The 72,089-nt window shown below is 42.9% G+C and overlaps 2 protein-coding genes and 2 long non-coding RNA genes across 5 annotated transcripts; 3 read left to right on the top strand and 1 right to left on the bottom strand.

The window, feature by feature from the left end:
- The first annotated feature begins 6,978 nt into the window (after positions 1–6,978).
- cdc42ep4b (CDC42 effector protein (Rho GTPase binding) 4b) lies at positions 6,979–33,761 on the top strand. Of its 2 annotated transcripts, XM_035801249.2 has the most exons (3): positions 6,979–7,115; positions 29,115–29,232; positions 29,371–33,761. In XM_035801249.2, the coding sequence occupies exon 3, from the start codon at positions 29,422–29,424 to the stop codon at positions 30,373–30,375; it is 954 nt and encodes a 317-aa protein (XP_035657142.1). In that variant the 5' UTR covers positions 6,979–7,115; positions 29,115–29,232; positions 29,371–29,421; the 3' UTR covers positions 30,376–33,761. The 2 variants fall into 2 exon arrangements, with proteins under 2 accessions (XP_035657142.1, XP_035657140.1); XM_035801247.2 differs by having other exon boundaries at positions 29,115–33,761.
- Positions 33,762–57,156: 23,395 nt separating this feature from the next.
- On the top strand, positions 57,157–57,741 carry LOC127911431 (uncharacterized). The gene is made up of 3 exons (XR_008078472.1): positions 57,157–57,248; positions 57,510–57,625; positions 57,683–57,741. It is a non-coding gene; the product is annotated as an uncharacterized LOC127911431 (long non-coding RNA).
- Positions 57,742–57,744: 3 nt separating this feature from the next.
- Positions 57,745–59,763, top strand: LOC127911430 (uncharacterized). Its single transcript, XR_008078471.1, has 5 exons — positions 57,745–57,942; positions 58,059–58,522; positions 58,581–58,696; positions 58,873–59,481; positions 59,743–59,763. It is a non-coding gene; the product is annotated as an uncharacterized LOC127911430 (long non-coding RNA).
- Positions 59,764–61,770: 2,007 nt separating this feature from the next.
- On the bottom strand, positions 61,771–67,446 carry si:ch211-152f22.4 (uncharacterized). Its single transcript, XM_052478019.1, has 4 exons — positions 66,327–67,446; positions 66,132–66,178; positions 63,589–63,690; positions 61,771–62,147 (listed from the first exon to the last, which is right to left on the bottom strand). Exons 1-4 carry the CDS (start codon positions 66,515–66,517, stop codon positions 61,771–61,773), a joined length of 717 nt encoding a protein of 238 aa, XP_052333979.1. The 5' UTR covers positions 66,518–67,446.
- Between the last annotated feature and the right edge of the window lie 4,643 nt (positions 67,447–72,089).

Raw genomic sequence — 72,089 nt, 5'->3', positions numbered from 1 at the left:
TGGCTACCATGGTAATGCCCCTAGAGGATGACAATGCCCCCATCCACAGTGCACGAGTGGTCACTGAATGGTTTGATGAGCGTGAAAACAGTGCAAACCATATGCCATGGCCATCTCAGTCACTTATGGGAGATTCTGGAGGGGCATATGAGACAGCGTTTTTCACCAACATCAACAAACACCAAATTATGGAATTTCTCATGAAAGAATGGTGTCGAATCCCTCCAATAGTAGAACCTATGCCAAGGCACATTGAAGCTGTTCTTGTGGATCGTGGTGGCCCAACACCCTTAAGACACTTTATGCTGGTGTTACCTTTATTTTGGCATTTACCTGTATATATACAGTACAGGTAAAATGTTGGACACACCTACTCATTCAAGGGTTTTCTTTATTTTTACATTTTCTACATTACAGAATAATAGTGAAGACATCAAAATGATGAAATAACACATATGGAATAGGCCGTCATTGAAAATAAGAATTTGTTCTTAACTGACTTGCCTAGTTAAATAAAGGTAAAATAATAAAAATTTAAAAAATGTAGTAACCAAACAAATCAAAATAGTTTTATATTTAAGTTTCTTCAAAGTAGCCAACCTTTGCCTGGATGACAGCTTTGCACACTCTGCATTCTCTCAACCAGCTTCCTGAGGAATGCTTTTCCAACAGTTTTGAAGCAGTTCCCACATATGCTGAGCACTTGTTGGCTGCTTTTCTGTCATTCTGTGGTCCAACTCATCCCAAACCATCTCAATTGGGTTGAGGTCGGTTGATTGTGGAGGCCAGGTCATCTGATGCAGCACTCCATCACTCTCCTTGGTCAAATAGTCCTTACACAGCCTGGAGGTGTGTTGAGTCATTGTCCTGTTGAAAAACAAATGATAGTTCCACTAAGCCCAAACCAGATGGGATGGCGTAGTGTTGCAGAATGGTGTGGTAGCCATGCTGGTTAAGTGTGCCTTGAATTCTACATAAATCACTGACAGTGTCACCAGTAAAGCACCCCCACACCATCACACCTCCTTCTCCATGCTTCACGGTAGGAACCACACATGCAGAGATCATCCATTCACCTACTCTGCGTTTCACAAAGAAATGGCAGTTGGAACCAAAAATCTCAAATTTGGACTCATCAGACCAAAGGACAGATTTCTAAAGGTCTAATGTCCATTGCTCATGGTTCTTGACCCAAGCAAGCCTCTTCTTCTTATTAGTGTCCTTTAGTAGTGGTTTCTTTCCTCCAATTCGACCATGAAGGCCTGATTCACACAGTCTCCTCTGAACAGTTGATGTTGAGATGTGTCTGTTACTTGAACTCTGTGAAGCATTTATTTGGTCTGCAATCTGAGGTGCAATTGACTCTAATGAAACTATCCTCTGCAGTAGAGGTAACTCTTGGTCTTCCTTTCCTGTGGCGGTCCTCATAAGAGCCAGTTTTATCATAGCGCTTGATGGTTTTTGCGACTGCACTTGAAGAAACTTTAAAAGTTTTTCAGATTTTCTGGATATACTGACCTTCATGTCTTATAGTAATGATGGACTGTTGTTTCTCTTTGCTTACTTAAGCTGTTCTTGCCATTATAGAGACTTGGTCTTTTATCCAATGGGGCTATATTCTGTATACCAACCTTACCTTGTCACAACACAACTGATTGGCTCAAATGCATTAAGAAGGAAAGAAATTCCACAATCAAGGCACACCTGTTAAATGAAATGCATTCGTGGTGAAGCTGGTTGAGAGAATGCCAAGAGAGTGCAAAGCTGTCATCAAGGCAAAGGGTGGCTACTTTGAAGAATCTCAAATATAAAATATATTTAAATGTTTTTAACACGTTTTGGTTAGTACATGATTTCACATGTGTTATTTCATAGTTGTGATGTCTTCACTATTATTCTACAATGTAGAAAATAGTACAAATAAAAAAAAAACTTGAATGAGTAGGTGTGTCCAAACCTTTGACCTGTAATGTATATACACATACAAGCACAGACTCAGGGCACATAGACATACAAGTACAGACTCAGTGTTGGTAAAGTCACAGTTTTATCACAATTCCAAAATTCTCATCTGCTTTTTTCTCTGTGGGGTGTTTTCACTGTACGCAAAATAAGCCTATCATTATACAGAATCTGAATGGATATACATGATATATACAAAAGTATGTGGACCGTCTTCAAATTAGTGGATTCAGCTATATCAGCCACACCCATTGCTGACAAGTTTATAAAATCGAGCACATTGCCATGCAATCTCCATAGACAAACATTGACAGTAGAATGGCCTTACTGAAGAGCTCAGTGACGTTCAAAGTGGCACTGTCATAGGATGCCACCTTTCCAACAAGTCAGTTCCTAAAATGTCTGCCCTGCTAGAGCTGCCCCGGTCAACTGAAAGTGCTGTTATTGTGAAATGGAAACATCTAGGAGCAACAACGGCTCAGCCGTGAAGTGGTAGGCAAGACAAGCTCACAGAATGGGACCACTGAGTGATGACGTGCGTAGCGTGTATAAATGGTCTATTCTCAATTGCAACACTTACATCCGAGTTCCAAACTGCCTCTGGAAACAACGTCAGCACAAGAACTGTTCGTCGGGAGCTTCATGAAATGGATTTCCATGGCTGAGCAGCCGCACACAAGCCTAAGATCACCATACGCAATGCCAAGCGTTGACTTGAGTGGTGTAAAGCTCGTCGCCATTGGACTCTGGGGCAGTGAAAACACGTTCTCTGGACGTATGAATCACGCTTCACCATCTGGCAGTCTGATGGACTAATCTGGGTTTGGTGGCTGTCAGGAGAACGCTACCTTCCCCAACGCATAGTGCCAACTGTAAAGTTTGGTGGAGGAGGAGGAATAATGGTCTTGGGCTGTTTTTCATGGTTCGGGCTAGGCCCCCGTCCAGTGAAGGAAAATCTTAAAGCTACAGCATACAATGACATTCTAGATGATTCTGTGCTTCCAACTTTGTGACAACAGTTTGGGGAAGGCCCTTTTCTGTTTCATCATGACAATGCGCCCGTGCACAAAGCGATATCCATACAGAAATGGTTTGTTGAGATTGGTGTGGAAGAACTTGACTGGCCAGCACAGAGCCCTGACCTCAACCCCATCAAACACCTTTGGGGTGAATTGGAATGCCGACTGCGAGCCCGACCTAATCGCCCAACATCAGTGTCCGTCCTCATTAATGCTCTTGTGGCTGAATGGAAGCCCCTGCAGCCATGTTCCAACATCTAGTGGGAAGCCTTCCCAGAGGAGGGGAGGCTGTTATAGCAAGGGGGGGGGGGGACCAACTCATCTTAATGCCCATGATTTTGGAATGAGCTGTTCGATGAGGAGGTGTCCATATACTTTTGGTCATGTAGTCTATGATCACTGTTTTTTCTCTAAATAAATAAATGTTCAATAATGGTATGGATACTTTAAAGGGTGTGGAGGAATGGTGTTGATGTGAATGCAGAGTGAAATTAAATTGTATGACTGTAACCATGGTAACATACGCTGAGACAATGTTTTTAGTAAACAGTGAATGTGTTGAGTAGGAACATCACATGAAATTATAACTAATAATAGCTAATTTGCAACAATGATTATCTAAGATTGTTTCCCTATAACGGCCCACAAGTCTTTCACATAGGAATATCCAACACTTCAGAGGAATACTGAGGAGGATGAAGTCAGTGTTTGTGTGACCCACCTGCCTTTCATCAGTGTGTAGGTGCTGCCTGTGTGTATGGTTAACGGGTAGTGATAAATCGTATCAATAGGCCTGTGAAATAATTTGACGTGGCTACAGCTGTCCCCTCCTGACCTTGCCCAGTCCACTCGGACAGCTTTATCAAGGTGAAGGAACACAGAGCCTTATTACAGTACATTATTTATGGCCTGGCTTGGTATGGTCTGTCAGCAAGCCTTAGTGCTCAAAGAAATACTTTCACTTTCTCTTGTTTTTTCCTGCTCTCTCTCCCTCCCTCTTTTCTCACCCCTATCCCACTGTAACCAGCTAGCCAAGCCAAACAGAGTAGCACAGAGGCTACAGTGAAACGAGAGAGAGAGAGAGAGAGAGAGAGAGAGAGAGAGAGAGAGAGAGAGAGAGAGAGAGAGAGAGAGAGAGAGAGCGAGAGAGAGTAATGAGGGGAAATTACATAACTCAATGATCTCAATGAGAGGAGGGAGTTGAAAAACATCAATGACAGTAAATCATTCATCAGCTCATCACTATTTTAAGCAGACTGTCCAAACCCCATCCCTCTGTCCGAGTCGTAGACACAGGCAGACTCAGACTGTGCCATAATGTTGTTTGTAGAGGATGTGTGTCAGATGGTGTTGAAGCTAATGTGATCCCAGTCAACCTGATCCAGCACTAACCTACTAAAATGTCCAAGCCATGGATATGATTGGTTAGGACAGAGGATAGAGAAGATAGAGTACAGGGATTGGAATGGGCTGGCCTACACCCTTGGTTAATCCTTTTGTTGAAAACATATCTCTTGACGGTAGAGACGGGGGATAGAGGCAGGAGGCTATACCCATTAACTGGGGTTAGGGAACTCCTGAGAGGTACTGAAAAGCTTCACAGAGCCTCTCTGAGCCTCAGAGACAGACATACAGCCTGGAAAGGACATTAAAAGATATTGACAGAAGCAAAGTTCAAAGGCCTTTGGAAGATGAAAAGCAGGGCCTGTTTAATCATGGGTAACCAGTTTGGGACTACTTCACTCATTTCCATCTGTGGCTTGGTGACTTTTCATAAAGCGATCCTCCATGATTGAATAGGACTCTCCTTCTCCTAATGTCTGGCTGGGGGAGTTGGGACACATGGACCAGGTTGTAGGCTGTGGCTTCTGACAGAACTACTGTGGGAACTAAGAGACTCCCCATAAGAGGGAAAAAGTTGCTTTTCCAAATCACAGAAATTGAAATATATTTACTATTTTGCTGCTTCTATCTGTATGTATTTTTCGCCACATGCTGTAGTTGCACGTGTCCTGTGAAACAGCTGTCCACAAGTGTTTCCTTTTTTGTCTAAATCTGCCCATTATAAATTAATTAGCCAGGTTATTGCTTTTCCGGACCCTTTTGTGGTAATTTACCACATGTGGAACAATCTGGGTGAGATGTGTTCTTCTAAATTACAGGTCCCCTCCCTCTGGGTCATTAAAGTCCCTGTACCCCCTACGCATGCACACACACACACAGTCCATGTTCGATTAGATAACACAAGGGGGCACACAAGGAAGTAATCATAAATCCCTGGGCCCCCTGGGTAGAGGGGTATTGGTACCACTATCAAAGCCTTGTATTTAGGCACCGTCCCATTGAAGTTCTGACGGACCCCGACTTCAAGAGCCAGCCATAAAATCCTGGACCCCTAATTGGCCTATTATGATATCTAATGATCCCTGATGATGTTATCGACTGGGCGAGGGACCAATCACGGAGCGGTGGGATATTTAAGCAATAAGGCATGAGGGGGTGTGGTATATGGTCAATATACCATGGCTAAGGGCTGTTCTTGCGCACAACGCAACACGAAGTGCCTGGATACAGCCCATAGCCGTGATATATTGGTGATACACCATTAACCCCCGAGGTGCCTTATAGCTATTATAAACTGGTTACCAACATAATTAGAACAGTAAACAAGTAGATTTGCATCATGCCAATGTTATATTGTCTCATATACCACGGCTTTCAGCCAATCAGCATCCAGGGCTCGAACGATTTCTATAAAAAATGTTGATAGAGAACAGCTAAAACATTCCATCACTATGGGTGTGGCTTATTAAGCTAATATATGTTTTGCAGTGTCCAACATGAAAAAGTAATTATTTCAATATAAAAATTGATTAAACCAACAGTGCCACATTTTGTTTTTGCTTTAGTGTTTTCCTCTTATGTCCACCAAATTTTTATTCTTATTATTTTTTATAATTCACGTACGATTGATTTAAACGAATGATGCTGATTGATTTGACAGAAGGTTATGGAACAATAGAACAGTAATAGCTTTGGTGATATCAAGCCTTCCAGAGATTATGAATATTCTCTCAGAATATCTTTATGTTATCATGATCTCATACCGTGCCAGTGGAAAAGCCATTTCAACCAGTTACTAGACACAGTGGTGGAGGTTACTGTGGGACCTTCACAATGACCGTGTGCATTCCAAATGGGAAACCTATAGTATCTACCAGGATTTATTGTGATATACTGAGTATGTATTCTGTGTGATGAAATATATTCTTTATGATACTATGATGAGAAAAAAATAAAATAATTTGAAGGCACCCTAATGCTTTGCTGGCTCTGGGCATGACATTGAGGTGACCTGATCTGAATCTGATGATGACAAAAATACATTATTGCCGAAATAAATAAAAATATTAAAAAAATTACAAAGTGTTGTTGTCGCCTGCTTTCTCTAAGTTGCTGTTATATACTGTGTTAACGCTGCAATATGCACCTTTTTAGGCAAACCCACCAAATTCACATAGAAATGTGAGTTATATATCTGTCATTCTCATTGAAAGCAAGTCTAAGAAGTGGTAGATCTGTTCTATTTGCACTATGTCTATGCTTCCCGTGCTTAAGTATCATTTTTGTATTTTGTACACCAGCTTCAAACAGCTGAAAAGACAATATTTTTAGTTATGGAAAATATATTTCACAGCGGTTTAGGAGGTACACAATGACTTCTTGTTTTGTCACATAAACTGAAATTAGGTGAATTTTTAGAATTTTTGTGACCAGGAAATAGCAGATCGATTTCTGCATATTGCACCATTATGATGGTGGTGATGATAATGATGATGATGATGACTTGTAGAAACTGAATGTGAAACTTCACAAATGAAAAAGAAGCCAACGTGATTTATCAAGTAAGATGTAATTAGTCAAAACGTGTACACAGCTATTCCTTTTTGACTCAGCATATAAATTGTTACTGGCCCTTTAATGAACCGCGGCAGGAGGTGGTTCTCAGAGAAAGGAGTGGGAAGGACTGTTTTGTGCGCCACTGCACTACAAACTTGACGGACGTACATGAGGACAGCGCACCGATAACTTATCGTATTGCTGGGCTGGTGGGAAATTCATAACACTTTGGAGGTGAAGTACTCAGATTTAAAAACCATTTGAACGATATTTGATTCTGTGTAAGGATGAGATCCATTGTCCTTTAACAGCGGTTGTGTCCTCTTACTAACGTGACATGTAATCCTGCTCTGTTCAGAACACAATTGTGAAATGCAACTTTCTCTTATCTAATTGGAATTTTGTTAACCTCCCTGTCAGGAAGTGAAAGTAGCATTATAATTGTGGATCTATTTGTATGGTTTGAACTGCTGAAGAGCTTGAATACTGATTTTAAATTTTTTTTTTTTTTACACTTTTCATATTTTCTTATTGAGGATCATAACATCTTTCATTTTACTTTCAAATAGCTTCACTGTTGAATCGGATGACAACGTTTGTAGATTATACTTTTTCCCTTTACATTTAATTCGAATGTCAAATATGTTTGTGGGAAATCCCAGCGCCTTGCAGCTTGTTGAGTTTGACTGGCTGGTTCCTTTATGGGAGACCGTAGTCCATTGTGCGTTAACTATGAACCAACCGTACAGGCTAGGATTCCCCCTTTTCTCTTTATCAATGTCTGTAACTCCACCCACCGCAGAGTATGTTCAAAATATATTATCATCTCGGTTAGTTTTGATAAGACCCCCATCATTACAACAATTGAACCTCACCTTGGGTGAGTGAGCTGGTTGTCTGAAAGTTGTTTTCGGACACTTTAAATCAATGACCTACAGGATTAATGTATGTGTTGCGTAGGCCCAGCTTTGTTACTTCTATAGTACAGTAGCGTGTGCTGGCTGCATTCATTGAAGCGGGAGATATGTGACTAGGCCCAGGTGCAACATTGCACAGCATGTTGTTTACAAGGCGTTTTGAAGTCTTGGATGGACAGATCTGTGAGAAGCTCAAAGTAATGTGAGGTACTTGATTCCTCATTTTTATTGTATGAACTTTATTTGAGCATAAGAGGATATGGAGAGGCTTAAATGTTTATTTGAGATTATGAAGTAGCTTATTTTGAGTGAAAAAAAACATTAACACTCCAAATAACTAGTTTGTTAATATTGTAGACTGAATGTCCTGTAGGACTTGGCTATATGCTTGGCTTAATCTGAAAATGGACAATGTGGTATAGTGCATCACTGATCCATTAGTATGACCGGTTACACAAAAATGACTCTAGTGGGGAAACGATGAGCATCATCATCTCATGCCATTTTGAACATGATTAGAAATGTACACAAAGCTAAACAAACTAGCCTGGAGTTGTTCTGAGTTGATGTTTTTGTTTATCATTAAATGTTTTCCCTGAGTGTCTCTCTCCTCTTCCACAGCCAAATTGTATGTTTTTCCAGTTCATTATATGTGCCCTGAGACAACTTGGCACCCCTCTTGTTCCTCAGTGGATGGGTATCACATCAGCTGAGTGATTTCGATTAGCCCTGATGGATAATTACAGGAACTGGTATTGCGTTGTGTTTGAGTCATCATGTACTGTAAGTATTTAGGGCAATTATCAGCTGTAAACAGTATCAGCCATAACGTAGTTTCTCAATACAAGTCCAGTAAGTATGCATGTACGCCTCCCTTCTCGTAGCAACTGTTATTCTAAACAAAAGTATTGAGACGTGTTGACAAATGAGCTGGGTTTTGGTGTTGGGTTGCACTGCTTTATTTGAAGCGGTGTGATTGATGGTGTCTGGGTCTCTTGGTAACCCCTCTCTACTCAGCTGTACTGGATTCTAAGGTCAGCGTTTGGCATTTAGCAGACAACCTCACCCCATGACACCTGGAGAGGAGATGTGGAAGAATGGGGAACTGAAAGTGGTGCAGTGTGGGTGTTCTAGCTCATGGACATACAGACCGATGCTGAACTAGAGGAGCTGTGTGCCTGTCCTGTCCTCGCAGGCTTTCTAGCTGAGCTTTAGGGAGAGTGACACTGCATTGTTGTTCACACTTCTCTCCCCCGTTCTCTTTATATCACTCTCTACTAACCAACCCTAACCTACTATCGATCTCTTCCTCCCCTGCTCTCCTCTTACAATTTGGTGTGCTGTTTTGACAGTTGGCACATACTCCAGACCGCTCCTCAACTCTGCCTCAAAATCCTCTCTGGGTCTCCCAGTGATCGTTCCATCCCAATGTATTGTGTGTCTATTAGTGTGTGTCAGCTCTCCCGGAGTCTAGCTGCTTTATAGCTGCATGGGACCTACTGCCTGCTGGTCTGTGTTGTGAAGGCTGAGGCTCCTGCTGGCTGCTGCACAGTAAAGGGGCTCAGCTGGCTACCTGCCCAGTTCTGCTCTGCACTTCTCTGAGGTCATGCTTTCCCTACAGTCTGCACCACTGGAGAAGGAGGGAGGGAGGATTCAGACGCATTGACCACGGCTGCTTTTCATAAAACCGCTGACTTCAGGCGTCTTTCAGTCAAATTGTGTACATTTTCTTGAGTTGCCAAACAAATTCCCCAGTGATCTCACTGTGAGTCAATGAGTTCAGTGGAAGTTGCATTGTCCTCATAGTGATTCTTAGGGCTGTAGACCGGTACTCATGGCCCATAAGACCAATTTTAGTCATGATTTTCTGTGTGCACTTGTTTGTGTAGCCTACTTGTGTGTGTTGTTGATTTATGTTTTGGTCAAACATATCTGTTTGAGCTTCTTGTGGTCAATTTGCAGTCTACAAATGATTTGTAATTATGTTCCGTCACGGGGCTGAATCTAGTTGATGATCCCTGTCCTAGTGTAAGATGGGAATACCCCTGCTATAGGCCTTGCTAGTGTGTGCACAAGTTCTTGTGGTCGATAACAGGTTACTCGTCTTGGTTATATTCCCTCCTGTTGATCTTGGACAGTACTGGAGTCCCAGACCAGGGATATTGTGTTTTGCACAATTACAGGAACTACCTTTCTCCTGAAAGGGAAGCAGATGCCTTTGAACTTCGAGATGTCTTGTCGAGGGCATAAAACCGTTGAACCCTTTTCCACATTGAAGTAAGAAACAGTTTAACTTGAAAATGGACGTCTTTGTACTTTTTGGGTGTTTGAACTTTACCTGTTTGAACTTAAGTGTTGAACATAATTTTTATGGGCCTTAGCCATCTTCACCTGCTGCTACTTGAATGAGTATGAAATGTTTCTGAAATTGCAAGGTGCCTAATTTATAAATCTTTTGCCAGTTTTAACACAAGTTGGCATTTATAAAAATGTAACTCAACTTGAGAATGTGCTCACCTCCCTGCAGACTTTAGACCATGCGTACGCACATCTGCGAGTTGCTGCAATATTATATTGCAAGTAAGTATCTTGTGCAAATGGGGGAAATTATGAAAAGCATCCATAATAATTAACAGGGGAAGGTATTAACAAGAATGCAACAATTTGCTGTTTACTGCGAAGCGAACAAACAATTACACATAGGAATCTTATAATTAGACATACAAATAATTTTCTAGTGTAATTGCATTTTTATTTTATTTGCCTGCCCTACAATGTTTCAGAATTCGCGTTCAGTCCATATTTCGGTTGGGGAGAAAAGTCAGCTGAATGTTTGAATTCAACAATGTTTGTCATGGACTAGTCCACAACAATTTGCCATTGTTTTCTCTTTCAGAAATGGACCATCCTTTTCCAGGTGCAGCATAAATTACTGCTAAAGATGAAAACATTCTGCTAATACAGTAACTAGACCCGTAGCTTATGTAAACTATTTAACAGTATGGGTAGGTCACAGTATTGGTGTGAGAGAGGAGCGCGACATCGTTGCCTATTTAATCTTAGAGCCTAAACAAAAGCAGGACATATAAACACAATCTGTTGATAAACTAAATATTGAACAACGATCCTTGTTTTGCATGCTGTGGCCTAATGCCAATAGTTCCAAATTATACAGCAAATAAAGGGCATGATTGTCACCATAAGGTGACTGAGTTTCCCGGGCAGAGTTTTAATGCTCGTTCACTCATGCAGTTTTACGGCAGGTCTGATGTATAACGGGAAACGTGGACTCGTGACTCGGACGTGGACTCGTGACTCGGACGTGGACTCGCGCACAGGGTACTTGGGACTTGATTCGGACTCTTGGTTTAGTGACTTGACTACATCACTGGGCGAAACGGTCATCAGTTCCCGTTCTACTTTTGGACAGCAATGTGGCTGAGGTGCAAACCGTTCTACTTTGCCAATACTTGTGTCTGTTCTGTATTTAATGTACAATGCCTATGTAGGCTGAATTTATATGGCAAGATAATTCTTATGTTTGTCATATTTCTGCGGTTGGGAAAAAAATAGGATGTTATGCAGAAAGATGTTGGTAGAACAAGGCTATGTATTGAAGCCAGTGATGTTATGCAGAAAGATGTTGGTAGAACAAGGCTATGTATGGAAGCCAGTGATGTTATGCAGAAAGATGTTGGTAGAACAAGGCTATGTATGGAAGCCAGTGATGTTATGCAGAAAGATGTTGGTAGAACAAGGCTATGTATGGAAGCCAGTGATGTCATGCAGAAAGATGTTGGTAGAACAAGGCTATGTATGGAAGCCAGTGATGTTATGCAGAAAGATGTTGGTAGAACAAGGCTATGTATGGAAGCCAGTGATGTTATGCAGAAAGATGTTGGTAGAACAAGGCTATGTATGGAAGCCAGTGATGTTATGCAGAAAGATGTTGGTAGAACAAGGCTATGTATGGAAGCCAGTGATGTCATGCAGAAAGATGTTGGTAGAACAAGGCTATGTATGGAAGCCAGTGATGTCATGCAGAAAGATGTTGGTAGAACAAGGCTATGTATGGAAGCCAGTGATGTTATGTTGTCTATAGGTTCATGAGGCAATACAAATGGGATGACTAAAATGGCCCACAGTTTGTCATTTTGACAATTGCACTAAATCATTATTCAAATGTGACCTAATGATATTTTAGTCAAAACGACGTTGACTTAGGGCTGTTACGGTGACCGTATTACCGCCACGAATCATGGCGGCGGTCAAATTCCACGTGACCGTTTTAGTCACTGTAATTGGGCTCCTTCAAGCTCTGATGCTGCTGATTGTCATTACTAGCCTACCAAACTTGCTAACTGCCTGGTGTCCCTCTAATCACTCTGACATCAATGCAAATGTATTCAAAAATGGAATCAAACACTTCATGGAAGCCCATGAGGTCATGTTGCGCCACATTTCTGTAGACTGTGAAATTCCGTGAGAAGTTTTGATGGAATCTATTAGAAAGCGGAAGATCCCCATCTGCTTTCTATTTTTTATTGTTTTTATTTTTTACCTTTATTTAACCAGGCAAGTCAGTTAAGAACATATTCTTATTTTCAATGACGGCCTATTGGCTAGGCCTAATATAATTATTTCTCAACTTTCTTAATATTAAGCACATTGCTTATATGTACAACAGGAGTATAGCCTACCTGGCTGGCATTAAAATGAACCAAGGGAAAAGCTTCCTCCATTCGCTATTTAAATGCATAGATGACATGTATTCCCCCCCCCCTGCTCCTTTCTTGAGACCGGTGCAGGATGTGGTCCATTCTAAATCAAAACTAATTTCACGTGTATATGAAAAGACAAGATTAAATCAAGAATAGTCTGATGGGTGACAATATTAGCATATCACTTGTGAAATGATACATTATCACTTGTGAATGATACATTATCACTTGTGAATGATACATTATCACTTGTGAATGATTCCCAGCTTGTGTAGTAAGGCAAGAAACAGCGCATGCCTTTTTTGGAGACTTTTTCTAACCATAGCCGCACACCTCATGTAACTATCCCCATAGGCCTATATGTTTTAATAAGGTTTGTATCACAACTAAAGTGGCCAAATGACTTATTGTGCTTACTTTTAAAATCTGCTTTACAACGGGTGTGGAGCCTAACTGGCATACATACGCAATGTGTGCGTTTCAAGTTTGGGGAATATCATTTTCACCATAAAAATGCACCTTTATAATAAAAGTATTACACGCATAGTTGCATTTGTGGTCACTTTTGAGAATGGTGTTTTCCTGCTAATTGATTGCATTTTGGAACATTCAAGCTCATAGTCTACTGCCGTGCGCACATTCCTGCGCTTATAATGTGAAGAAATTGCCTTCTGATCTGTTGCATCAGCCTCATTGATTTTAAAACATTTTTTTGATACAAAAGGTTGTATTTAATTTGGGATCTATCGCATCCCACAACTGTCCCAGACTATGCTTGGAATATTTATTTCTCGCATAGAATAGTTCAACTTTACAACTGTACTATGGGGGACAGTAGATTGACATAGGTTTGTTAGGCCTATTTATCTTGTCTGACAGAGTAAATGTGGACTTTTGTTGTTCTTTTTTTCTTCAACATCGTCAATATTCAGGTGCGTCCCCGACGTGTCTGTCTACACTTGTAGCCTGTGAGAACGACCCGATCACATGATGGGCATTAGATATTAAGAATTGATCTATCTAAGAGAGCCATGCGAGGGAGAGGTACTTTGGAGCACACAGCCAGAAGATGGAAATTATAATTGTTATATTCAGCCCAAGGGCACAATGGCCACTGGCTGCAAAAGGCATGTCATTTTTTTAGGGGCATTAAGGCCACATAAAGGTGATGCCACCGGGAAATTCGAGGCATTATCAATTACTTGTCAAATTGTAAATGAGAGACTGATGAAGTGTGTGCAAACTGTGTAAAAAAAACAACAAAAAAAAACAAAGCAGAGCTTTGTCTTTCATGCAATGTCTTTCATGCAACTTATTTCAAGTCATTGATCATATTATGCAGCCTTAGAATGTATTAAACATCAGAACTAAAGTGTCATAAATAACTCTAAATTAAGCATAATAATAATAACCTGTTTCTTTTGTTAACCGCTCGACACACTCCCTCAAATCGACTGGAGAAAATATCATTTCTATTTTATTCAGCTATGTTCTGTTGTATTCTTCATACTATAAAATAATGCCACATAATTCTAAGCAAACATTGTCTGCTAAATGAACTAGTGTAGCCCACAGCCGTAAGGCATTCTGTTCTTCTGAAATAAAACATTTCTTCATATCATGCTTCTATAGACCTCTCCTTAAATTAATAATGGATTTAATGTGATGGTGTAGGCTAGATTTTTTTTAAATGTAGTAGTTCCAAAGGTCTGCATCAGTGGTTTGTAGGCTGTGTGTGGAAGCCAGGAGATGCAAAATGTGTTTATTAATTAACCATGAGACCAGCAGTTATTTGCTTGACAATCACCGACTGACAATTTTCATGGCTGCCACAGCCCTACTATGACTAAACAAAATGAACACTGATTACAACCCCATCAAATGCTCTGGGCCTTGCTGTAAAGGACAGAGTTTAGCCAGGGATAGGTGGGATGATACTCAGAAGCTAGCTGGCTCTTAGCGCTGTGTTGAGATGCACCTGATTTCTATACAGTGCATTCCAAAAACCTACCTGCTTTGGTTATGGTCAATGTAATTTGACAAGCATTTAGATACATTTCCAGCCAAACCGGCTATGTATGAATCTGTGGTTCAACACTACTCCGGGCTGCTGTATTCAGTTTCTGCTTGACAAGATTGATTGTGATCTAATTGTTGGACTACTGGTTATACTGTAGCACTTGACCAGCGGCTATTTTACACACAGCTTCTACAGTACAGTTTTTAGCCTGAAGTCTAGGTTTGAATGACTCATTATTATGACAAGTGTTTAGAGAATGAACGTGGAGAAGCTGTTAAACCTCTGATAATACTACCTTATTAGCATGTCCTGAGCTCAAAAGAAAATACAAAAAGTCATTTTCTCAGGGTGAGTCGCGTCCTGAGTCATCATCAGTAGTTTGTGGGACTGTCACTTGTCACAGTACAATACATTCCTTGCGTCACCATGAAATGACACAACTCGACACACCTGTCCTACTCTGCTCTACCCATTCACTGGAATCTGTCACCGAACACCTGAACCTCCCAACATGTTTTGAAACATTTGTCACAGCCACCCAGTGATTTGAGCATTCCAGCGACGACTCCACCTGAAAGGAGATGCATACCTACAGCTGGAGTCATGAAACCCAACCTCGACCGTACCTCACCAACACACTCTTGAGAAAGAGAACCCTGAGTCTTTATGCAATCTCATTTTTGTCTCCATAAATTGGCTCTATAGTGTCTATTCAACCAAATTGAACAGTGTTTTAGGGTTGTGTTTGTGTTCTCACGATCATTACAATATGTAATTGATGCAGCAGTGTTTACACTTTTTGTAGATTCCAAGTTGAATTGTCCCTCCTTATGGTGGGACTCGGTTGTCTGTGTCCTGATTTGATAAAAGGTATCTATGGAGACAAGGTTAACCATTAACCCTGACCGGGTTAACTCCCTTCAACTCTGACACACCGCCACTGCTTTGACTGGCCTAGTAGCCAGGCAGCTGAGCAATAAAGTGTAGGCTAGACGCTAGAGGAGTCCTATGTATTCAAAACACACATTGTGCTGAGTAGTGTGCATCTGGTCTGTCCATCAGTGAAATGCTATGGTCTGTTCACAGTTCAGTGGTTCTCCATTGTTCCCTCATCGTTCTCTCCCTCCATATGGGCTTAGAAACCGGTGGTGTCTCTCAAGCGTAGGCCTCAGCTGCTGAAAAGACAAAGGAATGCCGTCATCTCTCCCCAGTGGTCTCCTCTGTGCTAGCCTTGGACACTCCATTAGAGGGCTTATCCATCCCGTGACTCCTAGACCACTGTGCCCTTAGGCCTGTCTATATAGGCAGGAGTAACACTACCCTGATGAATTAATATCTCTAATAGTCCTTTGTCTGTCAGCAGTATCCTTGTCATGCATTTCCTTTTCCTCTGTGTGAATATGAATAGAGGGTGTTCTGGGCTGGATTGGATATGTCCACTGGGTTGGTTCTCAGGAGATGGCCGTGTGTCCTGTATGTGGAACCCCGTTAAGGTTTGGCTCCCGTCTCCCTTTACACTAGAAACTCTGCTTTGTTTCTTTTTGATCTGGGTCCATTGTGATCTCAGTGACTTTGTCGGTTTGTCAGTTCCACTGGCTTTGTGGATAGCCTATAGGGACAGACTGGGGCAGTGTTTGTGTGTGCTTGTTAGCCGTGAGAGAGCGTGTGTTTACATCTTAGTCTGACTGAAGAATCACTTCAAATCACCTTGCAATGCACCCCAAATAACTACTTATTATTATTTTTTTAATGTATCCCCAATTTCGTGATATCCAATTGCGATCTAGTTAGGATCTTGTCTCATCGCTGCAACTCCCCAACGGGCTCGGGAGAGGTGAAGGTCGAGTCTTGCCTCCTCTGAAACATGACCCGCCAAACTGCTCTCCTTAACACCCGCACGCTTAACCCTGGGATCGAACCCGGGTCTGTAGTGACGCCTCAAGCATTGCATTAGACCGCTGCACCACTCGGGAAAGCCCAACTAGCTACTCATTATGTGATCAAGATTAGCGATTCTACCTCTCTCTTTGCTCAAACACAGTAACACTCAGTGCTGTGTGTGTATGCGTGTGCACTGTGCAAAGCCTTTATGACCCTTGACCTCCATATGGGGCTGTGTGAGTAAGGTGCTGTTGACGGACTGAGTTTAATGCGCCCACACACACACACACACTCTTATAGCTTGCGGACTAGTAAACATGCATTAAGACATTCTCCCAGGGCTCTACTGCATGTTGTCTCACTGTCTTCAAACATAAATCATTTATAGTTTTCTAGGAAATCAGACCTGCTTGTTAGTTGAATGCCAAATCCACACAGAGAAAGATGGTGAGGATAGTTACAGTACAAGGAAACCGAATGAGACTCTGTGATAGGAGTGGTATGTGGGTAGAAGAGGGACTCGTCTGGCTGATCATGTGCTGCCCACTGATTTTGTGATTAAGTGCCACAGTGTCTCAAAGTATTTGTCTATGCATTAGATGTGATACTCGTGGCGCATTTCCAATGAGTATTTACCCCAGTGTTTTACCCTTGTCTCACTGGGCCATGGCTCCGGTGGACCTGCTCTAACTTGGGGCAGTAGCAAGGCCACTGGTACTTTTCAGCTCTCAGCCATTGTTAAGTAGTTAACTGTCAACTTAAAGGAAAAACGCTCACACACTGAAATATTATTTAAGTTTTAATGTATTTTTTAAAAAGAATTTAGCGTCTCACTCCTGATGGAAACACAATAACACTAGAGTGTACATTAACATTAAGGTAAAACACTGGTGACCCACTGTTGTGGGGTAAGTCTTAATGGAAAACACCATCTGTCTGAGTATCTGTTCAGCAGGACCTGGCTGGACCAATACCACTTGTTTGCATCATATTGATCATATTCCTCCATCCTCCCCTGGCAAATGTGTCCTATTCCTCCATCCTCTCCTGGCAAACGTGCCCATTACCCAGTCCTCCCCTGGCAAATGTGTCCTATTCCCCGTCCTCTCCTGGCAAATGTGTCCTATTACCCAGTCCTCCCCTGGCAAACGTGTCCTATTACCCAGTCCTCCCCTGGCAAACGTGTCCTATTACCCAGTCCTCCCCTGGCAAATGTGTCCTATTCCCCCGTCCTCCCCTGGCAAATGTGTCCTATTCCCCCGTCCTCCCCTGGCAAATGTGTCCTATTACCCAGTCCTCCCCTGGCAAATGTGTCCTATTACCCAGTCCTCCCCTGGCAAACGTGTCCTATTACCCAGTCCTCCCCTGGCAAACGCGTCCTATTACCCAGTCCTCCCCTGGCAAACGCGTCCTATTCCCCCGTCCTCCCCTGGCAAATGTGTCCTATTACCCAGTCCTCCCCTGGCAAATGTGTCCTATTACCCAGTCCTCCCCTGGCAAATGTGTCCTATTACCCAGTCCTCCCCTGGCAAATGTGTCCTATTCCCCCGTCCTCCCCTGGCAAATGTGTCCTATTCCCCCGTCCTCCCCTGGCAAATGTGTCCTATTACCCAGTCCTCCCCTGGCAAACGCGTCCTATTACCCAGTCCTCCCCTGGCAAATGTGTCCTATTACCCAGTCCTCCCCTGGCAAATGTGTCCTATTCCCCCGTCCTCCCCTGGCAAATGTGTCCTATTACCCAGTCCTCCCCTGGCAAATGTGTCCTATTCCCCCGTCCTCCCCTGGCAAATGTGTCCTATTCCTCCATCCTCCACGGGCAAATGTCACATCCCTATCATCTAGCTGTCACTTTCCCGGGAGAAGGCTGTCTGGCGTGTGTGAGTGAGCTGAGGCCTGTAACCCATCCCCATCTGCTGGGCCTGAACTGGGCATTCCTGCAAAGTTGCATGAAATAAAATGTGTGTGTGTGTGTGTGTGTGCGCACACAGTATGCTGGTCAATATAGTCAGGTTCAGTTAAATCAACCCAACGATGTGTGTTATGGTGCTTTGTAGTGTTTGTGGCAGACTCTCACTCAGACCAGCCTATTTAGTGATTTTTCAGCTTGTCAAACTGCTGTGAATCTGTATTATCGCTGTAGTAAAGAGATGTCTGTGAGGCTGTCTGTGTTGTCTTTGGGGCCAGGTTTTGTTGACATCTGCTGGTGTTTTGAAAGAGCGCACCTTGCCGTTTTTTATTATCTCATTCTTGTCAGTGAGAGAGCGAGCTGCTCAGTTGGAACTCCATGAGTTTCACTGTAACTGTGTGTTAATCAGCAGTAGCTGCTGCGCTGGCTGGATTATGCACTGTATAACGCTGGTATCTGCTTCTCTTTCTGGTGATTTGGCAACAAAAAAATAAGCTGCTGCTCCGCTCATTCTGGGGCACAGGCAGAGCAATCGAGCTGGCATGGGTGAGCACTCTGTTTGTGTGTGGCTCTCCCATTTGTTCCATTGTCCAGTAAGGTGAAGTTATTACTACAACATGAGTTTTGATGATATGGCACATTGTCATGGTCTTTTTCCTACTACAAGGGAAACTGTAGCCCAATTCTGTCAGTAGTATGGGCATCTTTTCCAATCTAATAAAGTTTGGGTTCCAGCCTCTCCTTTTATGCAAAAAGGTTCTATTTAAACACCAATGTCCGTCCATAATGAAGCAGCTGTTACCCTGTTGAGTGAGTCCACCCCCCTGGTCTGTATCCTCTTAGCTGCTGCTGACAGAGGGATGGGTTCAGATCAAATCTACATGTTATACGTCACATGCTTCGTAAACACCAGTTGTGGACTAACAGTGAAATGCTTACGGGCCCTTCCCAACAATTCAGAGAGAAAGAAAAATGGAGAAATAATAGAAAAGTGAAACTCGTACTAATAGATACACTTACTAATCTCTCACACACTCAATCCCCTTCTGTGCCCCTCTATGGGGATAATTACAGCAAGCGCTGCATGCAAGATTTGGAGGACAGTGTAAAAGCATGTGTTCATTAACTGTTGGCATGCATTCCTCCTGGGCAGGGGGGTACAGTGGTAACATACCACACCCCTATTATGTTTCTCTTTGGTGCCCCCGTCTGTCTTTCCTTTAGAAAAGTCCCTGTTACTCCACAAGGACAGGGCGGTATGCCTCCTATCCTGGCTGGCCTCCGGCCCTCTGTTGGCTTGGCCCTTAAGGCTTCCGCATGCTTTGGTTCGGCTGGCGCCTAGCCGCGAACGAGTGTGCTCGCATACTCCCTCGAAATACCTTCACTTGGAAAAAAAGTGTTGAATGTCAAACGCTTCTTTGAAGAATGAATTTGGCCGATGAACGGGCGTAGACTTCGACTCCGAAGTCTTAGACTTGCCTTGAGAAATTATTTGTGCACGAACAGCCAATGAAACCGTTATTCAAGACCAAAACGTACCAAAATGTGGTCATATATGTTCTGGATGGGAAGCGTGCGACTCCTTTAGGAGGGAATGAACGGTGGCGGCGTTTCTCACACAGGATGTTATTCATAGAGGTACAACGGTTAGGGAATCCAGAGGGAACTTCTTGTACAGAGGGAGATTTTGACAAGACTGAAGCATCATGTTCATCATCCATTTGATTGCTGGTTATGGCTGAGATCACTTCACACACTGCCCACCCAGGTTTGAACCACACACTGTTTGTCCAACCATGCAAGATTAGCAAGTTTCTAAAAGCAGTCAACTAGCGCAGCGGGGGGAAGGCAGGCAGACAATTTTTTTTTTTTTTGGAAGCCCCTAGCTGCTGACTGATGGCAGGATATGGAAAGATTAAAAACATCTCTCTCCTGCAGTCCGCCACAGGAACACGTGGCTGAAATGTGTTACATGAGATCAACAGTTAACGGTTAGCTAGCAGTGCAGTGGTGAGGATATAACAAGGGATGAACAACAATAATCTAACCGCAAGTTACATGAGATGGATTTGAACCATGACACCGGGGGAAATGGATAGTGGGGTGGGTGTGGAGGGTAGGGTGTGTGTGCTGGAGAGGGGGCCACCCAGAGTAGAGTAACACACTGCTGGCTAGTTGCTGGTTGAGGCATGCTGAAGTTATGTTCCCTTGTTGAACATGCTCCACTTAATTCTCCTGTGGGTTGTTTCTGTGTGCATGCGCCCCGTTAGGTGGGTTTAGACACACACTTCCTATAGTGTTCCTGCTGAGGTGTGTCTATTTACTCAGTCAGCTGTCCAGGCTTGCCTTGCAGAACTCTCTACATCACTTCACCATGCTGTCCACCAACCTCCTGTGTTAATCAGGTAGCCCACACAGACAGGGATAATGTTACTATACCGCTCTCATACCGTCAGCCTGACCCCCATGTTATAGGCTTAAGTTGTTGAGTGTTTTGTATTTGCCACAGGCTATTGACCTTTTCGACTGTTTTATTCTACAGGTCGTCAGGATAGCCGTGTCCGTTGAAGTTGTCAATTCTGGAAAAAAACTAGCGTAAACATTGCTCTAGTTCAAAGACTTTTCTCACTCGCTTCGACTTTAAACACATTGAGTGAGCGTTGTTGTAAACAAGCTTAGCTGTGGACAAGCCCTACAGGGATTGACCCTAGTAATTATTTACACATTCTGTTTGCTAATAGTTAGTGATGCCTGAGTCAGTACGAACCAGGAGCTGACAACACCATTTCGCCATATAGGAGGGATATTTCTCTCGCTCTTTATTTCCATAATTCTTTCTCTCTCATTAGTCATATGAAGGCTAGCTTCAGATAACATACCAACACATTTGGTTGTGAAGATAAACTAGAACAGGTTATGGTGACAATGGCAAGTAACTACTCTGAGAACAATGGGACATTACGTAGACAAAACACTCTGTGTACATGTGACACTGTGCCCAGAATAACTATTGTTTACATGGCCATTGTCAGATTATACTTGATATGATATTGACATCATGCCTACGTACATCACCCTGAATTCACCATGTAAGAATACTGTTAGATATTTCCTGGAAACATATCCAGGTCACAATATTGGTCCATAATTGTTTGGCTTAGATTCAATGGTTTGTATTTAAGTTAAAGGAAGGTAATAGGTCTATCAGTCAACATGAAAAACAAGCAATATCAGGTCTACCTGTTATTACCCATCTAGGTTGGCTAACATGTCTGCTTCACTGCTGACCTACAGTAATGTCCTTAATGATGCACTTCCATATAGGAGTTACGCCAGTGTTTTATCCAAAAGGCCCAGACTTTTCTGTTTCCATCTAAGCGGGCCGACACCCAGTGTCTCACTTGGACCAAAGCCAGGCCACGGGTACTTTTCAGCTTTCATTTACTGAACAATGGCTTAACAACTGAACACCTTCTCACAAAGCAACTGTTTGGATTATTTACATTTGAGTCATTTAGCAGACACTCTTATCCAGAGCAACTTAGTGGATACTTTTTATTTTTTATTTTCCAGTACTGGACCACCGTGGGAATCGAACCCACAACCCTGACAGCGCCATGCTCTACCAACTGAGCCACACGGTGATTTTAAGTGGAAAGGGGGGTACCTAGTCAGTTGCCCAGCTGAATGTATTCAACTGAAATGTGTTTTCTGCATTTAACCCAATTATGCAGATGTTGTTGATTCTGCTCTTCACAAGTTCTCACACTGTCAGCCCTAGCTATAGAAACACCATTTCCTTAGTTTAACATAAGGGTGTACAGAGCAGCATGTTGTGATATGTGTGGACCTGCAGGGCCCATTAAGGTCCCTGATGGCACCGGAGTTGTGAACTTGTTGCCTTTGTTTTAATTCATTTGTAATTTCATTGATGGGCTGTAACAGCTTGCAGCAGCCCCATCCTCCTAATGACATTATCTCCTCAATATGGTTGTTTCTCAAGGTGGGTCAGTGATGGGGAGGGATGGGAGTAGGTGAGCTGAGGGATTTACCAGTTCAAGGTAAACAGAACAGGAATACTCTCATTGGTTAAATGGATTAGACTAGTTATACCTTTTCACTACAACCTAGTAGTAAGAATGTGGCCTCAGTATTCCAAATTCCCACAATTTTAAGTAAGTAGCCTTAAATGTTTTTGCCAAATCGACAGTAATGATCTCATGGGCTTGCGTGTACAAGGCATCGTCCAGATGTGATATTAACTAAACATGGGTAATGTAATATACCATGTCTAACATAATTACTGTGTTAGGCCATGAAATATTTTACCCGAACATGGCTGACACATGTTGGGAGCATGTAGTATGAGCAATGGTTGTGGAACCCTAAAAGGAAACTACATTTTTGTTGTTGATTGAGCAAGAATGTCAACTTTTTCTTATTAACAGTTAACAGCCTATAACAATGTTAACTAAAATGTGACTATGCCCAGTCAGAATTCAATATTTAACAGGGCATAAAGTATGTTACAGTGACTCTGCAGTTGCGTAAGATCCACTAACTGTTCACAATACACCAGCAGCGCCTTCCCTTCTGCCTCGTGAAAGTCATGTTCTCTCTCTCTCTCTTTCTGTTGAAAAAATGCAGCCCACAACTATGCTAGGTGTGCTTGTCTCTCTCCAAGGTGGTCCAGCTGTGAAAGGAGAGACGGAAGATCGACTTGATGACATTTCTAAAGAGGGATAGTAATCGGTGCGGAACATGATTGGAACATGGTTGTAGGATTGTGGCCTAGCTGGTAAACCAGGATGATTATCAGAGTAAGAGGTTGATTGTGTGATATAGAAGTTAATGGGGACGTTCCTGATTAACAGCACAGGCTAAGCTGTACTGGGCTGGCCGCTTTACACGTCCACCGTAGTTCTAGGAACCAAGGAAAATATGGAGAGAAAAATATCCAAGTTAGCACAGTATGGGTCGGGTTAGCCTTTTAGCATGAATCGGGCATTTGTTGACGTCATCCTCTGTGTTGGTGCCCTGGCGCGAGGGCGACCATAACAATCTGTTAATCATTCATAGACCTTTCTGTCAGTTGGATCTGCTATCATGTGATGCTTTGAGTGCTTAAAGATGCACTATGCAGAAATCACTCTGCCATTTCCTGGTTGCTAAAACTCGAATAGTTTGCATAATTTCAGTTTGTGACAAAATCAGATAGTGTAGAGAATCATTGTACCATCTAAACCACAGTGAAATATTTTCCATAGCCAAACATTTTGTTTCAGCTGTTTTGAAGCTGATATCCAAAACCTAAACTAAAAGACGAAAAAAATCTACTTAAGAACGGGCAGCATAGAAATGTCATACACAGAACAGATGTACTGCTTCTGCTTTTTAGACTTTGCTTTCAAGTAGAATGATCGATCTATAACTCCCATTTCTATGTGAATTTGGTCGGGTGGCTCCAAAGTGTGTTACATAAAGTCACCATCGCTGGCTAATGCGTTGGCATGACGCTCAGATTCAAAACGCAGATTGAAAAAGAGCACACCTTCCACTCATTCTCGTCTCCACCCAGTTTATCTAGTTACTGAAATGAATCTGGAGCGAACCATTACCTCATACGTGAAGAAATGGCTGGGTGTCCCACGATGCCTGAGTAACATCGGCCTCTATGGCAAAGGGGTCCTTGAACTACCTCTTACAAGTCTAACGGAGGAGTACAAGTGCTCTAAAGTAAGACTTCAGATGACGTTGAAGGACTCCAAAGACCAGACCATTAGCAAGGCTGCACCTCTTCTACAAACTGGACGGAAATGGACATCATCCAAGGCTGTGCAGCAAGCAACATCAGCCCTGAGACACCAAGACATTGTGGGGAATATCCAGCATGGAAGAGGAGGCTTTGGCCTGGCAGCAAGCAAACCAACGTTCCATAAGGCAACAACATCTGAACGCAGGAAGCTGGTGGTCGAGGAGGTGCGCAGACAGGAGGAGACTGCAAGAAGTGCAAAGGCTGTCTCTCTTGCTAAACAAGGGCAATGGACGCGGTGGGAAGGCCTGGAGAGGAGAAAGATCAACTGGAGTGAGCTTTGGCAAATGGAGGCAAGCAACATCAGCTTCATCATAAGAGCTGTTTATGATGTGCTTCCATCACCAAAAAATCTACATCAATGGTATGGCGAGGACTCGACCTGCCCCTCTGCCCAGCTCCAGCGACTCTCAGGCATATAATGACAGGTTGCAAGACCAGCCTCTCACAAGGCCGCTACACCTGGAGGCACAATCAGGTCCTCAAGAGCCTGGCTGCAGCACTTGAGACCAAGAGGAGTGCAACCAATTCATTACCTCCAAAAACAAGCAATCCCGTCAAAACAACAACATTCATCCGGGAGGGACAGAAAAGGCCCAAGTATCCTCCTACAAAGCCAGAAACTGGACACCTAGCCATGGCCCGGGACTGGAAGATGCTTGTCGATATTGGCCAGCAACTCATTTTCCACCTGAGATTGCTTCTACCAACCTTAGGCCAGACATGGTACTCTGGTCCCCTTCACGAAAGGCTGTGTACATCATAGAGCTCACAGTCCCGTGGGAAAACTCTGTTGAAGAGGCCTACGAGCGTAAGAAACTGCGTTACACAGAGTTGGCAGCAGACGCAACTCAGCGTGGCTGGAATGCAAAGGTCTGGCCAGTTGAAGTGGGATGCAGAGGATTTGTGGCTTCTTCCATCATCAGGTTGCTGAAAGAACTTGGAATCCATGGACAGGCTCTGCGGCAGACCGTCAGAGCAGTTTCTCAAGCAGCTGAAAGAGGCAGCCAGTGGATCTGGATCAAACGGAAGGACCCTTGCTGGGCTATAACTTCATGACCCCCCACCCCCACCTGAGAACCCAATTCAGATCCCTCCAACTTGAGGAGGGCATATGAGGTATGCGGTCAGCTGTATGGCTTGCTCAGGGAAGAGGACGCCCCTGCCTTGCATAGTCCCGTGGGACATCTTAATTGGGCATGGGACACAAGCTAAGGCTTGATTACCCTTTAGCTGGCCACCTTTGATGAGGGTGTTTAGTGATTAAAGGCCGAAACACCCACTGATTCGAAGGCACACTACTGAGGATGTGTCCCAAAATTGACATCTTACCCCAGTCTAAGAAATAAACCTCCCATGCCACTCTGTCAACATCACGGCAAATCTCATGTGAGTGCATTCCATCTATTGGCACAATGGACAGTTTTTAACATCTCGTCCCGTGTTTTATGATTCTGGACACCATATTTGAAGTTGAACAAAGATTTGTGATGTCATATGTGTTTCTCTAAGTCTGGAGTGCAGCTAGCAGGGCCTGCTCCACTAGTCCAGCTCTGGGCAGCATTTGAAAGATTACTGAGATGGAATCCAGACCCCGGCTGTGTTTTTAGAACGTGTGGGTGTGGGGAGCAGCATATTTTGGGACATACAGCTTGGTTGTCGATTCCCAAGTGACTACTCTTACCCATCCATGCATGACGCACTAGGCAAAGAATCAAATGGCCTGGCTTTTGCATTTAGTAGTATTTTTATAGTTGTCTGGACTTTTCACTGAGGTGAAATGGTGCTCAAAGTTAACTGCCCAGCTTTGTCGCCCCTGGCCTGCAACGAAGGGGCTACAAATAGGCAATCCATTTGGAATGTTTTGAGCTTCATGTGGAATGTCTGTGGCTTCGTATAGCTTGCATGATTTATGTAAACTCGTATTGAAAGGATGTAATTGAAGATGACAGTGCTGCCTGGAGTCTTCTCCTCTCCTTTTGTCATGCATGTCATAATGGGACCAAGTGGTAATACTGTTGCGATAAGACACTGCTCCCGGGGGATTTATGGGCCATTTCTTATAATGACCCAAGGTGTGAGGTTCGGCCCTTTTGATATTTGAGGAGAACCGACTGATCTTTTATCCAGAGTATGAATATCTTCTAATGATGAATCACATCAAACACATTCCATTGCCTCTAGTTTAGCAGTCCTATTGTGGTATTCTACCTCTTATTCCACTCTGAGCCCAACAGGTAGGGACTGAGACATGGCATGCAATCCCATATGACACTCTATTCCCTTTATAGTACTCTGCTTTTGACCAGAACCCATAAGGGATAGGATTCCATTTGGGACTGAGATGGTTCTATGGCAGGCAGCCATGAGTAGAAGGTGATGTCACCCTAGAGGGGATAAGGGCCACTATCTGAGGCTTACGGGCAGGAAGTTAGCTAGCTGGGCAGCCAAGCAGTACTTGGTCTAAGGTCACCATGGAGACATGGGCAGATAAACTAGTTGAGGGCAGGGAGGGACACATGAGGAGTCTTGACTGAAATCCAGGACAGGGCACTCTCTGTTGTCAATCCATGTTGCCAAGTCTCCCTAGTTGGCTGCTTCCTCCTGGCCTAGCAAGCATGGGCACTCTGTGTAGGCTATTACCAGGTAGTAAACTTAACTGCTGTTGTTGACAGTGACATATTGTCTTGCTTTTTCTTTTTCAACCTTATTGAAAATGTCAACCTATTAAATCTTACACTACGATTGGCAAGCAACGTGTTGTTGTATTAAAGTGTTATGATTATATAAGTGGGTTGTCCTTTGCCTGCAGTGGTACACTACACAGCTAAGGTCATAGGCCTGCACATTAAATGAGACCGAGACGCTGACATGTGGAGGAGAAGCAGGCCGGCTGGAGGATTGCGTTCTCATGCATAGTGAGTTGTGTAATAATGTGTCTGGATAATAATGGGTAATGATGGATCACCCTGCAGTAATGTAAGCTAGGCCTACTTAAGAGACTCTTAGCCACAATAGCACACTGTGAGGTTTCACAATTGTGTCCCTTGAAAGCTGTGATGACCAAGCTAATTCGTTTGGTTGTTTTTGAAACAATTTGCGCTTTCATAATGGCTAAAGTGTTTCAGTTGTTGGTGAAGACTTAATAGTTTGTATTAAGTTTCTACTTTTGCAAACCTCTTCTGCAGTCATTCATGCTCAGTTTTTGTCTCCTTGCTCATATTTTCATTGTGTTTGTCTAAATGGGAATTCTTTCTTGAGGGGGCAAAACCTCTACACCCTGAGTCCTAATGACTGAGGAACGATTATTGAATAAAAAGGTTCATCCATGGTAGGCAGACAAGAAGATAATTGAGTTGTCCTTAGGGATGTTCTGTCCTTTTGAAAGGCGAAGAACTGGGTGAACACGGCTATCAAAAAGCTGTCTGTTCTCTCTGATGCTACAGTTGCCTTTTCAGTCGAATCGGCCCTTGTTGTCTTAGATATAAGAGTTTGAAGGAGACACTGTTTTTGAATATTGTAACCTGAGGCCCCATTTCATCCAGAGGTATGAACACACGACCAGAGAGGAGGCCTGTGAAGTGTGTGCGCATGCATGCGCTCTGGTTTGAAAACACAAGAGAATGCTTGGATGGCGCCTAGCAGCCACACTTGAGACCGCTGACATCACCTAGGCCTACTCATTTGCCTAGTAGGCCCTATTGCAGGCTGCTGCCCTACTTGAGGGAAAAGACGAAAAGCCACCAACTTTGCTGATCTGTCCACTCACACCATTATGTTTTGGGATTGTGTCACCATTGACCCAGCAATGAAACACTAAGACCGATTGGCCTGGGTAAGCAGATACTCCTCACCAGGTTCTGAAACGGCCCATATTGTCTGGCTTATTGAGTAATAGGTCATAGTGCTGCCGGGTTGCAGATCAAAGTATCTGCTGTGAAATCCAGAGCACTTAAGCAGTACATCATCTCCCAATGGCAGTGCTGTAGGCTTATCAGGGTCCCTGACTCTAATCACAATTTAGGGTCTGAACACAGTGATCAGTCACACCATGCTTTCAGTAATGCAAGTCACCTTTGACCATATGGACGATGTGGCGGTGGGAGTAAGCTTTAAACAACCTCTTAAAGGTGTGTGAACTGAGAGCCACACACGGAGGGAGAGAAAAAGCCAAGACCGAGTTGATCTGCCGGTGACAGAAGGGTGCGAGCAGAACAATAGTCAGTCAGTGACAGACTGATCTGTTGCTCTAAATTAATCCAAGCTGCTGAAGAAATGATGTTCCTCTCCATTCCTTTTTCCATCCTGTCTTTATCCCTGGCAGCTGGAGCCACTGGGCTCTCAGTATCCTGGGACCATAGGGTCATGTAACAAAGGGAGGCATGCAGGGGCCCAAATGGGAACTGCAGCAGTGGAGCAGAGTACTGTATTGGCAGCGCGGACTTCAGACGACAGACAGCCGCCTCCTAAAAATTGAAAAGCCAAACTGATTAATATTCCGGCTGCCGCTTTTAAACAATATTTCAACATTTTTGGGAGCTTGGAAGTGCCATTTTTAAGAAATCAAGTATGGTCATGAATACCAATGTATTACAATCAAGGACTTGTGTGTTTCCCAGTTTTTTAAACTTGGAAGGTGAACGAGTTTCAGTTAAGTGAGAAAGAAATTAACCACTCAACTGGAGGTTTTATTTAAAAGCCCCGGCCTGGCAACAAAAGTTTCCACATTTGAGGCACAGCGGCATGGATTAAGAAAGTTGTCTTGATTCTGTGGCTCAGATGCAATCAGCAGCGATTGGAAATAGTTGCTGTTTACTGTAATTTCCAGTTTGCTTCCAGTCCAAAGGAATAAAATGACAAAGCCACTCTGTGTTAAGTTAGTTTCCATGTTCCTTGCCAACTTTGAGGATCTGAGTTGGTTTGCATAGGTCTTTTAATGTGGTTTTAATGTGTCCTCTCTTCTGTTATTCCCTTAGGTTGATTTGTGGATTATCTGCACCAGACCTCAACATAGCTGTTTGCCAGACCACAATGGCTGTGTACTCCAGACACCTGGATTTCTCCTTGCCTTGACAATACAGTTTACAATTAAACGTGAGAAAGACACAAACATCTCATAATACTTAGCATCAACCAGGAGTTTTTTTGTTGAACTGTTTCTGTTCCTGTTGAGTATTATATCACTGAGTGACTTCATCAGACATCACCATCACCATGCCTATCCTCAAGCAGCTAACCTCGAACCAGTCCAAGCGTCGCTCCCGAGTCGACCTGACTGCAGAGATGATCAGCGCCCCTCTCGGTGACTTCAGACACACCATGCATGTGGGTCGTGGCGGAGATGCCTTTGGGGACACCTCATTCCTCAGTACCCGGTCTGGGGAGCCCCCTAAAGAACCAGCTCCAGAGGTGCAGCAGAGCTCCCCTGGACCTGTCCCGAAACCAGGCCTGCTGTCCCGAACCTTCAGGAGCAGTAAGCGCTCCCAGTCGGTGAACCGTGGCGAGAACGTGTTGGCTCCCCCTGGTGGCTCGCCAAACTTTGTGAAAAATGCCATCTCCCTGCCCTACCTCAACGACGAGGACGCGGGCAGGATGGGCGGTGGTCCCCCGATGCCCAAGAGCGTCTCCTCCAGCCCTCTGAAGAAGCTGCCCGAGGTCGAAGGAATGAGAAAACCGATCAATGGTGCCGCGGCCATGGACCTGGAGTTCGATGAGCGGAACTTCGGCGAACTGACTGACCTGCCACCGTCCCATCTTCGAGGTGGTGGGATGAAGCATGCGGAATCCATCATGTCATTCCACATCGACCTGGGTCCCTCTATGCTGGGGGACATCCTCAGCGTCATGGAGAAGAAGGGCTGGGAGGAAGACGACCTGGGATACGAGGAGGGGAAGGGCAGCGAGGGCCGTGGGTCACCCCCCCTCAGTCCTCCCACCACGGAGGACAATGTTGAGGACCAGGTGGATCTACAGCCGCCAGTCAGGCCCCCACGCAGCACCTATCTCCAGCAGAAAATCATGGCAGACCCCCCCTACACTCCTCCCAGGAACTACCACAGCCACCTGGACAGCTGCTCTTTTTCCTCTTCCGGCTCCGCCGCTCTTGAGGAGAAACCACTCCACCACCTGCAGGAGGGGGACACGGACAGCGCCAAGTACAGCTCTCCAGGTGTTGGGGGGGAGGATGACAAAGACTTCTCCTTTATGGACGAGGACGAAGATGAAATCAGGGTGTGAAACAGAACAGGGCTGTAACACCACCGACACAGAACGTGATTTATAAAGACACCAGAACATGGTTTGCGAGGACACGGATGGAGACTAGTATTCTTCATGCGTTTTGAAGCTAGTACAAGCCTGTGAGGGAAGGGTTGGTGCACCTACATTTTTACATATGGATCTATCCAGAGAATCTCTATGTGCACACCTTATTCTGCTTTACTTCCTGTATTAGGATTCAATCACTCACCATCTGTTACTGAGCCTTATTCACTCCAGTGTGTGTTCTACAGTTCATATAAACAAAATGCCTGTCCTATGAGTCCTTTTACTCTAGCCATTATGGAATTCCACACACACACACACACACACACACCGGTTATTGGTTTGAGGGTTTCCTTTTGTAGAAATACGATCTGTCATTATGATGATCTAATCCCACAGTTCCAATATGTCATCAGTGTGTTTATGCTTTAAGGGGGCATATCTCAAGGATCTCAACCCTCATCTCCACTTATATCCAACATGAACATATCCCACCCACGCCTCCATTGTCTTTTCATCCAGAGGATTTCCCTTCCCTAAACATTCCTTATAGCGCATTAATAAGGAAGGGAAAGCCAACCACCAACCATCGGTCACTGGTTGTCACACTGATCGTCACATTCTTTAACAGCGGAAGTATGGAGGTTGACCGAGGTCACTTTTGATCAAATGGCAGTCCTCCTCGAGGGAGGTGTGATGCGTTAGGTGGAGGCCGGGTCATATGATGTAATGGGATGAACGGTATGTTTCTCACACAGCTTTGGAGGGGGGAAATAAAATGAAGAACAGAAAAGTATTCCAGGGTTTAGCTAGCCTTGGGGTCTTGAATTAATTGTGTGTGTTGAGTGAAGTGAGAATCGTGAGATGCAGTTAAAATATTGGTTTGTTAATGTTCAGGTATTTTTTTTTTCTTTTTTTCCCCCCTACGTTTATACATTGTATGCACATACATAATTGATAAGTTGGTCTTCTAGCAGGTTCTAAATCAATGTCACAACTTGGTGGTTCATTATTCTAACCATTAGTCAGCTTTAGTGTCAACTGTTCACTTACAATGCTCTATACATACCCAGCACACTGATGTCATAAATGAGGCAAAAGTTTCATTTGTTAGAAACTACTTATTGGATGTGCCCTGTTTTAAGTCACCATCATTTTGATTTATAGGGAGCTTTGTTAAAGTTAGGCTTGGATGAACTAAAGATCTCCAAAATCCTCCCATAGGTACTATCCAACCCAGTGAGCCAATTTAGGCCTTAGCTTTAGAGTTGTTTTGTTAGGCCATGAGTCCATGACACTTTGTTAGCTCAGATCAATGGACTCAGTAGAAATATATAAACACACACAACACTGATCTCAGTCATATATCCCCTGCTAGCACTGCCAAGGTATAGCAAGATGGCTCACTCCCTAAAACACTATTGTACATAAAGAATCACTATTTTATTTTCATGTACATTTTTTTTCTCTTTTTTTTTTTGCTTGACTTATTAAGGACAAATGTACATTTTGTTAAGAAAATGTGCCCTTTTTGTTGCCGCTATCGTGTCCAGTAGCACTTTTTATTGTACATATGTTTTAGAAACTGATTTTTTTTTAAAGACAATTTACAGGAGCAGAGAAAGTGGTTGTGAACAAGAATGGTGACCGTACAGTAGTAGACTGTCATGTCTACAGATGTAGGATCTTAATTTGAGCCAGTTTGCTACAAATAATCCTGCAGCAACAGGAAATAGGAAATGTGGATTATAATTCATCTACATTTTTGTAGGGGTTGATACATTTTTAATAAGGGAAAATCAAGTCTGACATTTCAAAGTGGAAATTAAACCTTGAATACACTACAACTTTTACATTTCCTGCATTGCAAGAAAGTTCTGCAACAGGGCAATTTAATTAAGATACTATATCTGTATGTGGTCATCTCTTGCCCCACACACCACAGGCTTGTAGGATCAGCAGGTTAGGAGCAAGAGGAGAGACGTCTGAAGGGAGGAGGATATAAGTAATAAGAGAACACTAGTGATAAGTGACTGTTACCCACCTCTCTCCATTATGCCATGCAGGCCTGGGCTACCATAGGAGAAGATTGAATCAACACCATCTGGCTTCGCTCCACCATCTCATTCATAAACATATTTGGCTGATTGGTTGGTAACTGACCCAACGACTCATCCATTCATGAGTCACATGTCTGGGAAAGGACAGGTGCACCTGTTTAGTTTCTCCTACAGTTGTGCATCCCAAATGGCACTATTCCCTATATAGAGCACTACTTTTGACCAAGGGCCATATAGCAAATAGGGTTCCTTTTGAGATGCATGCAGTGTGACTAGCCCCCCCCTCACTCACATTCATTCATTTAGTCAGATTATGATCTCATCTGTTATGGTAAAGGAGGAAGTACCTGCTAAAGCCTTCCTGGATCCCTGAGTAATCTATTGCCTTTATGCCTGTGAAAGGAAATTATATTTGTGACACTGGGGGAGCACTGTTCTTGTTTCCTGTTGTGGCGTTGGTTGGTTGAGGAGGGGAGGGGGGGGCACACATTATCCTATGGTGTTGAAGTGAGGGTAGGGTCAATTCCAGGATGTGACATCACTCAGCCATGCGTTCATGCTATGTATGTCAGTTCCAAGTGTACATGTCTGTATTAATGAGATCAGTTGAGTTCATTGATTAAAATGACCAGATGTAAATGTGCCAATTATGTAATAGTCAACCTTTTGACATTTTGATTTTTGAATGACACATTTACAGGCTACAGCAGTATAGGCTACTTACGATAATTCTCAGGCCTCTCGCACTGTTAATTTGTAAATGGGTCAAATTTGGGATTGCTTTGTTATTTGAAACTCTGTTGCTTGTTCCATTTGTTGTAGAATTTGTCCATGGAAAGTGGGTTGAGCTGCTGTAATCTCTTATCTGTTCTTACCCAATATGGGGATATTTTCATCTGTCAACACTCCTTCCTATTCACCACCATGTTAGTTGCTGCTGATGAGAAGTAGTTAAATACTAATTGTATCTATGAAAAATGGTGACTATTGCTATGTTTCGTTATAGGCATTATGGCATAGTGACGCTAATGTAAGAGCCATCAGACGGTAAAGCGGATTTCAGTGTCCTGGCCTGATGCCTGTGGTAAAAAGGGCAAAGGATTGTTCTTTTTCAGTCTCAGCTGTAGAATGTTACATTTTTTCCTTCTGTGGCGACAGTTTTTATGCCAAGTATGTGCTATTTTTCTTCTTTCTCTCGTTCTACTGTATATTAATATATATTTACCTCCCTCACCCTTCCTCTTCTGAAATAACAGCTATATTTTTCAATAAAAAGAAAGCTGGTAATCTTTACCAGGAGCAGTGTTGTGGCTTATTTCACATTCTATGTTGTCTGTCACTACAGGAGCTTTTTCAGTGGGAAAATACTTATGAGTCAGTTCACGTTTTATTTACCCAAGTTAAGATTTACACGCATAAGGAGCCTGAGGCGACTTGTTAGACACTGGTATTCACACAAAGCAGTGTTAGAGATGCTCCTCTCCAAAAATTCCACACAGTTAAGCATACAAAGACAGCTGATCTGTTTTTTTCCCCCAAGTTAATGTCACGTGCACATGTACAATGAAATGCCTTTTTGCAAGCTCTGAACCCAACAATGCAGTAATCAATAACATAATACTAAAAAAACAGTGCATTTGTAAAGTATTCAGTATCCTTGACTTTTTCCAAATTTTGTTACGTTATAGCCTTATTCTAAAATGGATTAAATAGCTTTTGTTCCCCTCAATCTACATACAATACTCCATAATGACAAAGCAAAAACAGTTTTTAGATTATTTTTTTTGCCAGCTACAAATTTGGAGCACCTGTATTTGTGGAGAAACTCCCATTCTTCTCTGAAGACCCTCTCAAGCTCTCAGAATGGATGGGGAGCGTCGCTGCATAGCTATTTTCAGGTCTCCAAAGGTTTTCGATCGTGTTCAAGTACAGGCTCTTGCTGGGTCACTCAAGGACATTGAAACTTGACACAAAACCACTCCACCACTGTCTTGGCTGTGCTTAGGGTTGTTGTCCTGTTGGAAGGTGAACCTTCACCCCATTCTGAGGCCCTGAGTGCTCTGGAGCAGGTTATCTTCAAGGATCTCTCAGTACTTTGCTCTGTTCATATTTTCCTCAATCCTGACTAGTTTCCCAGTCCCTGCCTCTCAAAAATATCCCCAAAGCATGGCATGATGCTTCCACCACCATGCTTCACCGTAGGGATGGTGCTAGGTTTCCTCCAGATGTGACGCTTGGCATTCAGACCAAAGAGTCCAATCTTGGTTTCCCATTGTCAGAGTCCTTTAGATTCTTTTTGTTAAACTCCAAGCTGTCATGCCTTTTACTGAGGAGTGGCTTCCATCTGGCCACTCTACCATAAAGGCCTGATTGGTAGAGTGCTGCAGAGATGGTTGTCCTTCTGGAAGGTTCTCATCTCCACAGAGGATCTCTGGAGCTCTGTCAGAGTGACCATCGGCTTCTTGGTCACCTCCCTGACCAAGGCGGCCAGCTCTAGGAATAGAGTCTTGGTTGTTCAAACCTTGTTAACATTTAAGAATGATGGAGGCCAGTGTGTTCTTGGGGACCTTCAATGCTGCTGAAATGTTTTGGTACACCTCCCCAGATCTGTGCCTCGACACAGTCCTGTCTCGGAGCTCTATGGACAATTCCTTCAACTTCATGGCTTGGTTTTTGTTCTGACATGCACTGTCAACTGTGGGACCTTTATATAGACAGACAGGTGTGTGCCTTTCTAAATCATGTCCAATCAATTGCATTTACCACAGGTGGAATCCAATCAAGTTGTAGAAACATGTCAAGAATGATCAATAAAAACAGCATGCACTTGAGCTCAATTTTGAGTCATCGCAATGGCTCTTTCTAAAAACCTGTTTTTACTTTGTCAGTATTGTGTGTAGATTGCTGAAATGTTCAAAAATCATTTCAGAATAAGGCTGTAACGTAACAAAATGTGGAAAAAGAAGGGGCCTGAATACTTTCCAAATGCACTGTAAGGTAGAAAAATAACATAAGAAAAAAGAACACGAGAAAGTAAGCATACTATATACAGGGTCAGTCAGTTCCAGTAACCATATTTACAATGTGCAGGGATACTGGAGTGATAGAGGTAGATACAGTATGTAAGGTGACTAGGCATCGGAATATATGACAAATAGAGTAGCAGCGGCATGTATGTGAGTGCGTTTGTGTAGAGTCTGGATAAATGTGCAGTGGAAGTCAGACGTTTACATACACCTTAGCCAAATACATTTAAACTCAGTTTTTCACAATTCCTGTCATTTAATCTGAGTAAAAATTCCCTGTCTTTGTTCAGTTAGGATCACCAATATATTTTAAAAATGTAAAATGTCAGAATAATAGTAGAGAGTGATTTATTTAAGCTTTTATTTCTTTCATCACATTCCCAGTGGGTCAGAAGTTGACATACACTCAATTAGTATTTGGTAGCATTGCCTTTAATTGTTTAACTTGGGTCAAACGTTTCAGGTTGCCTTCCACAATAAGTTGGGTGGAATTTGGCCCGTTCCTCCTGACAGAGCTGGTGTAACTGAGTCAGGTTTGTCGGCCTCCTTGCTCGCACACGCATTTTCAGTTCTGCCCACACATTTTCTATTGGATTGAGGTCAGAGCTTTGTGATGGCCACTCCAATACCTTGACTTTGTTGTCCTTAAGCCATTTTGCCACAACTTTGGAAGTATGCTTGAGGTCATTGTCCATTTGGAAGACCCATTTGCGATCAAGCTTTAACTTGCTGACTGATAAGCTTGATGCCTTGATAAGCTCCTTTCCTGAGGACGGCTCACCTCTCACAGTTCTGGGCGACTTTAACCTCCCCACGTCTACCTTTGACTCATTCCTCTCTGCCTCCTTCTTTCCACTCCTCTCCTCTTTTGACCTCACCCTCTCACCTTCCCCCCCTACTCACAAGGCAGGCAATACGCTTGACCTCATCTTTACTAGATGCTGTTCTTCCACTAACCTCATTGCAACTCCCCTCCAAGTCTCCGACCACTACCTTGTATCCTTTTCCCTCTCGCTCTCATCCAACACTTCCCACACTGCCCCTACTCGGATGGTATCGCGCCGTCCCAACCTTCGCTCTCTCTCCCCCGCTACTCTCTCCTCTTCCATCCTATCATCTCTTCCCTCTGCTCAAACTTTCTCCAACCTATCTCCTGATTCTGCCTCCACAACCCTCCTCTCCTCCCTTACTGCATCCTTTGACTCTCTATGTCCCCTATCCTCCAGGCCGGCTCGGTCCTCCCCTCCCGCTCCGTGGCTCGACGACTCATTGCGAGCTCACAGAACAGGGCTCCGGGCAGCCGAGCGGAAATGGAGGAAAACTCGCCTCCCTGCGGACCTGGCATCCTTTCACTCCCTCCTCTCTACATTTTCCTCCTCTGTCTCTGCTGCTAAAGCCACTTTCTACCATTCTAAATTCCAAGCATCTGCCTCTAACCCTAGGAAGCTCTTTGCCACCTTCTCCTCCCTCCTGAATCCTCCCCCCCTCCTCCTCTCTGCAGATGACTTCGTCAACCATTTTGAAAAGAAGGTCGATGACATCCGATCCTCGTTTGCTAAGTCAAACGACACCGCTGGTTCTGCTCACACTGCCCTACCCTATGCTCTGACCTCTTTCTCCCTCTCTCTCCAGATGAAATCTCGCGTCTTGTGACGGCCGGCCGCCCAACAACCTGCCCGCTTGACCCTATCCCCTCCTCTCTTCTCCAGACCATTTCCGGAGACCTTCTCCCTTACCTCACCTCGCTCATCAACTCATCCCTGACCGCTGGCTACGTCCCTCCCGTCTTCAAGAGAGCGAGAGTTGCACCCCTTCTGAAAAAACCTACACTCGATCCCTCCGATGTCAACAACTACAGACCAGTATCCCTTCTCTCTTTTCTCTCCAAAACTCTTGAGCGTGCCGTCCTTGGCCAGCTCTACCGCTATCTCTCTCAGAATGACCTTCTTGATCCAAATCAGTCAGGTTTCAAGACTAGTCATTCAACTGAGACTGCTCTTCTCTGTATCACGGAGGCGCTCCGCACTGCTAAAGCTAACTCTCTCTCCTCTGCTCTCATCCTTCTAGACCTATCGGCTGCCTTCGATACTGTGAACCATCAGATCCTCCTCTCCACCCTCTCCGAGTTGGGCATCTCCGGCGCGGCCCACGCTTGGATTGCGTCCTACCTGACAGGTCGCTCCTACCAGGTGGCGTGGCGAGAATCTGTCTCCTCACCACGCGCTCTCACCACTGGTGTCCCCCAGGGCTCTGTTCTAGGCCCTCTCTTATTCTCGCTATACACCAAGTCACTTGGCTCTGTCATAACCTCACATGGTCTCTCCTATCATTGCTATGCAGACGACACACAATTAATCTTCTCCTTTCCCCCTTCTGATGACCAGGTGGCGAATCGCATCTCTGCATGTCTGGCAGACATATCAGTGTGGATGACGGATCACCACCTCAAGCTGAACCTCAGCAAGACGGAGCTCCTCTTCCTCCCGGGAAGGACTGCCCGTTCCATGATCTCGCCATCACGGTTGACAACTCCATTGTGTCCTCCTCCCAGAGCGCTAAGAACCTTGGCGTGATCCTGGACAACACCCTGACGTTCTCAACTAACATCAAGGCGGTGTCCCGTTCCTGTAGGTTCATGCTCTACAACATCCGCAGAGTACGACCCTGCCTCACACAGGAAGCGGCGCAGGTCCTAATCCAGGCACTTGTCATCTCCCGTCTTGATTACTGCAACTCGCTGTTGGCTGGGCTCCCTGCCTGTGCCATTAAACCCCTACAACTCATCCAGAACGCCGCAGCCCGTCTGGTGTTCAACCTTCCCAAGTTCTCTCACGTCACCCCGCTCCTCCGCTCTCTCCACTGGCTTCCAGTTGAAGCTCGCATCCGCTACAAGACCATGGTGCTCGCCCACGGAGCTGTGAGGGGAACGGCACCTCAGTACCTCCAGGCTCTGATCAGACCCTACACCCAAGCAAGGGCACTGCGTTCATCCACCTCTGGCCTGCTCGCCTCCCTACCACTGAGGAAGTACAGTTCCCGCTCAGCCCAGTCAAAACTGTTCGCTGCTCTGGCCCCCCAATGGTGGAACACACTCCCTCACGACGCCAGGACAGCGGAGTCAATCACCACCTTCCGGAGACACCTGAAACCCCACCTCTTCAAGGAATACCTAGGATAGGGTAAGTAAGGGTAAGTAATCCTTCTCCTCCCCCCTCCCCCCCAACAAGATCTAGATGCAAGTGGCTGTTCCACTGGTTGTCTTAAGGTGTATGCACCAATTTGTAAGTCGCTCTGGATAAGAGCGTCTGCTAAATGACTTAAATGTAAATGTAATGATGTCTTGAGATGTTGCTTCAATATATCCACATAATTTTCTTCCCTCATGATGCCATCTATTTTGTGAAGTGCACCAGTCCCTCCTGCAGCAAAGCACCCCCACAACATGATGCTGCCACCCCCGTGCTTCATGGTTGGGATGATGTTCTTTGACTTGCAAGCCCCCCCTTTTTCCTCCAAACATAATGATGGTCATGATGACCAAACAGTTATTTTTTTGTTTCATCAGACCAGAGGACATTTCTCCAAAAAGCACAATCTTTGTCCTCATGTGCAGTTGCAAACCATAGGTTTTGGAGCAGTGGCTTCTTCCTTGCTGAGTGGCCTTTCAGGTTATGTCGATATAGATACCTTTGTACCTGTTTCCTCCAGGATTTTCACAAGGTCCTTTGCTGTTGTTCTGGGATTGATTTGCGCTTTTCTCCTTCCTGAGCGGTATGACGGCTGCGTGGTCCCATGGTATTTATACCTGCGGACTATTGTTTGTACAGATAAACATGGTACCTTCAGGTGTTTGGAAATTGCTGCCAAGGATGAACCAAACTTGTGGAGGTCTACACTTTTTTTTCTGAGATCTTGGCTGATTTCTTTTGATTTTCCCATGATGTAAAGCAAAGAGGCACTGAGTTTGAAGGTAGGCCTTGAAATACATCCACAGGCACACCTCCAATTGACTCAAATGATGTCAATTAGCCTAGCAGAAGCTTCTAAAGCCATGACATCATTTTCTAGAATTTCCCAAGCTGTTTAAAAGCACAGTCAACTTAGTGTATGTAAACTTCTGACCCACTGGAATTGTGATACAGTGAAATATAAGTGAAATAATCTGTCTGTAAACAATTGTTGGAAAAATTACTTGTGCATGCACAAAGTAGATGTCCTAACCGACTTGAAATTTGTGGAGTGGTTGAAAAACGAGTTTTAATGACTCCAACCTCAGTGTATGTAAACTTGTAAACTTCAACTGTATATGAATATTATGTGTGTTTGAGCAAATTATGAAGTGAGTGTTTGTGTATTTGTAGCAGCTACTCTTCCTGGGGTCCAGCATAATTAAGGCATATATACAAATTCGAAACAGATTTCACAACACACCAAGTTTGTGCCCTCTGGCCCCTACTCCACTACCACATATCTACAGCACAAAATCCATGTGTACGTGTGTGTGTATACTGTGTATGTTCCTGTGTTTGTGTTGCTTCACAGTCCCCGTTGTAACATAAGGTGCATTTTTATCTGTTATTAAAATCTAATTTTACTGCTTCCATGAGTTACTTGATGTGGAATAGAGTTCCATCTAGTCATGGCTCAATGTGGTACTGTGCGCCTCCCATAGTCTCTTCTGAACTTGGGGACTGTGAAGTGACATCTTGTGGGGTATGCATGGGTGTTTTGGCTGTGTGCCAGTAGCTAAAACAGACAGCTCGGTGCATTCAACATATCAATGCCTCTCACAAGTACTGTAGTGATGAAGTCAATCTGTCCTCTACTTTGAGCCAGGAGAGCCATGCATACATGATGTACTGGGTTGTCAGCACCACCCTTTATAGCCTACCCTCATCACCTGGGGTCGGCCCGTCAGGAAATTAAGGATCCAGTTGCAGAGGGATGTGCTCAGTCCCAGGGTCCTAAGCTTAGTGGCGAGTTTGGAGAATACAATGGTGTTGAACTCTGAGCTGTAGTCAATGAAAAGCATTCTCACGTAGATATTCCCCTTGACTTGGTGGATGAGGGCAGTGTGGAGCACAGTTGAGATTGCGTTGTCAATGGATCTGTGTGCAAACTGGAGTAGGTCTGGGATGATGGAGTTGATGTGTGCCATAACCAGCCTTTCAAAACACTTCATGATTACAGATGTGAGTGCTACAGGGCGGTAGTCATTGTGGCATGATGCCTTAAGAGTTCTTGGGTAAAGGAATGATGGTGGTCATTTTAAAACATGGGGATTACAGACTGGGACAAGGAGAGGTTGAAAATTACAGTGAATATGCCTGCTAGATGTTTTGCACATACATTGAGAACGCTCCATGGAATACCGTCAGGCCCTGCGGGTGATTACCTGATTAAAGACCTTACTCGTGTTGGCCTAGGAGAGCGAGATCATCCAGTCCTCTGGATCCGTGACGGCCCTCACACCCGGCATGATGTCTCAGCCTCCAGTATTTATGCTGCAGTAGTTTATGTGTCGGGGGGCTAGGGTCAGTTTGTTATATCTGGAGTACTTCTCCTGTCCTATTCGGTGTCCTGTTTGAATCTAAGTGTGCGTTCTCTAATTCTCTCCTTCTCTCTTTCTTTCTCTCTCTCGGAGGACCTGAGCCCTAGGACCATGCCCCAGGACTACCTGACATGATGACTCCTTGCTGTCCCCAGTCCACCTGGCCGTGCTGCTGCTCCAGTTTCAACTGACCTGAGCCCTAGGACCATGCCCCAGGACTACCTGACATGATGACTCCTTGCTGTCCCCAGTCCACCTGACCGTGCTGCTGCTCCAGTTTCAACTGTTCTGCCTTATTATTATTCGACCATGCTGGTCATTTATGAACATTTGAACATCTTGGCCATGTTCTGTTATAATCTCCACCCGGCACAGCCAGAAGAGGACTGGCCACCCCACATAGCCTGGTTCCTCTCTGGGTTTCTTTCTAGGTTTTGGCCTTTCTAGGGAGTTTTTCCTAGCCACCGTGCTTCTACACCTGCATTGCTTGCTGTTTGGGGTTTTAGGCTGGGTTTCTGTACAGCACTTTGAGATATCAGCTGATGTACGAAGGGCTATATAAATAAATTTGATTTGATTTGATATTGTCAGAGCGTGCGTAAAATGCATTATGTTCGTCTGGTAGAGAGATATCGTTGAGAAGATCACGACTGGGTATTCCTTTATAATCCATAATAGACTGCAGCCCCTGCCACGTGCGGCAGGTGTCGGAACCTGATTCCACCTTAATCCTATATTGTTCCTTGGCTCATTAGATGGCTCTGTTTTCTTACCAAATCAACCTCATACTGTACAATGCACTCCATACCAATACAGCTATTCTAGTTTATCTATGCTTACAGGATGTCATTATTAATGATCTGTATAGTTGTTAGTTTAAAGAATAAGTTGAATGTATTGTGTTGGCTCTGTCAGACAGATGATTTATTCCAGAGAATTGTCAAGCTTACTTTTCCTTGCAGACAAGGAAAAATACGAGGCACCTACACAGTCAGATTGGGATTGGGTTCATAAGCATTGTACTTTCCATATTTAGCAACTATGATTTAGGTCTAAATGTCATCCATTAGGCTGATTGGAGGGCACAGAATAAGTGCGACAAAAGGCCTACATGAAGCCTATTGCATAAATCACAATTTCTACTTTTGGATCATAGCAATGGACTGGATTATATAACATTCATTTTTAATGTAAGTAAGTATTAACTAGAAGACTATTGCTGAATTCAAGTGCATAGGCTACTGTTAGATTTGAATGCAGTCTGTTCCTATTGAAATGACTGAACATTTAGTAAGAAGTGAACTCATTCCCTGTGTGATCCCATGGCGTGATTGAACCCATGAGTTGTTCAAGTGTGGCAACGTCAATCAGCCCCAGTCACACAATGGCTGCTTTGTGGCAGTGGAGTGCCCAGAACTATCCTGCTGAGAGAGTATGGCATAATATGAGTGTACTTATTAGGAAGAGGAGGTAGCGGGAGTTTATACAGAGAGAGTATGGCATAATTACAATGGTGTTCAAGACTGAAGCTGCATGGGTCTTGGTGACAATGACAACATGATTGTGTTAATAAATACAGTATCAAACCAAATTAAACATTTTCTCCACAACATAAGAAGTGAATACAGTTGTATTTCTTTGAATGAAAGGCATAAACTCAGGGAAGCTGAATGTCAATAGGATTGAATGCACACAAACTAGAAGAGTTAGATAGGTTACTGATGATGAGACTCACCTGCCTTATTTGCTATATAGGGAATTCAAATCTTCCTGCATCCCTGTCTGTGTTGTTTGCACCTCCTTGCCGGTCCAAATAAAATATTGAAATATTGATGATGTTTTTGACAGAGGCGCACGTCAACAGAAAGACACATCAATCGTATTCAGTTGGTAATAGACAGACATTCAGTCAATACTAGGAATAGGTTGTCTACCATATAAACTACAATCTATCCCTTTTTCAGGACCTTTCAAAGATCATTTGTAAAAAATCCAAATACCTTCACAGATCTTCATTGTAAAGGGTTTAAACACTGTTTCCCAGTTATGAAAACTTAGGACACTAAAGAGGCCTTTCTACGGACTCTGAAAAGGGCTAGGGCCACTCCCCCCAGAAATGTCTGGGGACTTGCAGGTGCCTTGGTGGAAGAGTGGGGTAACATCTCACAGCAAGAACTGGCAAATCTGTTGCAGTCCATGAGGAGGAGATGCACTGCAGTACTTAATGCAGCTGTTGGCCACTTTTGATTTTGACAACCCCCTTTGTTCGGGGACACATTATTCCATTTCTGTTAGTCACATGTCTGTGGAACTTGTTCAGTTCATGTCTCAGTTGTTGAATCTTGTTATGATCATACAAATATTTACTCATGTTAAGTTTGCTGAAAATAAATGCAGTTGACAGTGAGAGGACGTTTCTTTTTTTGCTGAGTTCATGTGTTATCCCAGCAGAAAAGAGAAATCGGCAAAATAACATTTAGATTCAGAGCAACAACAAAAAATTAATAATTTATCTGAGCAAATCAGAAACCTTTCAATATATACATTCAAACAATACTTTAAAACCATTTAAATATAAATTGGAAGGTTGTGCAGGACTATGGTAGATGAAGGAACTCATCTATCTGTTTAGACTGTTAGAGTATTTATCTGGTCAATATGTCAGTGTATTATGTCTGTTTGTAATGTGATCGTATTATAAATTGTATTTTTATGTTTAAGGACTCTTGGAAGATTAGTCCAAATGAGGACTAAAAGAGATCACAATAAAACAGAAATCTAACCAGATAAAGCATCTGAGCGAGCGAAACAGAGCACCTCTGTCTTTATACATGTAGACCATGTATCTGATGCTGTCTGGACCAAACGAGTGTGGTCTGTCGTGCTATTCCTGGCCAGACACCATCAGTCACATGGGTTACATCTCGCTCACTCAGATGCTTTCTCCGGTGAGAGTGTTTTGTGCAGGATGTGTGACCTGTTGCCACAAGAAAAGGGCAGCCAGGGAAGAACAAACATCATTATAAATATAACCCACATTTATGTTGATTTATTTTCCCTTTTCTACTTTAACTATTTGCACATAATATGACATTTGAAATGTCTTCATCATTTTGGAACTTTTGTGATTGTAATATTTGCTGTTAATTTTTGTTATTGTTTATTTTACTTTTGTTTACTATCTATTTCACTTGCTTTGGCAATGTAAACATATGTTTCCCATGCCAATAAAGCCCTTAAATTGACATTGAAATTGAAATGAGTTTCAGCAGAGAGAAAGAGGTGATGCAAGAGGGCTCACGTTTTCCATAATCTGTCCAGAATAAGCCCAATGCGTTTCTATGGGCATAATATGCAGACCTAAGATTATTGCCTGCCTGCCTTCCAGCCTTTGGAGCGACCCTCATTGTTAGGGCGAAGACATAACCATCTCGTCATTATATACAGATCTCTGGTTTCAGCCTCTTGCGAATGGGTAAGGAAAGTTGGCGGGCGCACAGTGCACTGTTAGGATGCTGGCTTCCCCTAAAGTAAATTGATGTTTTGCCAAAATTATAGAATTACTCCTGTCTAAATAAAAACATTCACAATACTTTTTTTTAAACCTTTATTTAACTAGGCAAGTCAGTTAAGAACAAATTCTTATTTTCAATGACAGACTAGGAACAGTGAGTCAACTGCCTTGTTCAGGGGCAGACCGACAGATTTATACATTGTCAGCTCACAGATTTGAACTTGCAACCTTTCAGTTACTAACCCAATGCTTTAACCACTAGGCTACCCCAACACCCAAACTTCACCAGAGAGCATGACTTAGCCACAGAGGATCATTAGCTCATTTTTTTTAAAGATACCTGTGGATTGTTACAAATCATAGATGCCTTAGGCCTATGCCTATTTGGGAATCCCACAGCGCAACAAGAAGGGGAGGGGTGTGTGGCGTAGATATGGCGTGTCCAGTGGCGATTTTAGCATGTAAATCTTGGTGGGGAAAACTCAAAAATAATGTTTTAGATGCATGCCAGCAAAACCACAACACAACACTAAACAATACATGAATTGGACTCTAATGGTGACAATTGGTGCCCACAGAGTGTTAGGGCCTTGTGACAAATGGTGCCCACAAACTGTTAGGGCCTACATAAAGCTGTCCCAACAGCAGTCCCAACACATTACCACTGTTACACCTGGCTATCAGCAGAGCCTTGTATGGCAGCGAAACAGTTCATTCAGCCTCATTTACTGCCTTTAAAAAAAACATAGCTGATATGGCTGAATTGCTTAACCAAATGTGGTTTGTACTGACAATTGAGATGTACAAACTATAGCATAAGGGGACGACGAGCGGATAAGAGGCTATCCATAATTTTGATTAAGACATTAATGAGCGAGCGACGACGGACGTAGTCAATATAACTATTTGTTCAGCAGCTTTGAAATGTACAGAGACAGAAGGCAGAACATGTGCCATTCTTACAGTATTCTCCCTGTACACCAAGTCAGAACCATAGGATGAATAAAGGGAGCATATAAGCAAACAATGAAAGCTCTTACAATATGCGATGATGACATTTCTCTAAAACAGGCTATAGGCTACACGTGCACCACCAGGTCAGAAGCGTAGGCTAAATTCGACGACATCCGATCCTCGTTTGCTAAGTCAAACGACACCGCTGGTTCTGCTCACACTGCCCTACCCTGTGCTCTGACCTCTTTCTCCCCTCTCTCTCCAGATGAAATCTCGCGTCTTGTGACGGCCGGCCGCCCAACAACCTGCCCGCTTGACCCTATCCCCTCCTCTCTTCTCCAGACCACCTCAAGCTGAACCTCGGCAAGACGGAGCTGCTCTTCCTCCCGGGGAAGGACTGCCTGTTCCATGATCTCGCCATCATGGTTGACAACTCCATTGTGTCATCCTCCCAGAGCGCTAAGAACCTTGGCGTGATCCTGGACAACACCCTGTCGTTCTCAACTAACATCAAGGCGGTGGCCCGTTCCTGTAGGTTCATGCTCTACAACATCCGCAGAGTACGACCCTGCCTCACACAGGAAGCGGCGCAGGTCCTAATCCAGGCACTTGTCATCTCCCGTCTGGATTACTGCAACTCGCTGTTGGCTGGGCTCTCTGCCTGTGCCATTAAACCCCTACAACTCATCCAGAACGCCGCAGCCCGTCTGGTGTTCAACCTTCCCAAGTTCTCTCACGTCACCCCGCTCCTCCGCTCTCTCCACTGGCTTCCAGTTGAAGCTCGCATCCGCTACAAGACCATGGCGCTTGCCTACGGAGCTGTGAGGGGAACGGCACCTCAGTACCTCCAGGCTCTGATCAGGCCCTACACCCAAACAAGGGCACTGCGTTCATCCACCTCTGGCCTGCTCGTCTCCCTACCACTGAGGAAGTACAGTTCCCGCTCAGCCCAGTCAAAACTGTTCGCTGCTCTGGCTCCCCAATGGTGGAACACACTCCCTCACGACGCCAGGACAGCGGAGTCAATCACCACCTTCCGGAGACACCTGAAACCCCACCTCTTTAAGGAATACCTAGGATAGGATAAAGTAATCCTTCTCACCCCCCTTAAAAGATTTAGATGCACTATTGTAAAGTGGCTGTTCCACTGGATGTCATAAGGTGAATGCACCAATTTGTAAGTCACTCTGGATAAGAGCGTCTGCTAAATGACTTAAATGTAATGTAAATGTAAATTATGCGGGGGAAGAGGGACCAAATTATTATGGTGAGGAACATGGGCTATTAACCGCTTACTATACAACATACACTTAGTATTACTTTCTTAGCAACAGTATACATATCTCCATGGCATATTACATAATTTATGCAGCAGCATACAAGACATTTTTGGACTCACCTTGCTGTGTTGTGCTCACTTGAACAGGAAGGTGGCGAGGCAGTCCTTGGTGGGCAAATTTTGTCATCAAAGTTTGGCATTCTCTGGATTTATTGTGCTTTCAAGACAACTGGGAACAACTGGGAACAAGATCGAATCATGACGTTAGTGATCTTCAGGTCGGAGCTCTTGAAAAAGCCAGAGTTCTCAACTTGGAATTCTGAGCTGGATGACCGTTCAAAACATATTTTGCCAGTTGGAGCTCGAGTTCCCAGTTGTCTTTAACTCACTGGAGTCTAAGATTTCTCAGTTCTGAATTTCCAGTTGTTTTTAAAGCAGGAGAATTCATGCTTGATTGACAGCATGGCCAATGTTGAATGTTTATCCTTTTAAGCTAGGAGAAGAGACCCTTAAACCCAGACTTGGACCACACATCCACTCCACTGAATAGCAGGCTAGTGATTGCTTTGCAATGCTTGCAGTTAGCCACCGATTCCTTCCAAACCATTAATTGTTAAAATAGCAATTTCCAACATGTTGTGTAATGTTTATGTCCAATAGCCGATGAGCACCAATACCTTTTATCTATAACTTCTCTTCATAATTGTTCTTCATATGACAAGGATTGAAACGTATTTGCCTGTTGATTGTCGACTTGGTTCATGATGATAACTGCTAGCTTGCTAGCTAAGATTTTGAAAGTATGATGTTGACATGATCAGTCCAATCCAAGCTACTGTAGATATAACGTGATTTGACGTCATTTTATCTGTGGCCAATGTCCTTGAGCCTTCTTGCATGGGCACTTCTAATGTAACTCTGTGGCAGCACCCAACGGGCTTGAATTTCCGAGCTCTCCCCGTAGATTTTGCAGTGACGTAGTGTCCCCATGAGTGACAGAACACTGAGGCATTCATGGCACAACTAGAGGACATTACCAACCCCTATGCTCCATATATTCTACTGGCTGCCCCACCACCACAGAAAGCACTGAGCTAGGCAAGAAACTCCTGCATTTTGGAGCTGCCTTACTCAAGAAAGCAAAAAAGAGACCTATGTTTGTATGCGGCTTTATTAACTAAATTTTTTTTAACAGTGTTTGCAAACTGATATGTGACACGTATTAATGCTAAAATAACATACAAAACAGGCACAGTAGGGGCTCAAAAACAGAGCCCCACCTACCCTGAATGAAATCTTGCCACTGGGCGTCTTCTCCAGAATGCATGCACTCTGCTGTCCAGAATGCGCTCAGCTGTCTCCTGCCAATTCTTTCCCATTCATTTCATTGTGTGAATTGTTGCCCTTTGATGTAAAAGATGTATCGCTCATCACTTTTCATTTGGTTACATACATTTCTGTTAATGCATATATTAATTAGGCTCCAGTCATTTACTGTTCTCATTCTCGGAGTGGAAACATTGTTTGCAGAGCTCACAACCGTTAAGAGCTTTGTCAATCTTTCATTGTCTTTTGTTTGGAGTCCTCGGTGAGCAATGATCATGTGTCTGGGTTCTCTGACCTGATAACGCAGAGGGAGCGAGCGTGCCTAAGCACACTTAGAAGTAGCCCTACCTGGCCTGCTGCATGCAAACGTAGGAAAGTGCCCATTTGGCGATGCCTGATATCTTATTGTCTTAACTCACCACGTCCACCAGAAATCTGTATTTTTTTCTTTACCTCACACAATGTAAATGAAGTCTGTTTTTTAAACATCCATTGCAAATGATAGTTCCTCAGTACTTGAAAAATATTTCCAACACTCCCGGCCTCGTTAATCACCAAGCCTCGGTGTGAAAGATGATGATCCCATATATCCAGTGGAGACGTCATAAAAAAAACACCTGTCTGTCCCGAGATCACTGGCATGGGAAACTCTGAGGGCCCCGAATAGTCTAGTTTATACAATGTTGCAAGTTTACTTGCAATAGCTCAAGTCAAGACAGATAGAAAGGGAGGCAGACAGGCGGAGTCGAGAGTTGAATGTGTTTGAAAGAACCAGAATTTTGATCAGGATATTTTGTACGTTTTTTTCTGTCGGCTTTAGGCTTATGTATTTTACTTAGTTGAAGATGGAAGTTATAGGCCTACTGCTGCATTGCTCTGAGTTCTATCACTCAATCAATCAATCAATAAAATGTATTTAGCTAATTGTTATCGATGTATCCAAATAAATGTCACTAGAAAACAACTTAAACAAATGCACAAGCGGCTACTTTGCTGTTATTCTGGCTGCACTTTTTGACATGACTGTAAGTTAGCTGTAGTTGGCGAGCTAGCAAGCAAGGGATAAGAACGTTGCCAGTATGGTAATGGAACATTTAGAACAAATGACTGGGTTGCATCCATAGATACAGAACGAAAAGACTGAGCGACTGGGTCGCATCCATAGATACAGAACAAAAAGACTGAACGACTGGGTCGCATCCATAGATACAGAACAAAAAGACTGAACGACTGGGTCGCATCCATAGATACAGACAAAAAGACTGAACGACTGGGTCGCGTCCATCGATACAGACAAAAAGACTGAACGACTGGGTCGCGTCCATAGATACAGAACAAAAAGACTGAACGACTGGGTCGCGTCCATAGATACAGAACAAAAAGACTGAACGACTGGGTCGCGTCCATAGATACAGAACAAAAAGACTGAACGACTGGGTCGCGTCCATAGATACAGAACAAAAAGACTGAACGACTGGGTCGCGTCATTAGATACAGAACAAAAAGACTGAACGACTGGGTCGCGTCCATAGATACAGAACAAAAAGACTGAACGACTGGGTCGCGTCCATAGATACAGACAAAAAGACTGAACGACTGGGTCGCGTCATTAGATACAGAACAAAAGGACTGAACGTCTGGGTCGCGTCATTAGATACAGAACAAAAAGACTGAACGACTGGGTCGCGTCATTAGATACAGAACAAAAGGACTGAACGACTGGGTCGCGTCATTAGATACAGAACAAAAAGACTGAACGACTGGGTCGCGTCATTAGATACAGAACAAAAAGACTGAACGACTGGGTCGCGTCATTAGATACAGAACAAAAAGACTGAACGACTGGGTCGCGTCCATAGATACAGAACAAAAAGACTGAACGTCTGGGTCGCGTCCATAGATACAGAACAAAAAGACTGAACGACTGGGTCGCGTCCATAGATACAGAACAAAAAGACTGAACGACTGGGTCGCGTCCATAGATACAGAACAAAAAGACTGAACGACTGGGTCGCGTCCATAGATACAGAACAAAAAGACTGAACGACTGGGTCGCGTCATTAGATACAGAACAAAAAGACTGAACGACTGGGTCGCGTCATTAGATACAGAACAAAAGGACTGAACGTCTGGGTCGCGTCATTAGATACAGAACAAAAAGACTGAACGACTGGGTCGCGTCATTAGATACAGAACAAAAAGACTGAACGACTGGGTCGCGTCCATCGATACAGACAAAAAGACTGAACAACTGGGTCGCGTCATTAGATACAGAACAAAAGGACTGAACGACTGGGTCGCGTCATTAGATACAGAACAAAAAGACTGAACGACTGGGTCGCGTCATTAGATACAGAACAAAAAGACTGAACGTCTGGGTCGCGTCATTAGATACAGAACAAAAAGACTGAACGACTGGGTCGCGTCATTAGATACAGAACAAAAAGACTGAACGACTGGGTCGCGTCCATAGATACAGAACAAAAAGACTGAACGACTGGGTCGCGTCCATAGATACAGAACAAAAAGACTGAACGACTGGGTCGCGTCCATAGATACAGAACAAAAAGACTGAACGACTGGGTCGCGTCATTAGATACAGAACAAAAGGACTGAACGTCTGGGTCGCGTCATTAGATACAGACAAAAGACTGAACGACTGGGTCGCGTCATTAGATACAGACAAAAGACTGAACGACTGGGTCGCGTCCATAGATGCAGAACAAAAGGACTGAACGACTGGGTCGCGTCATTAGATACAGAACAAAAGGACTGAACGACTGGGTCGCGTCATTAGATACAGAACAAAAGGACTGAACGTCTGGGTCGCGTCATTAGATACAGACAAAAGACTGAACGACTGGGTCGCGTCATTAGATACAGAACAAAAAGACTGAACGACTGGGTCGCGTCCATAGATACAGAACAAAAGGACTGAACGTCTGGGTCGGGTCCATAGATACAGAACAAAAAGACTGAACGACTGGGTCGCGTCCATAGATGCAGAACAAAAGGACTGAACGTCTGGGTCGCGTCAATAGATACAGAACAAAAGGACTGAACGACTGGGTCGCGTCATTAGATACAGAACAAAAGGACTGAACGACTGGGTCGCGTCATTAGATACAGAACAAAAGGACTGAACGACTGGGTCGCGTCCATAGATGCAGAACAAAAGGACTGAACGACTGGGTCGCGTCATTAGATACAGAACAAAAGGACTGAACGACTGGGTCGCGTCATTAGATACAGAACAAAAGGACTGAACGACTGGGTCGCGTCCATAGATACAGAACAAAAAGACTGAACTCCATCGATACAGACAAAAAGACTGAACGACTGGGTCGCGTCCATCGATACAGACAAAAAGACTGAACGACTGGGTCGCGTCATTAGATACAGAACAAAAGGACTGAACGACTGGGTCGCGTCCATAGATGCAGAACAAAAGGACTGAACGTCTGGGTCGCGTCATTAGATACAGAACAAAAGGACTGAACGACTGGGTCGCGTCATTAGATACAGAACAAAAGGACTGAACGTCTGGGTCGCGTCATTAGATACAGAACAAAAGGACTGAACGACTGGGTCGCGTCATTAGATACAGAACAAAAAGACTGAACGACTGGGTCGCGTCATTAGATACAGAACAAAAGGACTGAACGACTGGGTCGCGTCATTAGATACAGAACAAAAGCACTGAACGACTGGGTCGCGTCATTAGATACAGAACAAAAAGACTGAACGACTGGGTCGCTTCATTAGATACAGAACAAAAAGACTGAACGACTGGGTCGCGTCATTAGATACAGAACAAAAAGACTGAACGACTGGGTCGCGTCATTAGATACAGAACAAAAAGACTGAACGACTGGGTCGCGTCATTAGATACAGAACAAAAGGACTGAACGACTGGGTCGCGTCATTAGATACAGAACAAAAGGACTGAATGTCTGGGTCGCGTCCATCGATACAGACAAAAAGACTGAACGACTGGGTCGCGTCATTAGATACAGAACAAAAAGACTGAACGTCTGGGTCGCGTCATTAGATACAGAACAAAAGGACTGAACGACTGGGTCGCGTCTCTAGCAACCGTAGATCATCAAATCAAATCAAATTTATTTATATAGCCCTTCGTACATCAGCTGATATCTCAAAGTGCTGTACAGAAACCCAGCCTAAAACCCCAAACAGCAAACAATGCAGGTGTAAAAGCACGGTGGCTAGGAAAAACTAGATGTGTGTCGGGACTATATATTGTGGAAGGATAAATGGTATGAATAAATTAATCCAAATAACGTTTTTAATGAAAATATGTCAATCATTATTTGAATATGTTGGTAACCCCTTGTCTAAAAGTGATAATGCCCTCGAAGCCGGTCTCAGGCCTAACAACACCCTGCCAAAATATCCTCCAAACACCGGCTTCTCGGGCATTATCACTTAAATGGACCACAGTGTATCAGTGTCCATATGACAGAGGCTGGTGTTCTAGCCGTAGTTGTTTTTTTCACATTTGACTTCAGATTTGTATGATTAACCACGTGACAGTGATTTTGAGATATGAAAATGTTATTATTGAAATGAAAATGTTCCACGAAAATGCACTTATAACAACAACCATAACTTTCACCCAGATCGTAGGATAAATTGTAAACTTCCCCAAACAAGAAACTCCAAAAGCTGCCTATGATATTTAACGTAACACTCAAGCGCGTGCACACATAGGAGGTCCTGTGAAAAAAACGTGCCCCCAAAGGGCCATCCAACTATTTTGTTCTGACGCCGGCCCTGTTATCTGTGCATGAGTCTCCGAGTCGGCGCTGCTGGTATTAGTATCTACTGCTACCTAGCGACAAGTAGAGTGTGACATTGAGTACACTGATACAACACTCACGGCATTCAGACATTCGGTGCATCGATTCGATGTACCTTTCACTAGGTTGTATTGAACGAAGAAGCTAAAACTGTTCGTTGTGTTGAATCTTCGAAATGATAAGTAAGAACGCCATAAATGATGTTATTGAAATTAAACATATGCTTAGGCTACACAATTTGAAAGACAATGAAGAGTTAAATGATGTTTCAACTGGCTCACTGTGATGTCTGCTTGTTGAGTAGGCAAGCCTAGGCAAACGTTACGTAACTGATATCGAAAAAAGCTACACTTGAAATACTCGAATGATGAAACACTTGAAGCCTAAAAGCATTACGGTAGCCTATTAAATCATATATAAACGATGACTGTATTAATTGATTTAGTAAAATGCCTAATTTCCCTTATTTCATATTCCTCTTCTCCAAGCTGCCACGGTGACAGATAGGAGGGACAGGCAGGGTTGGGGAGTAACATATTATAAAGGATTACAAAAAAACGGTAACATTACATTACCAGCAAAAATACTGTAATCAGATTACCGATACTTTTGAAAAACTAGATGACTACTTCGACGATTACTTTGAAATCGATTTGGTGGTGGGGGGTCCGTCATGGTCTGGGGCGGTGTGTCACAGCATCATCGGACTGAGCTTGTTGTCATTGCAGGCAATCTTAACGCTGTGCGTTACAGGGAAGACATCCTCCTCCCTCATGTGGTTCCCTTCCTGCAAGCTCATCCTGACATGACACTCCATTATGACAATGCCACCAGCCATACTGCTCGTTCTGTGCGTGATTTCCTGCAAGACAGGAATGTCAGTGTTCTGCCATGGCCGGCGAAGAGCCTGGATCTCAATCCCATTGAGTCCGTCTGGGACCTTGGATCGGAGGTTGAGGGCTTGGGCCATTCCCCCCCAGAAATGTCCTGGAACTTGCAAGTGCCTTGGTGGAAGAGTGGGGTAACATCTCACAGCAAGAACTGGCAAATCTGGTGCAGTCCATGAGGAGGAGATGCACTGCAATACCTAATGCAGCTAGCTGAATATATTTAATATTTTATATTCTTCAAAGTAGCCCCCTTTTGCCTTAATGAAAGCTTTGCACACTCTTGGCAAAGCATGCCATTCAGTCCTCTATGACAACAAAATCATAAACAACAGAGTAGGTCTGGCTAATAAGTCCTTATTTTGGGGGTTATGCCCAGGTAAAACAATTTGGCTAATCTATACTTCCATATTCCATGTCATATTCTTGAAGATCAAGGGGTATAGCATTTATTGTAATGACTGGAATTCTGATAGACTTTGGTTTTTAATGTAAAGATATAATTTAATCATATTATTATATGTAGTAGAAAGCGATGGGTTAGAAGAAGCCTACATAACCAACCCATAAACTACATTTTAACATCCATATATGACCAGCTATGTAAACTTTAACATTGATTTATCCTGCAAATGTCTTTCAATTGGTAACATACATTTTTTGTCTTCTTCTAATGCCTCTTAAGGGAGAAGTCATCTGTCTTGTTTTGCACACTGTACAAAATAATAAAATGCAGTACTACAGGATATTTCTTAACGTAGCTCTTTATTAGCTAGCTATAACTGGCATGTTCACGTATCAAACTGCCTGTGACCTAACCATTTGGGTGGTCTTAACCAATCATAGCACAGTTTGATATGGCGGTAAAATGCATCCAATAACAATTCAGTATGTTTACACATATGAATATTACACCATCTAAAAGTAATGGAATGTAATCAGATTCCGTTACTGAGTTTGGGTAATCCAAAAGTTACATTACTGATTACAATTTGTGAAAGGTAACTAGTAACTGTAACAGATTACATTTAGAAAGTAACCTACCCAACCATGTGTGCAGGTTCTGGATATGCAGACAGTGCAGGAATGGCTACACATGCGGGTTCCTCCATGGGCACAGGAGAGATTCAAGGGTGTCCAACAAGTGCAACTATGATCCTTTTTCCACTAGGTTTCTACCCCCCTCTGGAATGAGATATCACGGTATGGTATAACTATGAGGCGTGATAGGGGTCACATTGAATAGAATCATACACTGTAAAGGGTTTGCCCTGAAATTGTCAGTAATTTACAGGCAGCTCATTGGCAAGTAATTGACTGTATCTGATATTTCATTACAGCTACTGTAATCCTAATACAATCTCAAAGCAAGTAACTGTGTAATGACATAATACAATACTGTAAAATTAACTTTATTGTACTGTAAAAAAATAGTTTAGGCTGCTGTATTTGCATTGCATGAATAGATGAATGAAATTCATTGAGGGGAGATGGGGTTTGTATTTCACAGTATTTTACAGTAATTACCAGGGATCGGTGCTTTTAGGTTGGCTCCTAGGTAATGTGTTTACATAATACCCCAAATTACCAAAATAAATTATAGTTTTCCATTACAGTGTGGGCCAATTAGAGTATGGACGTTGACTAGTGAAAGTAGTCATCTGTTTTGTCTTTGTCCAATCAATCAGTGGACTACAATGACTGGGAGTACCCCCTGGAGTACCCTGTTCATTGGAACACCCCCCAGAAGACTTCAAGTCTGACCATTCTACAACAGGGGATTTTGCATCAGTGGTGAGAATGGAAGCATCACTTTGCCTGCTGGAGGATGAAGCTTTCAGTGGGACTGGACTAAAGTTGAATAGGATGTTTGTAGAAGGGAAACATTCAATTGTTCTTCATAACACAGTAGTGAAGTAGATGCTGGCACAGAGTTACTGTACATGTCCAATGGCTTTCGTTTTGTGAAATGCTTCCTCTGAGACGTGCTCATGCTCTATATAGGCCCTAAGTGTCGACGTCCCCATATCCCAGGGTTGATGATGTGTCCCAAGCACCTGATTGGCCTCTATCCATATGGAGCAGACTGCAGTTTCAGCCAGTAAGATGCCACTTCTTCTCATGAGATGATGTGCATTTTTAACTAGTCAACTTTAAGACCCTGTTGGGCTATAATTTGAAATAGTGATATGTATATGGTGGGGTCAATGGAGGTTGGAATAGAGCCATGGGCCTGGATAGTTAAGGGAAAAGGCAATTACATGGCTGCGGTCACTGATAAGGGTGATTAGCTGTGGATTAATGAGGAATGTGGGCTGAGGTGAGGTCAGGTCACATGATGGGAGAAGGAACAGTTTATTACACACATCACTTAAGTTCCTGCCTAGCAACAGAGATGTATTGGCTGTCTCGATGTGCAAGGATTTGACTCTGCTCAGTAGAGGGTAGAAATGTATGTACTTGTGGAAACATGTCTTTGTCTTTGCAGCTGTTTGACTCAGTGGGTGAATAAACTTGGTTCGAGCTTTTCCTAGTCGTCCGTTTATTTAGAACCTAACAACCCAAAATTGCTTTTATTCCTGTTTACTTACTTGTTTGATTGCTCTGTTTTTCTTTTTTCAATCTTCAGCCCAAAATGGCAGATGATACACAGGATCTACAACACTGATCACTCAAAGGTTGGTGCCACTGAGGTCAAGCCGGACATACACTAGCTTACTGTAGTAGATGTAACAAATGACTCTTATCTATAAACAAATCTATCAAACTCTATTTCTTTATGATGTTTGTCTTTACGTCCCTCAAAAGCATAGAGAACATCAACCATTTTGTCATGTACAAAATGTATTTCTTCTACTGGTTGACAAGACTTGCATATTGTGGATATTCAGCCGATAGTTGGCATTTAGTTAAATAAGTTAAAACAGTCCTTTCAACTGTCCTATACTGGAATAAAGACAGAGGAATGCATTGAGATAAATGTAACATGTACATTTATTGATGAAAATGTAAAAATGTACACGTTTTTATATAGCTTAGCAGACAGAATATTTGATAAATGTAAACAAACATCACTTCATATTTATTCTTGGTACAAACAATATGACTATACAATATGACTATGTGACATTATTTTGAGTCAAGATTTACTCAACCCAAAGGTAACAATCAGATTTTCAATGCAGGAAGCTCAAGGTAAAACTGAAAAGAGCTGCATTAAACATCTACCTCTTGTGACTCTCATCTTATCCCCCCAAACCCGAAAAATTGGTGAAGTTATCTTGTGTGTCATTTTGTTCTCATCTAGTATCATAATGAAAGAGAATGTATCTTGCCTGTTGCACATGAAAAAGTGTTATATTTTCCACCAGGTGGCATAAAGTGTTATCTTTTCCACCAGGGGGCATAAAGTGTTATATTTTCCACCAGGTGGCATAAAGTGTTATCTTTTCCACCAGGTGGCATAAAGTGTTGTCTTTTCCACCAGGTGGCATAAAGTGTTATCTTTTCCACCAGGGAGCATAAAGTGTTATCTTTTCCACCAGGTGGCATAAAGTGTTATCTTTTCCACCAGGTGGCATAAAGTGTTATCTTTTCCACCAGGTGGCATAAAGTGTTATCTTTTCCACTAGGTGGCATAAAGTGTTATCTTTTCCACCAGGTGGCATAAAGTGTTATCTTTTCCACCAGGTGGCATAAAGTGTTATATTTTCCACCAGGGGGCATAAAGTGTTATCTTTTCCACCAGGGGGCATAAAGTGTTATCTTTTCCACCAGGGGGCATAAAGTGTTATATTTTCCACCAGGTGCCATAAAGTGTTATCTTTTCCACCAGGGGCATAAAGTGTTATCTTTTCCACCAGGTGGCATAAAGTGTTATCTTTTCCACCAGGGGGCATAAAGTGTTATCTTTTCCACCAGGGGCATAAAGTGTTATCTTTTCCACCAGGTGGCATAAAGTGTTATCTTTTCCACCAGGTGGCATAAAGTGTTATCTTTTCCACCAGGTGGCATAAAGTGTTATCTTTTCCACCAGGTGGCATAAAGTGTTATCTTTTCCACCAGGGGGCATAAAGTGTTATCTTTTCCACCAGGTGGCATAAAGTGTTATCTTTTCCACCAGGTGGCATAAAGTGTTATCTTTTCCACCAGGGGGCATAAAGTGTTATCTTTTCCACCAGGTGGCATAAAGTGTTATCTTTTCCACCAGGGGGCATAAAGTGTTATCTTTTCCACCAGGGGGCATAAAGTGTTATCTTTTCCACCAGGTGGCATAAAGTGTTATCTTTTCCACCAGGTGGCATAAAGTGTTATCTTTTCCACCAGGGGGCATAAAGTGTTATCTTTTCCACCAGGTGGCATAAAGTGTTATCTTTTCCACCAGGTGGCATAAAGTGTTATCTTTTCCACCAGGTGGCATAAAGTGTTATCTTTTCCACCAGGTGGCATAAAGTGTTATCTTTTCCACCAGGGGGCATAAAGTGTTATATTTTCCACCAGGTGGCATAAAGTGTTATCTTTTCCACCAGGGGGCATAAAGTGTTATCTTTTCCACCAGGTGGCATAAAGTGTTATCTTTTCCACCAGGGGGCATAAAGTGTTATCTTTTCCACCAGGGGGCATAAAGTGTTATCTTTTCCACCAGGTGGCATAAAGTGTTATCTTTTCCACCAGGTGGCATAAAGTGTTATCTTTTCCACCAGGTGGCATAAAGTGTTATCTTTTCCACCAGGTGGCATAAAGTGTTATCTTTTCCACCAGGGGGCATAAAGTGTTATCTTTTCCACCAGGTGGCATAAAGTGTTATCTTTTCCACCAGGTGGCATAAAGTGTTATCTTTTCCACCAGGGGGCATAAAGTGTTATCTTTTCCACCAGGTGGCATAAAGTGTTATCTTTTCCAACAGGGTGGCATAAAGTGTTATATTTTCCACCAGGTGGCATAAAGTGTTATCTTTTCCAACAGGGTGGCATAAAGTGTTATCTTTTCCACCAGGTGGCATAAAGTGTTATCTTTTCCACCAGGTGGCATAAAGTGTTATCTTTTCCACCAGGTGGCATAAAGTGTTATCTTTTCCACCAGGTGGCATAAAGTGTTATCTTTTCCACCAGGGGGCATAAAGTGTTATCTTTTCCACCAGGTGGCATAAAGTGTTATCTTTTCCACCAGGGGGCATAAAGTGTTATCTTTTCCACCAGGTGGCATAAAGTGTTATCTTTTCCACCAGGTGGCATAAAGTGTTATCTTTTCCACCAGGGGGCATAAAGTGTTATCTTTTCCACCAGGTGGCATAAAGTGTTATCTTTTCCACCAGGTGGCATAAAGTGTTATCTTTTCCACCAGGTGGCATAAAGTGTTATCTTTTCCACCAGGTGGCATAAAGTGTTATCTTTTCCACCAGGTGGCATAAAGTGTTATCTTTTCCACCAGGTGGCATAAAGTGTTATCTTTTCCACCAGGTGGCATAAAGTGTTGTCTTTTCCACCAGGTGGCATAAAGTGTTATCTTTTCCACCAGGTGGCATAAAGTGTTATCTTTTCCACCAGGTGGCATAAAGTGTTGTCTTTTCCACCAGGTGGCATAAAGTGTTATCTTTTCCACCAGGTGGCATAAAGTGTTATCTTTTCCACCAGGTGGCATAAAGTGTTGTCTTTTCCACCAGGTGGCATAAAGTGTTGTCTTTTCCACCAGGTGGCATAAAGTGTTATCATTTCCACCAGGTGGCATAAAGTGTTATCTTTTCCACCAGGGGGCATAAAGTGTTATCTTTTCCACCAGGTGGCATAAAGTGTTATCTTTTCCACCAGGTGGCATAAAGTGTTATCTTTTCCACCAGGTGGCATAAAGTGTTATCTTTTCCACCAGGTGGCATAAAGTGTTGTCTTTTCCACCAGGTGGCATAAAGTGTTATCTTTTCCACCAGGTGGCATAAAGTGTTATCTTTTCCACCAGGTGGCATAAAGTGTTATCTTTTCCACCAGGGGCATAAAGTGTTATCTTTTCCACCAGGTGGCATAAAGTGTTATCTTTTCCACCAGGGGCATAAAGTGTTATCTTTTCCACCAGGTGGCATAAAGTGTTATCTTTTCCACCAGGTGGCATAAAGTGTTATCTTTTCCACCAGGGGGCATAAAGTGTTATCTTTTCCACCAGGTGGCATAAAGTGTTGTCTTTTCCACCAGGTGGCATAAAGTGTTATCTTTTCCACCAGGTGGCATAAAGTGTTATCTTTTCCACCAGGTGGCATAAAGTGTTATCTTTTCCACCAGGGGGCATAAAGTGTTATCTTTTCCACCAGGTGGCATAAAGTGTTATCTTTTCCACCAGGTGGCATAAAGTGTTATCTTTTCCACCAGGTGGCATAAAGTGTTATCTTTTCCACCAGGTGCCAGGCGTAATCTGTGTTTTCAGTGTTATCGTTTTCTTCTCTCGATTAAAGGTTGATCAGGTTCTAATGTTTACGTTGTAATGTTTTAAATATAATTCTGTGTTAGGTAATTGACAGTTATGTTTACTTTGTAGTTTATATAAACACATGATCATCACATATTGTTACAGTATTTTATATATATATAATCTCAGGTTGCTTTATAATTGAAAGAGTACTTTTGTCATTGGTGTGTTCCAAGTGGGCACAGACGTCAATTCAAAGTCTTGTTTTGATTTACATTTGGTTGAGTTGTCAACTAAAGTGAAATCAACAAACACATTCACCATGCCATTGGATTAAGGTTAAAAATTGGGTGAAAAAAATATATAAAATGTCACGTCTATTACATTTTGCAAATCCAATCAGTTTTCCGCTTTGATTCAACGTCATCACGTAGATTGAAATGACATGGAGACAACGTTGATTCAACTAGTTTTTTCCCCCAGTGGGTTGCTACATTGTTGTAGAACAGTTGCTGTTTAGAAATAGTACCATATTGACATTTTCCGTTTCTAAACAGCTTCGCCTGTTACAGAAGACATCGCTCTCTTCTTTGGTGAAAACTCTCTCCAGTGGTATTGCTGTGCAAACAACGCCAAGGTATTTATGTGCAATCCTTTTTAGATCCACTCAGTCTTTGTTGACCCTCCACCATTTCAGGGGGCTCTGAAACATTGTGATGGGTCTCTCTTTGACATACCTCATAAAGTCACAATCAAAGTGTGATTGTTTGCCAGAACCAACTGGAGCAGACACTGCGCTTGTGCTGATGTCATCCATTGCTTTGAGGATTTGTCTTCTGGACAACTGGACTTTGTTATCATCAGAGAGTAGGAGCTTCTTGAATCTTGGGTCCAGGACTGTGCTAACTGTAAGCCAGCGGTTGAGCTTGACATTGCAAAAATGCCATTCACACATTTTGGCCAGACCGAATGCTACCTCGTTACCGTTTTGTGCCAACTTTTCGATGTCTCTCTGACATCGGTTCATAAGTGGAATGATAAAAGATATGGATTCATATCTCGCTCTTGGCATTTCTTTTGTTGCCTTTTTGAAAGGCTGAAGTGCGGCTATGACATCGTTGATTGTCTTTATTTCTTCGTCTGCAAGCCATAGGTTGTACTCAAGCCTCTGAAGGAGCACAGCTGCAATGGCCTGGTGCTGTTCTACAAATCGCTCCAGCATGCTGAGTGAAGAGAGCCAACCGTTACCAACAGACTGGATCAGTACACTTTCAGGCAACTTTAGCTTCAGTTGGTACTCCTTGAGTTTTTGTTCTGCCTTGATGTCACAGTGGAAGAACCTCACAACATTCTGGTACTTTTTCAGCAGAGTTTTAAGTCCAGGATATTTTTCTAGGACGTCCTTGAACACCAAGTCCAAAGTATAAGCAAGACAAGAGATGTGTGTCCATCCAGCTTTTGAGACTTCGTCCTTCATGGTTGTTCCTCCTTCCATGACAACGGTATGGACTTTTGTCTTTAATGCCCCGTGCTTTTGCGATCTTCAGCAACTGGTCCACTATGTTTTTTGGAGTATGTTCATCAGTATGTTCATCAAAGTTTCCAACACATGGGACTTCAGATGCCAGTCTTTGCCTAGATAGTGACAGGTCACCGTCACAAAAGATACTTCAGCTCTTGAAACCCACAATTCTGTCAACGAAATGTCATCTGATGAAGCCAATTCTTTTTTCACCATCTCTTTAGTCTCTTTATACATTTGAAGAAGTTGTAAGCGTAGGTCTTTGGATGTCACTCGTGAAATTTCCGGTGTGGGCTCAATGGCCCTCATAACAGCGCAGATACCTTTGTCTTCAACAATGGACAATGGTTGAAGGTCAATCACAATCATCTTTAACAAACAGCTTGGGATTTTGTGTGCTGTTGAAGTGTCACCTATGTCAAATGAATATAATTATTTTGTATGATATTGTGGAAGCTACATTATAAAGTGTTTCAACAATGTACAGTACCAGTCAAATGTTTGGACACACCTACTCATTCAATTTTTTTTCCTTCTATTTTCTACATTGAAAAATAATAGTTAAGACATCAAAACTATGAAATAACACATATGGAATCATGTAGCAACCAAAAAAGTGTTAAACAAATAAAATATATTTTATATTTGAGATTCTTCAAAGTAACCACCCTTTGCCTTGATGACAGCTTTGCACTCTTGGCATTCTCTCAACCAGCTTCACCCGGAATGCTTTTACAACAGTCTTGAAGGAGCTCCCACATATGCTGAGCACCTGTTGGATGTTTTTCCTTCCCTCTGTGGTCCAACTCATCCCAAACCATCTCAATTGGGTTGAGGTCGGGTGATTGTAGAGGCTAGGTCATCTGATGCAGCACTCCATCACTCTCCATCTTGGTCAAATAGCCCTTACACAACCTGGAGGTGTGTTGGGCCATTGTCGTGGTGAAAAACAAATGTTAGTCCCACTAAGGGCAAACCAGATGGGATGGTGTATCACTGCAAAATGCTGTGGTAGCCATGCTGGTTAAGTGTGTCTTGAATTCTAAATACATCCTTGACAGTATCACCAGCAAAGCATCCCCACACCATCACACCTCCTTCTCCATGCTTCACTGTGGGAACCACACATGCGGAGATCATCCATTCACCTACTCTGTCTCACAAAGACACGACGGTTGGAACCAAAAATCTCAAATTTGGACTCATCAGACTAAAGGACAGATTTTCACCGGTCTAATGTCCATTGCCTGTGTTTCTTGGTACAAGCAAGTCTTTTCTTCTTATTGGCATCCTTTAGTAGTGGTTTCTTTGCAGCAATTCGATCATGAAAGCCTGATTCATGCTGTCTCCTCTGAACAGTTGATGTTGAGATGTGTCTGTTACTTGAACTCTGAAACATTTATTTGGGCTGCAATCTGACTTACCTTCATGTCTTAAAATGATGGACTGTGGTTTCTCTTTGCTTATTTGAGCTGTTCTTGCCATAATATGGTCTTTTACCAAATAGGGCTATCTTCTGTATACCACCCCTTCCTTGTCCCAACACAATTGACTGTCTCAAATGCATTAAGAAGGAAATTAGTTCCACAAATGAACTTTTAACAAGGCACAACTGTAAAATGAAATGCATTCCAGGTGATTAACTCATGAAGCTGGTTGAGAGAATGCCAAGAGCGTGCAAAGCTGTCATCAAGGCAAAGGGTGGCTACTTTGAAGAATCTCAAATATTAAATCAATTTTGATTTGTTTAACACTTTTTTGGTTACTACATGATTCCATATGTGTTATTTCATAGTTTTGATGTCTTAACTATTAACTTAACGTTTGAACTGTACTGTATATTTACTCTCTCACCTTGTGTAGTTCTGCAACTTGTGTCATGCAGAGCAGATGTATTCCTTTCTTTTCCTCTTTGTATGGTGTCTTCTAATGAAGCACTCCTGGAACCATTCCTCCCTGCATTAAAGGTGTTTTTCAGGTACATTGAAATCTCAGGTTAGCATAATTCCCAACCCCACTCTTGTACCATTACTTCCTGCATTTTAGGTACACTTTACCATATCAAACCTGCTTATGGTGCAGTTCTTGAAATACATTGCTTTCAGAAAGTATTTACACCCCTTGATGTTACAAATTGGGATTAAAATGGATTTATTTATAAAAAATAAAAAATAAGTATAAGATTTAAGCTAAAACAATTCTAAGCTACCTGGGGCGTCAGGTACCTTAGTGGTTAGAGCGTTGGGCCAGTAACTGAAAGGTTGCTAGATTGAATCCCTGAGCTGACAAGGTAAAAATCTGGTTCTGCCCCTGAACAAGGCAGTTAACCCACTGTTCCTAAGTTGTCATTGTAATTAAGAATTTGTTCTAACTGACTTGCCTAGTTAAATAACTCTGTAATGTCAAAGTGGAAGAGAAAGTCTAACATTTGTCAAATAAATCATGAAAAATATAACACCAACATATCTTGATTAGATAAATATTCAAGCTCCCTTCAGGAACATTTGCTGTCTTCTTGGTAAGGAACTCGTGTTTATTTGGCCATTCATGTTAGGTTATTATCCTGCTGAAAGGTGAATTAATCTTGCAGTGTCTTGTGGAAAGCAGACTGAACCAGGTTTTCCAATAGGATTTTGCCTGTGCTTAGCTCCATTACGTTTCTTTTTTTATTCTGAAAAACTCACCAGTCCTTAACGATTACAAGCATACCCATAACATGATGTAGCCACCACTAAGCTTGAAAATATGAGGATTGGAACTCAGTAATGTGTTGTATTGCATTTACCCCAAACAAAATACTTTGTATTCAGGACAAAAAGTGAATTGTTTTCCTCCTGCTGACGATTAGCAGAGCGAATGTCTTCCGAGAATCGGTTAATTGTTTTCGGCAAATAGTTCAATATAGCAGGCAGGAGTGAGTACACAACACTTTAATGTTTGTATTGGGTGGATCTACCGACGGCCTGAATAGGTCCTGAAAGATACATCAGTTTTAATTTTGTTTTACTCTGCTTGCAAACCTGCTGGATCGGGTTTGACCAGATACAATGCTATTTCACAGTAAACAAACAGACTTTTAGCACGGTTATGGGGAAGGACAATCAACAAGCAGAGCACTTACACAAACCACTGATGATTGGCTGAGAGAAACTGATGATAAAATGACTGACGCACTTCACAAAATAGATGGCATCATGAGGGAGGAATATTATGTGGATATATTGAAGCAACATCTCAAGACATCAGTCAGGAAGTAAAAGCTTGGTCGCAAATGGGTCTTCCAAATGGACAATGACCCCAAGCATACTTCCAAAGTTGTGGCAAAATGGCTTAAGGACAACAAAGTCAAGGTATTGGAGTGGCCATCACAAAGCCCTGACCTCAACCCTATAGAAAATGTGTGGACAGATTTTAAAAAGCGTGTGCGAGCAAGGAGGCCTACAAACTTTGACCCAAGTTAAACAATTTAAAGGCAATGCTACCAAATACTAATTGAGTGTATGTAAAACTTCTGACCCACTGGGAATGTGATAAAATAAATAAAAGTTTAAATAAATCAATTCTACTATTATTCTGACATTTCACATTATTAAAATAAAGTGATGATCCTAACTGACCTAAGACAGGGAATTATTATTTATAGCCCTTTATAGACAAGTGTTATGCAATTTGCTGTTTATTCATGTGCAGATATGTAAATTGCATAGTCATAACTTTGAACTAATACTGTTTACATGTGTGCATATGTTTGTTTTATAGAACCACAACAATAAGATTCCAAGTCATTCGGATGACCAAAATCCTATAAACATCTTCAAATGGAAACAGCTGTGTCTACGTGTGTGTGTGTGTGTGTGTGTGTGAGTGAAGACTGAACCAATTAGAACCAATCAGTTATAAGTAAGTATATAGCGGGTGAGGGCATTCACAGCCGACCACTCAGACTGGTGAGAGCATACCACCAGCCAACCGTTTTTACGTGGTCCTTTTAGTCTGATTTTTACATGGTCCGTCATTTCTCCGGATTTAGCAACCAATAGTTTTTACAATACCTATTGACTCAAGACATTTCAGCTTTTCATTTTTAATTCATTTGTAACATTTTCTAAAAACATACTACCAATTTGACATTATGAGGTACTGTTTGTAGGTCAGTGACAAAAAAATCTGAATTTAATTAATTTTATATCCAGGCTGTAACACAACAAAAGTTTGAGAAAGTCGATGGGTGTGAACACTTTCTGAAGGCACTGCATCATCTATATCATGGTCGGTTTTCAGATAAATCTTCTAGATTGTAGTGGATTTGCTGTTGCATCCTTTACAAAACAAATAAACAGTGTACCTGGGGTTAGTTTTCTCATTGATTTGGTAATAGATTTTAAATGTTGTCTTACGAGAATAAGGTCCTTTCTGGAACGTCTTGGAACCCCCATTCCACTTCCTGTTGGAGCATGATAATGGAATTATGTTTTAGTCTTTTTTAATAATATTATAAAATCAGATCAGTATTCTCCTTCAGTTATACATTCAAAAGTATAATCTTGGTCAACAACAGAATGACAACCCAATAATTGTCCTTGTTGACTCACCTGTTTCTCACATGTGGGGTTCTCTCTGTGCTCACTGAGTCAGTATAGGAATCTGGCTGTTGGAAGTATGTACGCTTTGTGATCTGGTAGTCGTTTCCATATCCTCGTTCCAATCCTGAATCGTTCGAGTTCATCATCCTGGCCATCATCCTACATTTAACTTCTTCGCCTGGACTATAATTAGCATACATTTTTGACTGCTTTTGCTGGACTTGATTGACAAGTTCAGAGCCGTTTAATAACCAGAGTAGGGAATAACCTTAATGTGATGGCTTCCTAGAACACAGGTTTGATGTCCCGTGTCTAAGTTTCTGTTTCTGTTTCTGTTCTAGTGAAATGAAAGCCACCTCCTTGCCACGTCAAACGTCTACCTATGAATAATGAGAGACTAGAATAATGAAAGGAAAGGAATATGGTTTCCAGGATCTGTCATGACTGTCATTTGAACGTCACCTGTACAAACCTCTTAAGAGTTTATTGTTGCACCGGTGCGTCAATTTAAGTAACATAATACAAAGAAACACCATCACAATCCATCAGTTTAAGATAGAGATATCTCTGCTTATGACTGCCCTCCGCATCTGCGGTGGAAGGGAGCCGAGCTACAGCAGTGTTTGTCAGACCATGAAACATACTGAAAATCGGTCCTCTCGCGAAAATGTCTCTAGCCGCGTCCGCATTGTTTGACATAACCTATCACAAACCCGATGGTTGTCTCCGTTTTGCCCCACGGGAGTCATCTGAAGCCGGTACCGTCAATGTGTCTGTTTGCATCATCCGTACCGTTTCGGTGACAAACAAATGTTTTTCCTTCCACTGTGATTGGATGACAGATGTAAGCAGTTCAGTTTCTTGTCATATTAGGCTTGTTGATTTGGGTCTACTATGTAACCTCTCCTCTGTTGCCTGAGGTGGACATATGTTCTGCATGTGAAACTGGTGTAGCAAAGCAAAGCTCACATGCTCCGAATACAACAGGTGTAGTAGACCTTACAGTGAAATAGAAGCCCTTAACCAACATTGCAGTTCAAGAAAGAGTTAAATAGTTAAGAAAATATTTACCAAATAAACTAAAGTTTTAAAAAAACTGCCATAATCGACATCCATGTCTTCGGCGCCGGGGGAACAGTGGATTAACTGCCTTGCTCAGAGGCAGAATGACAGATTTTTACCTTGTCGGTTTGGGGATTCTATCCAGCAACCTTTCGGTTACTGGCCAAACGCTCTAACCACTAGGCTACCTGCCACCACGAAGCTGTTAAGGAGCCTTTTGGTCCTGGACTTGGTGCTCCGGTACCACTTGCCGTGCTGTAGCAGAGAGAACAGACTACGACTTGGGTGACTGGAGTCTGACAATTTTTGGGGCTTTCCTCTGACACCGCCTAGTATATAGGTCCTGGATGGCTGGAAGCTTGGCCCCAGTGATGTACTGGGCTGTACGCACTACCTTCTGTAGCACGTTATGGTCAGATACCGAGCAGTTGCCATACCAGGCGGTGATGCAACCGGTCAGGATCCTCTCGATGGTGCAGCTGTAGAACTGTTTGAGGATCTGGGGACCCATGCCAAATCCTTTCAGTCTCCTGAGAGGGAAAAGGTGTTGTCGTGCCCTCTTCACGACTGTCTTGGTGTGTTTGGTCCATGATAGTTTGTTGGTGATGTGGACACCAAGGAACTTTAAACTCTCGACTCGCTCCACTACAGCCACGTCGATGTTAATGTGGGCCTGTTCGGCCCGCCTTTTCCTGTAGTCCACGATCAGCTCCTTTGTCTTGCTGACATTGAGGGAGAGGTTGTTGTCCTGGCCCCACACTGCCAGGTCTCCAACCTCCTCCCTATAGGCTGTCTCATTGTTGTCTGTAATCAGGCCTACCACTGTTGTGTCGTCAGCAAACTTACTGATGGTGTTGGAATCGTGTTTGGCCACACAGTCGTGGGTGAACAGGGAGTACAGGAGGTAACTAAGCACGCACCCTTGAGAGGCCTCAGTGTTGAGGATCAGCTGTTGCCTACCTTTACCACCTGGGGGTGGCCCATCAGGAAGTCCAGGATCCAGTTGCAGAGGGAGGTGTTTAGTCCCAGGGTACTTAGTTTAGTGATGAGCTTTGTGAGCACTATGGTGTTGAACGCTGAGCTGTAGACAATGAACAACATTCTCACATAGGTGTTCCTTTTGTCCAGGTGGGAAAGGTAATCATTAAGGCAGGTTATCTTCTCTTCCTTGGGCACAGGGACTATGGTGGTATCACAGACTCGGTCGGGGAGAGGTTGAAAATGTCAGTGAAGACACTTGCCAGTTGGTCCCCACATGCTTCGAGTACACTTGCTGGTAAATCCGTCTGGAGCGTCGCCAGGGGTACTAAAACAGACCACATTTACTTCACACTTACAGGGCCTATAGAGAGTCGACATACCCATAAGCTTTTATTTTTTCACATTTTGCTGCTTTAAAATCTAAAAAGGTATTCAATTATATTTATTACCTACACAACCTACTCTCCATTTCAAAGTAAAAGAAAGTTATAGAACATTTTACAAATTAAGAATGGAATATTCTGAAATATCATATTTCAAATTGGTCACATACACATATTTAGCAGATGTTATTGCGGGTGTAGTGAAATGGTGGATAAGTCTCCACCCTCTACCCCCTGAGTTAATACTTGGTGGAAGCACCTTTGGCAGCCATTACAGCTGTGAATAATTTGGAATAAGATTCTACCAACTTTGCACAACATATATCCATTGTTTTGTCAACATTTGGTTGGCAATCATTGATGGACAGCAATATTCATACATTGTCTTTCAAAAAACAAACAGATTTAAGTCAGGACTGAGACTAGACCCCTCAGGAACATTCAAAACCTCTTGAAAAGCCATTCTGGTGTGTCTTTGGCATAAACAAATGTATAAAACCCTATCCCAGGGTTAGGTTTCTGAAGACTGAGGTGAGTTTTCCTCTAACTTTTTACATGGTCTTTGCTCCTTTCATATTTCTTTAGATCCTAACAAACTCCCCAGTCATTGCCGGTAACATTACATTCACTCCATATTACTGGCCTGTAATGACAAAGTGAAAAGAGAGAAGCCTGTGTTACAAAAAAAAGACTAGAGTCTCACGAACAGGATGGTGGTCTTCGTTTTGCTCTACGACCCCCACATGCCCCACAGGACTCATCTGAAGTTGGTACCGTTGATATGCCAACTTGTGTTTGTAGCGTCCGAACAGTTTGGGCTACAAATCAATGTGACCCCCACAAGTGTCACGAGACTCGTCTGAAGGTAACCTGTACCGGTTAAAAAATAAATGGAAGTATGGAGGCAGTTTTGTGCTACCTAAAAAAGGGGTTAAATATGTGTAACAAATATCTATATATATAATTCCTGAGCTTTCTTGTATCTTCAAGATATAGGGCAGACACTTTTTGCCATTTATGAGTGTGTTATTCAAAAGGCCAAACTCAATATTGTATCAAACATTTGTATTGTATTTTTCTTTTATACCTAAAGGGGTCCTAAAATTCTAAATCAAATAGCTAAATCATTCATGGTATGTCCATATTAAAACAATTCCATATGTCAGCTTAGAACCCACGCAATTATTAACCTGTAAATCTACCAAGCAATCAAAATGACAAACTCAGATAAAAATGCTGCATTACATGTCTTGGGAGAGGAATTGAAACAACACTGTGTACATTAGCTTGTTGGTGTGTTTTACTGTACTATATATTATGTATTTCACTTGTCTCTCACTTTTAGTGATCCAACAACCAGAGGATGTTTTTGGTTTGGCACTGACTCTTGTTATGTGAAGAAATCCTGCTCATTCTGTGGGTTTTCCATATTCTATTATTCTGACAGTAGAGGGAGCCTGTGGTTTGCACTAGAGTTTAATGGATTTAGTGTCCTTGGCTTAGGGAAATAATTTACGTAGAGGTAGTGTAACACTGACAACAACCTGGAAGATATTCAACGTCTTAACAATTGATAAGTGTTAGTGTGTACATGGGAGTGAATACAGTCTAGCCCAACCACTAAACTACCCCATCTTTTTTCTCACACACTGTCATTGACTAAAAACACTCTAGCTCTGTATGGCTCTAAGCAACATGCAACCTGCAACCAGCGGCTTCAGCTTATGCTCGCTAGTGTAGAATTATTTTATTTGAATAGATTTTTCCATCTCATGTAGAAAACCCAGCTTGTTATTTTTGGAGCGCACAGGCACTCTGCCAGACAAATCCAAGGTCTTCATGTGATTCTGCTTTATTGTTTCAACAATTACTCAACTTCTGGTATTATATCATTAAAATGTTAAAAGGGTTCAAGAGGTGTCGACATTCTATAGGCACTGTAAGTGTTAGGTACATGTGGTCTGTTTCAGTTCCCCTGGCGACGCTCCATGCCCAGCCTGTGTTTGTTTTGATCGGCCCACGTCTTAATCCCACCGTTCCCATGATGACTCCCTGGCTGTGTGTGTGTGTGTGTGTGTGTGTGTGTGTGTGTGTGTGTGTGTGTGTGTGTGTGTGTGTGTGTGTGTGTGTGTGTGTGTGTGTGTGTGTGTGTGTGTGTGTGTGTGTGTGTGTGTGTGTGTGTGTGTGTGTGTGTCTCATCACCCAATCACGTGAACATGTTGCTCTGGACTGGACCATACAGGATGGTAGGAAGTAAGTGGGCTTTGCTTTGCTACACCCCTGTTTCACATGCTGAATATGTGGCCTTTCATTCACTTAAACAAATAACAAATATACACACAATCAGCTGGAGAGTAAGAGAACCACAGTCTTTTTATCCTCAGCAAAGTGACATGCAATTTACTCTGAGAGTAACAGGTACCGCTGAGCCAAAAGGAGGAAAGGAGAAGTGCATCGCAATCAAAACACCATTTAACTATTTTGATGGGTGATGGCCTAAGAGGCAATAGTCCTTAGAGTCATTGATTTGTTACAATCCAGACAGAGAAACCTTCTGCAGACATGTATATCTACTGGAATGGTTCAAGAGGCCCTTACAACACAGGTGTTCGTTCTGGTTCTTAGCTGCCAACCACATACAGTCATTTTCAGCTGACCGAGCACATTTGAATGAAAGGATAACATCCACACATTAATGGTTTTCAATGGAGCACTTTGAAAAAAAAACAGTTCTGAAACATACCCCTGAGGTACGTCAAGAACAATGTATGCGAAAACACCAGCCGTGGCGGAAATTCTTTTGCTTCGTTTTTTTGTCAAGAGTGCAGAGCTCTGTTGTCAGAAATCCCAGTGCTGATGTATACAGCAGGTGAGAGACGTTGATTTATGAATGGGAGTCGTTCTGCAGGGGGAAATTGTAATCCATGGTGTGTTTGGGGGAGGGTCACGTGCTGGAAACTGGATAGAAACACAGAGAGGGATGCGATACTGTGAATTACAAAAAAACTAAAAAAAAGATGAAAAGATATCCTGTAAATTAAAAGCACCAATCCATTCACAGACACCCCACAGATTAAAACACATGGCGGATGAAATGTGTGTAAGAATTTTGAACATTAGAATGTTAAACAGCCACCAAAAAATGTGTGGCAAGAAAGCATTTCCCCAGTACTTGAGAAGTATCGTCTCCTCATCAGAGAAGTACTTAACTCATAATGGCGCCAGAGGGGATGGCTGCCGTTTTACAGGTTACTAATCAACTGTGCTATTTTTTTTTTTTTTTTGCATTGTTTGAAACTTATTTTGTACCTAAAGTTGCTGCTGCCGTCTCTTATGACCGAAAATA

The sequence above is a fragment of the Oncorhynchus keta genome, chromosome 24, assembly GCF_023373465.1.
Source record: "Oncorhynchus keta strain PuntledgeMale-10-30-2019 chromosome 24, Oket_V2, whole genome shotgun sequence".
NCBI classification, from domain to species: domain Eukaryota; kingdom Metazoa; phylum Chordata; class Actinopteri; order Salmoniformes; family Salmonidae; genus Oncorhynchus; species Oncorhynchus keta.
The sequence above is the reverse complement of the archived record's forward strand: the minus strand, read 5'-3'. Positions and strand labels throughout refer to the sequence as shown.

Coding starts and splice junctions, on each gene's coding strand:
- si:ch211-152f22.4 (XM_052478019.1), bottom strand. CDS start 66,517: ATGTATGCTAATTATAGTCCAGGCGAAGAAGTTAAATGTAGGATGATG. Junction 63,691..66,131: donor CCAGAAAGGACCTTATTCTC/GTAAGACAACAT, acceptor CCTTTAATGCAG/GGAGGAATGGTTCCAGGAGT. Junction 62,148..63,588: donor AAGTTGCAGAACTACACAAG/GTGAGAGAGTAA, acceptor CATTTGACATAG/GTGACACTTCAACAGCACAC.
- cdc42ep4b (XM_035801247.2), top strand. CDS start 29,353: ATGCCTATCCTCAAGCAGCTAACCTCGAACCAGTCCAAGCGTCGCTCC.